Genomic DNA, 72089 nt, shown 5'->3' with positions numbered 1-72089 from the left:
TCTCTCCCCTGAGAGGTGGGGTATGGTGAGCAGCAAGATACTTGGCCAAGACTTGTTTGGGGAAAGTAGGGTCTCTAACAGGGACACACCCCAAATCGAGTTAAGGGGAACAGAGAAATAAGTTACGGAGCAAAGGGGGGCCAGGAGGAAGCCCTCGTGGTACCACTTGAGTTAGAATAAGGGCTGGAGAGAGCTGTTGGTGGAGGCGTGGCTTTTCCAGGGCTGAACACAGCCCTCCCACTATCTTTTCATCCCAAAAGGATAAGAATACTACAGTGAGCAGGGCAAGATGAAGGAGTGACATGTTTATCTTCTCCTAGAAAAATACAAAAAGAAAAAAAAAAGAAAGAAAGAAAAGGACAGAGAGAGAGAGAGAAGGAGGGAGAGGAGAACTTGAGATTTTAAAAAATATTATCTCATTTAATTTTTGATGTAGGAATTACTATATCCATTTCATAAAGGATAAAAATTGAGGTTTTGAGAGACTACGTTACTTGCCCAAGGACATGGAGCTAGAAGTGGGCTAACCAAATGCTAAACACACAGTTTTCTCTAATTGCTATTCCTGATGCTGAAGGCCCCTGCTAGAGAGTGAATTGTGTCCTCCCGCCACAGCCTGCGGTATCTGTATGGTGGAGTCCTCGCCCCGAGTACCTCAGAACGTAACTTTATTTGGAGATAGAAACTTTACAGAGGTAATCAAGTTAAAGTGAGGTCATTAGAGTGAGCTCTAATCCAATATGACTGGTATCTATAGAAAGGGGAAATTTGGAGACAGACACACATAGAGGGAAGATGGTGTAGGCGACATAAGAAGATGGCCATTTACAACCTTCCCTCCCAGTCCTCAAAAGGAGCCAAGCCTGCCGACACCTTGATCTTTGACTTCTAGCCTCCAGAACTGTGAGACAATACATTTCTGTTGCTTAAGCCACCCAGTTTGGAGTAATCTCTTACAGCAGCCCTAGCAAACTAATGCAGTGACTCTATACTAAGGATTTAATCAAGAAAACAAAAACCAGTATGGTTTTTTACAGAAAGAATTTACCTGAAGAAACTGGGTAAGCAGGTGTTGGGGACTGGAAGGTAAAGGGGGAACACTGAGGGAACATAGAATTGCAGGAAGCAGCTATTCTCCCTAGAGCTAAGGGAGAAAGGGAAAAGGTCCGGGTTATCAGAGTCTAGAAGCTTAAAGGACAGGTTTGCTGAGCTGGGGCCCAGCCCTGGGGGTTGCCTGTCAGTGTTGGTGTCTCCTGAGCTCAGAGGAGGGACCCTCTAAGCTACAACTCACATCTCTGAGGAGAGGAAGCCAACTGGCTAGGCCTGGTTATCTCCAAGGGGATGCCATGAGGTTGGCTTGGAGGTGTAAGAAAAAATGGAAACTAGAAGCGATTATCATCAACGGGGTAAAGATCTTTTCCTGGGGTGACACTGACAGGAACAGAAAGTAAAACAGTCCCAAAATCTTCTCCAGGCTTCCAGTCTCCAGGGATTAGCATCCTTGATCATCATAGTGTCCCAAGGAGAAATGACATCTCTCTTTTTATAAAGGTCTAGATGGCCTTCCTTTGAAAGGACCCTGCTTATCATCCCTTCTTTGGGTCCATTATCAGTCATCCCCAAATTTGGCAAAGCTTACCTGCAACATCTGGTTTACCAGCACTTTAAAAGTGTCCTAAAATACATTTATTATCACATTCCTCTCCTCAAAAACCTTTAGTGACTCACAGCTGTCTCTACAACCCTATTTTCTCTCAACCTTGATCTCAGCCCTGACTAGCAATGGTTTCACTCATCCTTATCAATTGTCCTTTCTCATTCTCTGTGTTGATAACTCCACACGCTCTCCATAAGCCCTTTATCCAGCCTGATCCCCTCAACCTCAGCAGTAGAGATCATTTGTCACAAAGAGAATGAGCTATCAGACAGGAACCCCTCAATTCCTCCTCCCTCAGCCTCTAACCTTACTATTATGTCCTGAATGTTCCTCCTGCCCGCCTGTCCCAGAGGAAGTGCTTGCAGCCCTCCTGTGCCAGGCGAGCCTCCTCACGCATGTGGGTCTCAACACAATTCTTCCTGCCTCCCCCAGTCCTTGCTCTCTTGTCTTTATTTCTATCATCTTACCCTCTCTAGGAGCTACCTCCTTCCACCTATAAATACATCCCATTCGAGAGAGGGCTTCCCCCAATCCAGCTCCCTTCCCACACTCACCCTTGTGTGTCTGTCTCGCTTCTCTGTCATTCCTCCCGCCACAGGCTCTGGCATGAGCCACTGTCGCTCAGTTCAACGCCCTCCATCAAGCTCGGCAATAACCAAGCTACTAAATTCATCACGGACTCTCTTACCTAGCCTCTTGGTAGATTTTATGATGTTTTTTTTTTTCTTGGTTTAAGCCATTATAGACATTTCAGAAAACATCAAAAAGAATAAAATATGGTAAAAAGAAAGTTTTGAGGGGTTCTGAGAAGCTGTGAAGTATATATGAGAGAACTGGGGCACTTGGAGTAGAAGACTAAACAAGGAGAATAGGGATTAAAAACAGTTCAGAGGACACAAAATATTTATGCCAAAATCCCAACTCTTGACAGCCTTTGGAGTACAGTTCTGGATAATCCAGCATTCTGAACACCTAATGCTCATCCCTTTAACCACCCAGATATTTGAATCTTAATACATAAGGCTAAAAATCTATTTTAAAAATAACATGCTTCCCCCGCCCTTTTTCAACAGAGAATACCAAGGTCATGACAAGGTCATGATAAGGTGAGTAGAACTAGTACTAGAACCATATTTGCTTTTTGCCTATTAATGTGCCAGACCTGTGCTGGGAATTTTATATATGCGGCCTGAATGTAATCTCATGTAATTTTTACAGCTCATCTGTGTTTTATAAATAAGCAAACTGAGGCTCAAAAAAGTGAAGGAGAATTTAAACTATAGCCCATCTTCTAAGTGCAGAGGCCTACATTTGAACCTGAAGGCTTATGTTCTTTCTGCTATCCCAAGCCACATGCCCAGAGAGAACACTGAGGTCAGTTCTGTGTCTTCCTGGAGACCTTGGAAAATCTGCTGGACTGCTCTTTGACTAAATTATAAAGCCTCAGGTGGGCTTTTTTTTTTTTTTTTTTTCAGTAGAATGCAGATAACAAAGGTGATTCTTGGGTTTCAAAATAGTCTTTGTATGAGTCTGCCAGGGCTGCCATACCAGAATACCACAGACTTGGGGGCTTCAACAGCAGAAAGTTATTTTCTCATAGTTCTGGAGGCTGGAAGTTCAAGATCAAGGCATCAGCAGGTTTGGTTTCTTCTGAGGCCTCACTCCTTGGCACCCAGATGACTCTCTTCCCACTGGGGTTCCACATGGTCTTTTCTCGGTGTGTGTACATCCCTGGGTTTCCCTGTGTGTCCTAATCTCTTCTCAGAAGAGCACCAATCAGATTGGATTTGAGCTCACCTTAATAGCCTCATTTTAACATAATCACCTCTTCACAGACTCTATCCTCAAATGCAACTACATTCTGAGGTACAGGGGATTAGGGTTTTAACATGAGTTTTAGGGGGATGCAATTCAGCCCATAACAGTCTTAGCCAAAAGACAAAAAAAAAAGAGTTTTGAGATCTAAAAGCCTGACTTTTAGTTTTGAAAAGTTAATGCCCCCAAAAGGCATAAAATCATGTCACACTATTATTATTAAGTCATATTATTAAACTATGAACTCCATATTTCATACTTGGATTAGATTCCTCTGAATTCCCACTGAGCGTCATGACACTGATCAATCACAGTCCCGCTTACAGGAAGAAATGAGAAATTTCAGACATGTTATCTTTACACTAAACTCCCAAGATGGCATTGATGTTTGAAGTGTTTGTTCCTGATTTTTGTTGTAGTCTGACTCCTCTGTTGCTATCATGCTATGGGCGGGTTTTCCTGATGTTTGCAATATACAACCAGATCTTTTGGTCACTTACTAACTCCAACACAGCCTAGAAACTTGATAACGGACTGTTTGAATATATAAATAAAAACAAATAGGCATTATTTGAGGGCTTAAGGGCTTGCCTATGAATGAATCTTTGGTGTGTGGCTTCTGTGAAATCTGTTTTGGTTAACTTAGAGGCTTTGCTTGCTGTCTCCTATCTCCAGGGGTGTTTAGATTGTGGAGGTTGTCCCATCCAACCCAGTTCGAGTAGATGAGATGTTACCATATAGTAGAATCTCCACAAGGGAAAATCTTTTACCTATCCATAGAGGAAAACCTTGACATTGGCAAAGGAAATCCCCTAATTCATGAATACCACCTTGGCATATAGAGTAAATAGTATAACCTGATGTATTCGCCTCTTACCCGCTCCTCATACTTTCTTATGTCCCTTGACCAGTCTCCATTTGACCTAGACCTGAAGTTGTCATTGCCTCAGGGGAGGCTTGTTAACAACAAAATGCAAATAACACTGTCAGTTTTTGCGTTTCAAAATAGGCTTTGCAAGATAAAAGCAGTTTGAGATCCAAAAGCTTGGTCTTTAGATATCAAAAGCTAATACCCAAAAAGAGTCAGGGCATAAAAATCATACCATATTATAAATTATTAAATTGTAAATTTCATGTTTCTAAAAGAGCAATATAGAAAGTCTTTCTTTGTTAGTTCTGGTTATTTTATAACTAAAGAAAATAGAATATGCTATTTCTGTGCAGGTACTCTAGAAAAAATAAAACACTAGGAAAGGTGCCATAAACCGTAGATTGAGAAGAATTCCAGGGCTCTGTGATCCATTCCCCCATCCCTAATACCCCACCTGTAATTTTAATCATTATTCTGTATGGAAGAGCATAACATTGCCCTGAATGCTTAAGGAAGCTATTCATTTTCCCTTCCCCCTTTAAAGAAGGAAAACTTGAGCCCATTCTTAATAACAAAGGCTGGAAATAAGGCTCATGGATCTAAAGAATAAACATTGTTAAAATGCCTATGCTACCCGGAGCAATCTATACCTTCAATGCCATCCCAATCAAAATTCCAATGACATTTTTCAAAGTGCTAGAACAAGCAATCCTAAAATTTGTATGGAATCCAAAAAGACCCCGAATCGCCAAGGAAATGTTGAAAAAGAAAAACAAAGCTGGGGGCATCACGTTGCCCGATTTCAAGCTATATTACAAAGCAGTGATCAACAAGACATTGACCATAGACTTCCAAGACTGAGGAGCACAAAAACAGACATATAGATCAATGGAACAGAATAGAGAGCCCAGATATGGACCCTCAACTCTACGGTCAAATAATCTTCGACAAAGCAGGAAAAAATATGCAATGGAAAAAACAGCCTCTTCAATAAATGGTGCTGGGGGAAATTGGACAGCCACATGCAGAAGAATGAAACTCGACCATTCTCTAACACCATACACAAAGATAAACTCAAAATGGATGAAAGACCTCAATGTGAGACAGGAATCTATCAAAATCCCAGAAGAGAACATTGGCAGTAACCTCTTTGACATCGGCCACAGCAACTTCTTTCAAGATACATCTCCAAAGGCTAGTGAAACAAAAGCAAAAATGAACTTTTGGGACTTTATCAACAAAAAAAGCTTCCGCACAGCAAAGGAAACAGTCAACAAAACAAAAAGGCAACCCACAGAATAGGAGAAGATATTTGCAAATGACACTACAGATAAAGGCCTGGTATCCAAGATCTATAAAGAACTTCTCAAACTCAACACCCAAAAAACAAATAATCAAGTCAAAAAATGGGCAGAAGACATGAACAGACACTTCTCAAAAGAAGACATACAAATGGCTAACAGACGCATGAAAAAATGTTCATCATCATTAGCCATCAGGGAAATCCAAATCAAAACCACACTGAGATACCATCTTACACAAGTTAGAATGGCAAAAATTGACAAGGCAAGAAACAACAAATGTTGGAGAGGTTGTGGAGAAAGGGGAAGCCTCTTACACTGTTGGTGGGAATGCAAGTTGGTACAGCCACTTTGGAAAACAGTGTGGAGGTGCTTCAGAAAATTAAAAAGAGAGCTACCCTATGACCCAGCAATTGCACTACTGGGTATTTACCCCAGAGACACAGATGTAGTGAAAAGAAGGGCCATATGCACCCCAATGTTCATAGCAGCAATGTCTCCAATAGCTAAACTGTGGAAAGAGCCCAGATGCCCTTCAACAGATGAATGGATAAAGAAGATGTGGTCCATATATACAATGGAATATTACTCATCATCAGAAAGGATGAATACCCAACTTTTACGTCAACATGGATGGGACTGGAGGAGATTATGCTAAGTGAAGTAAGTCAAGCAGAGAAAGTCAACTATCATATGGTTTCACTTATTTGTGGAACATAAGGAATAGCATGGAGGATATCAGGAGAAGGAAGGGAAAAATGAAGGGGGGGAAATCGGAGGGAGAGATGAACCATGAGAGACTATGGACTCTGAGAAACAAACTGAGGGTTTTAGAGGGGAGGGGGTGGGGGGATGGGTTAGCCCAGTGATGGGTATTAAGGAGGGCACGTACTGCATGGAGCACTGGGTGTTATATGAAAACAATGAATCACGGATCTCTACATCAAGAACTAATGATGTATTGTATAGTGACCAACATAACATAATAAAATAAAATAAAATTTTAAAAAAGGCTGGAAATAGCCCCAATACTAAAATTGGATAGTCTCAGACAACACTTACCACTTTTACTGTAGGAAGCTCACTAGGGAACAATCATTCCAGAGTAAGCATTCTCATGCCTCTTAGCACTATCTCTGAACAGCCCCGAATACTTCAAGTACAACTGAAAGGTCACATGCCAGATAAAGAGAGGTTATCCTTTCCTTAAGAAGGTGACAGTGTTGGAACAAAACCATCCTCTCTAATCACAGTCCTGTCTCAGCCAAGGACATGTGAATGGGAGTCTCTGAAGTGTTTAGCCAGGTGGCAGGTGGTGTATTCCCGACACTACCCGTGTGTTCTGAGGGGCCTGCCACAAGAACATCCGGACTAAGCAGTGTCCATGGAGTACACTTCTGATTACCTCATCCTTGCAGACTCCCAAATTCTATTTACTATGAAGAGCCAGTAAAAATAAGCATTTTCTGCCACGTCCACACATTCTTAATGAGCCAAATTATTCTACTGCATGACCTTCATATGCAGGTCAGTTCCTTTAAACAGCTGCATTTATTCATTTCCATTTTTAGCTTTTGCTGGTACATTAAAAGTAATACCTAGGGGTTGGAAAGAAGCCCAGTCATTGCTCAAAAGTGCTTGATTTACTCCCAGGGAGTAGCCCAGGCCCTGGGAGAATCTCAGTCAGTGAGGTTTTATGATAAATGTCAGTGATTATGCTGATAATAGAGTGTTCCACCAAAACTAGTCAGGGGAAGCCATTTTCTTTTCGAAGTATAAAAAAAATTAAAAAGCATAAACTGCCTTCGGCAAAGCCCGTGGCAGGTGCGTAAGCGTCCTGCTTCTTCTCCCAAAGGTGGGAGATCAGAGAGAAGAAGAGAGAAAGAAGAGGGGGGAGGGAATTAGAGAGAGGGAGACTAGAAGGGAGAAAGAGAGGGACATGAAGTGGCCAGAGAATGAGGAACGACTCTCTTCAGCCTTGGGTTCTGGCCATGAAAACACCTCTCCCCAAGGATCTTCTCAGGAGAGCCCCAAACACTCCATAACCTGATGCTGCCAATTAACTTTATGGTGCCCCATCGGGCCCCTGAGGCCACCCTCTTCTCCAGCCTAAACTAGTTCTATTCTGACAAGAACCTATAGGGAGTGGGCCCATCCTTTTAATCAAACATGCAGCTTTTCCAGTCTCCACATAAATTCCAAAGGCAGTTGTTTACTTCTATGTCTGGATTAGAGGAGGGAATAGCCAGAGGAGGGAATAGCCAAGGTCCCACATCTCAGGGACAAGTCTGTTTTTCTTTTGTTCACGACCCTACACGTCCTCATGGTGTCCCAGGCTGGGAAAAAGCCCAGGAATCTGGCCGACTGCCTTGCAGTGGATATTTGTTGTTTTAGTCTGCCCAGTGCCCCTTTTTTGGAAAAACCTCCTCCCCCATACCATGTGGTTTGTGAAGCTATCAATCAGAGTATGCTGCTTGTTGGAGGGGTGGTATCATGAACCAAACACAGCCAACCACAGGACCTCCCCCTTGTCAATATGCTTTGTCCAAGGAGGGTGGGGGGCACAGGACACAAAGAGGACCAATCAGAATCTTTCCCTGGCCTGGATGTATGGACCTTGGGAAAATAAACGCTCTCTTCTTGCCAAGGTTCTAAAGCTGGGAGGATGCAATTTTGGGACTTGCACTAGCCATCTCCTCAGCCATATGGAGAAACTAAAACTGCAGAATAAGCTGAGAGTCTAATGAGAGAGGGAGAAAAGAGAGAAAGAGGGAGAACTTATAGCATTGAGTCCTATATTCATTTCCTGGTGCTGCCGTAAAAATATTACATTACAACATGGTGGCTTACAACACCAGAAATTTCTTCTCTCCCAGTTCTGGAGGCCAGAAGACTCAAATTAAGCTGTCGGCAGGGCAGCGGTCCCTCTGCAGACTCTGGGGGAGAATCCGTTTCTTGCCTCTTCCTGCTTCCGGGGGCTGCCAGCATTCTCAGGTGTTCCTTGGCTTGTGGCTGCCCCACTCGAGTCTCTGCCTCAATCTTCATGTTGCCTTCTCTGTGTGTGTCTCCTTGCCTCTTCCGTCTGTGGCTAATATCCTTCTGCCTGTCTCCAAAAGGATGCATGCGATTGCATTTAAGGCCCACCTGGATAATCCAGGAGAAGCTTCTCCTGTCAAGTTCCTTACAAGATGTGCCATATAATATTCTCTTCTTTGCTTGTAAGGTAACATTTGTAGGTTCCAGAGATTAGGATGTGACTATCTTGGCAAGGATGCAGTGAGCACATTTTTAGCCTACCATAAGTCCCATTCAAGTCCCTGAGACCTTAGTTCCTGCAGATCTTCCTTTAACCCCATATACCCTCACCAGCCAGTAAGTTCCCTCTTGGCTTAGGCTAGTATGAGTTGAGTTTAGTAACTTGCATTAAAGATGTCTTAAATAATACACATGCCCATGTCTGCAGCAGGCTGGGGAATGGAGGAGGCAGCCCCATGCAGTGGACAGAATGTCTGCTATTCTGCAAGCATTTGAGTAATTCATTTCCTTTTTCCAGCTTTGATGTTTCATAACTCTTAAAAATATTAGACTTAAAGGACTGTCGTTTATGCTAACTATTTTATTGTTTTAAACACTCTGTAATTATATTATTGGCCCATGATCAGTTGGGATTTTTTTCAATTGTGACCCAAAGCACACAAACAAAAAACAAAAACCAGCTTAAGAGGCTTGAGCAAAAACAAGCAGACAACAAAGCTAAAGAGTCTGAGACCAATCAGGAATAGTTCAATTTGAGGCCCTGATGATATTATTGGGCCCCATCTCTAGGTTCTGCCTCGTTAGGGTTGGCAGTATCTCTGGCCCCAGGAGGGGGCCTCCTGCAGCTTCAGACTCACATTGCCTTATACTTGGGCCAGTGGAAGAGAGGGTTAGTGTGCCTATTGGATAGAACAAAAATCTTGGAATTGGATCTCATTGGCCCATAGGTCAATAAACACGTAAATATTTAATAGATACTTTATTCCCCCACGTTGGTAAGGAAAGCGTCTTGTCACAGGTGCTCTCAATGATTAAACAAAATGTCACAATGAATTCGATTAATGTCACAATGAATGTGATTAACAATAATAAATATTGTACTAAATTCTAGAAGTGTTCTTTTGGCGTGTGAGATTTGGCCTGACTTCTGTCAGATACCTACCTCCTGAACTGCGACCAGGGGAATGAAATGCACTGATTGGCTTACTCTAGATCACTGCTTTACCTCTAGGGTGGAGTAGAACACACAGATAAAGAGTGGAAGAGGAATGGGATCTTAGAGGGAAACTATATGGTTACCCGAAGTGAAAACATGCTGACTGCAAAAGGAGTAGATGTGTGCTGAATATCATGAGGATTTCATCATATAAAATTTTCATATTTATGCAAATTAATAGGCCTGCCAAGCTCATGACAAGTAGATTGATTATTATGCATCATAGTTTTGTGAATAAAACATGAAATTTTATACTATGAATTATGGAATTTTCAGAAATTAACTGGAAGGAGATTGTGTGGATCTAGCACCTTTAGACAGAGCAGAATAGGCATACATTTAAATTCCACATTGCTCTGTATATGTCAATAAACATGGAAATATTTGATAAATACTTTATTTCCCTAGGTTGCTGATGAAAGCATCTTGTCACAGGTGTTCTCTATGATTAAACAAAATGTCATGATGAATTTGATCAATGTCACAATAAATATGATTAAAAGTAACAAATATTCTACTCAATTCTGAAATTGTTCTTTTGGCCAAAGTGTGAGATTTAGTTTTCTGTGGCAATGGTATTCAAACTTGATAGTCACATACCTCCACCAATAACAATGAGCAAATATAGTATCCATACTATAAAACATATACAAAATATAAAATAACAAAACGAGTTAAAGATAAAATAATCAACATTTTAATAGCATTTCATTTTGCTTATTAATGGTCAAAAAACCTTTTTTGCTCTCACTGGAAAAAATAATAGATTTAGTGAGAGTGATGTTTTTGTTTCATTTGGAAATATTTGCTGAACTTTTTGTGACAGAATTGAAGGTCTAAGTCTAGTTTATTTCGATATTTGGTTTTACGAGTGTCGGGGGTAAAAAACGTTAATTCACTATAATAGATTGAATTGCATTTCCTCAAAATTTGTATGTCAAAGCCCTAATCCCCAATGTGGCTATATTTGGAAATAAGGCCTTTAAGAAGGTAATTAAGGTTAAATGAGGTCAGAAAGGTAGAGTCCTAATCCCACAGGACTGGTGTTCCTGAGAAGAGGAAGAACTCCCAGAGATGCGTGCACACAGAGAAAGGGTCATGTGAGGACACAGTGAGGAGGTAGCCATCTGCAAGCCAAGGAAAGGGAGCTTACCCGAACCCAACCCAGCCAGCACCTTGATCTTGGACTTCCAGCCTCCAGAACCGTCTGAAAAATAAATTGCTGTCGTGTAGCCAACCAGTCTGTGGTATTCTGTTATGGCAGTCCTAGCAGACCAATACACTCCAAATATACATAGAAATTTTGTCAAAATTTTTATTAAATGTCTAAGACTCTCTTTTAAGGTCCTGACTTAATGGCAAAAGACATGCCCTTAGGGGAAACAATTGTCTTCCTGTTCTAATCAGGATTGTAGAAATAGTACAGGGAAACCAATATGGTGACAAGCTAAAGTGCACTCCTTGGTCAGCATACACCATTGGAATTAGCAAAAAACTCAATTAACTATATATATATATAATCTTCATATGGGTATACATGAAAATTAGCAGGGAAAACAAGTATTTGAGCAAATTCATGCAGATTTGCCATATAGTAAGTGAAACCATAGATGTTTCAAATGTTTCTCTTCTTCTATTGGCTACATTCTCTTTCAATAATGAAATAAACCAAGAACTGATTTTTTTTGTGAGCAGCTAAAGAAACCTCTACTAGGAAAGATAGATTCTAAATAATAAATGACTTCTTGAGTGAAAGCAGTATTTTCTGCAAGAACCATGTAAGTGAAGCTACAGAGGAATGGCTTCTTTGAATGGAGCAGAAGAAGGATTCAGGGTAAAGTTCCACTGCTGTGTTCACACATGGAATGTTTTACTGCACTATTCACAACTGAGCTACTGCAGCAAAGACACCCGGGCCAGAGCTGCAAAGCATTCTACAGGAAGACATTGATGTGGTTACTTTTATAAATTAACATATAGCAAATATTTGTAATACTTAAAAATCATATGGGAAGTGAGGGGCGCCTCCTGGGTGGCTCAGTCGTTTAAGTGTCTGAGCCTTGATTTCGGCTCAGGTTCATGATCTCTGGGTCCTGGGATCAAGCCCCAAGTGGGCTCCATGCTCAGCTGGGAGTCTGCTTGAGGTTCTCTCCCTCTGCCCCTCCCCCCACTTGCATGCATGCTGTTTTTCCCTCTCTCTCTCTCTAACAAATAAATAAATCTTTAAAAATGATATGGGAAGTAAAATGATATGGAATATGAAAATATTTTATACCACACTGACTGAGGCTCACAGATTACCTTGGGACAGAGGCCATAAATGTTGTTGAACTTGAAGACAAATCTTTGACATAAAACAGCTCTTCCAAATTTGTTGTCTTTTTGTGTGATAAGTAGAATGCTATCAGATTTTTTTAAAAATCCACACACAATCCACCACTTCAAGGAAAATTTGTGATGCTAATAATGAGTGACAATGTAATTGCTTTTAAAAATAAACTTGTGCTGTGGAGAAAATATTCTCAAATTGGATATTCGGAAGTATTTCATCATTAGGTGATTTTGTTGTCTAAAACAATAAAGATGTGGCATCCATAAAAACTCTCATATATGCACATTTTAAAACTTCAACAAAAATTTTTAGTCTGTTCAAAAATCTTCCACCAAAGAGTTCCAGTGGTTTATTTACTTATTTGTGAAACATTGAGAGAAATTTTGTAAAGGATTGAAATGAATATGGCATATCTTTAGACATCACCAAGAAAAAAAAAGAGGTATTTGTCTTTATATTCTGGATAGTTTCTAAGGTTCTTGTCAAACCTAAATATTTTTAACTGATCTCTCAAAGCATTCTTAGGATGAAGTTATTACTAGTAACAATAAATGTGAACCAATATTTCAAATAGCCTTATTGTTACTTCTGAGGTTTTTGACTGACTTATTGTCGGATATGATCAAGTTACTGCTTTTACCTTGTCTCTGTGAAAGACAGCACTTCCCAGAAGTAGAAAACATGTCAGCTCTGCCCTTTCCTTATCAATAGGAAAAAGCTTTATCCTCAATTTATGGTTTCAAAGCTGAAATGTCTTTAATCTAATTTAATTAAAACTAAATAGTATAATATGTAAATCCATTTAAGTGGGCACACTGCAGTATATTACAATATGTTAAAAGGAGCTAGCTGCTGTCAGTCCCTTTGTGTGGGAGAACGCCCACTCTCCTCATGGTACTTGGCAATGGAGTATAACTCATGACTGTCTGACATATGGATTAAATATGGGCGCCAGAGTCTATCTACTTATTTGCAAAGTCAATTTCTATTTTTGGATTGGAAATCAGTAAAAATAGAAGTTCTAATATTTTTTTCTCATGCCCTCTAGGGAGCCTACATCCCACTTAGGAGCATACCGGTTTCATAGTGTAGATTGGTGATTTGTTGCTGCAGTAGACATTGTTTAGCTAGTCCGAGCATTCAGTACCTTCTTTTCCTGACATGACCCTGATTTTCTTTTGGGTCATCCTTATTTGCTTAAGCCTATCTAGCCCAGCCCAGCCCCCCAGTCACAGTGATCAGCATGAGGATGTCAAGAAACTGGATTTAGGCTTTAAAAAACACAAATCCCAGGACTTTTGTAGCAGCTCCCAAAAGAGGCTCTCTCCTTCATCCAGATGGTGTGGTCCAAGGGCATGAGAAGGCCAGCACTACAACCAGTTTCCCACCCTCAGAGCATAGATTGGAACTCCCAGGAGCCACTGCGTGAAACCCACGGATAAAATAAGATTGCTTAAGGTAAAGGTGAGAGATGGCAAGAAATTGGATCCTTGGTGACCTTATTTGAGCTCTTGGATGAAGTCTTTCCTGAAGCCAAAACTACCCCCTGGACTTTTTAGCTGTATGGCCAATAAATTCCATTCATTTAAGTCAGCTTCTCTATTACCTGCAACCAAAAAAATTCCTGTTACAGCTGTCAACTCCTTCATGCAGTTTGTTTTGTTGTTATTGTTTGTTCGCTTTTTGTTCATTGTAGAGAGTGACATTAACCATTCTGTAGCAGAGTTATCATGAGTACCTGCAAGGACCTTCTATTGAATCACTCCCTTAGTAGCACACAATAATTATAAGCTTATGTACGAGGCACTATTAAAAGTACTTGACATATATTTATACATTTCATCTGTACAATATCCCTACCCTATGAAATCAGTACTATTATTATCCCCACTTCACTAGTGAAGAAACTGAGATGCAGAGAGGTACATAGCTTGCCCAAGGTTACATAGTAAGTAGGTAAGCCAAGATTTACTACCAAGGCAATCTGGCTTCTAAATCCAGGCTCTTAATCACAACAATACACCAGAAAGACTGTATTACTCACACACTAACATTTAGCATTGTCCAACTGTCTAATTTTTGCCTCTGATGATTGTAAAGTAATGTTTACCACTTAATGTATAACCTTGGACAAATTACGTAAAATCCCTGTGTCTCAATTTCCTTACCTGTAAAATGCAGGTAATAAAATAATACTGATTTCATAGGATCGTTGTGCAGTTTAAATAATACCAGTGATTTTTGAGCATCTATTTCTTGGTCATTTGGGATTCCTTTTTTGTGGAACTGCCTGTTCATACCCTCTGTCCATTTTTCTCTTGGGTTTCCAGTCTTTTTCTTACTGATTTGCAGGAGTGACATTTATATTGCATTTATGAGTTCCATGTCAGTTTTAGATATTGAGTATCTCCTTCTAATCTATCATTTTTTCTGTGGTGCCCTCGATTGAACAAGAATCTGTAATTTTGATAAAATCAAATCCAGTGATTGTGCCCCAAACATAGAACAAAGATAAACAAACAAACAAAACACAAAAAAACAAAACTGTTTATGCCCTCAGCATCTTAAAATCTAGCTGGAGAATCAAGAACAACAACTATGTGAACAAGTGTTAAACATCGCATAACAGTATGCAATAAAATGCCAAGTTGTATATGCCAGTATAACCAACTGTTAACCTTGGAAAAGTATCCAAATTTTTCTGAGCTCCAGTTTCCTTATTTGGGAAATGGAAGCAATAAAAAAACGCCTTTCAGTTTGTTGTGATAATTAAATAAAACAAGACATGTTGAATGGCTCTGTAGTACTAGTACACAGTACCAACAGCAACTCAGATGCAAAGCAGGGTTAATGAAATAATGGCTACCATTTATAGAGGTCTATTACTTGCCAGGCACTTTAACCTACCACATTACATTCCACAGTCCTCTGCAAGACATTATCATTGCTATCTGTCAGATGCAGAAACCTAGGGTCAGAGAGTTTAAATAATTTGATGAAGGTCACACAGCTAGTAAGTGGTAGTGACCGCGTTGAAAACCAGATTTGTTAGACTTTAAACCTCAGGTCCACTATGCCAAGTTATTGTCAGAAAGGGTGCTAGAGAAGCAAAGAAACTTCACTTGGGTCCTGGAGAGAGAAAGACAGACTGACTTTGAATAGATACAAGGAGGAAGAAAGGAAAGGAGATCATGCCAGATTCTGAAGGGGTGCAGTTGATATGCGAGGGATAAAAAGTATTTTGAGTTATTAGAGGGCAGGAGCAAAACCTTATACATCACATTTGCCTTCAATCCTAGCACAGAGCCTGGGACAGAGGATGGGGAGGACATCTATTCCCTACTTCTCTTTTTTCCATATCAAGGAAGCAGGAATGAGTTGTCTGACTGGTGAGCTTGAAAGAGGAACTAAGTATGTGTCGCTCTGACCCCTCAAGTTTGGGGCGCTCGCCTGCCCTAGAAATCATGTGTTTTCTGCTTTTCCAGAAACTGTAAAACTGCAGTCAATTTTGCAAAAGCAGATTTTCACAAAAGGGGTCCCTCTGCATCTCCAACCCTCTCTATCAGTCATGGGAAGTGGGGGGCGGTTCTGGCTTCCCAGTGTTACACAGCAAATTGTCCAATCCCTCTTGGGACTGCCAGGTACTACAAGAACCATTTAACATATCTTATTTTATTTAATTCTGGGGTGAAGTACATGCAGATCCATTGTCCTCGCAGATCTAAGCCATGGCCACCCTTCCAGTGCCCGCTCAGGACAAAGCTTGAGATTTTCCTTTCCGTCAGTCCGACTCCAGCAGCTATCTCAATGGATCACGAACGTGCGTGGGGAATATGGGTGCTATCCGAAACCCCCTAGAACCACAACAGTAGGCACTCAACAAACCAATGAATATGAGAAGTTCAGAGGACAATGAAAATACTGGCTTGATTTGAGCAAAGGGAGTATATTAAGTAGTTGAAGTGCGGTTAGATAAATAGGTTGGCCCCAGTAATGGGAGACTTTAAGGAAAGACTGAAAATTTAGATTCAATGTGGAAGAAGAGTGCTGAAAGTTTCTGAGGACAGTGTTAAAATCAGGTAGTGAAAATATGGCAATGGGTTGCAGCGGAGACTAGGGGAGGAGAGCCTGGAGCTGGAAAGCAACCAGAGGTGGTTTCCAGAATTCCGGAATGAGGGAGGATGAAGGTCTGGCCTAGGGAAGTGGAAATGTGAATGGCAGTGAAGAGATGCATGTGAGATCTCAAAGGGAAAAGTGCCAGAACACGGTGAAACGGGCGTCTGGGAAGTGGGGAAATGTTTTGATGGCACTCCTCTTAAAGAGGTAAATGAGCAGGCCTGGGAGCTGGTGAGAAGTGGGGCTCAGCCTTGGGCATGTTAAATCTGAGGTGTCAAATGGATTTGTTCTCAGCACCAGGGACACCAGACACAAGGTAGGAAAGAAGCCACAGCTAGGTGTTTGGGGAGTTAACACCTTCAAAGAAGCAGCGTACGGTTGAAGGCCCCTGGGAAGAAGTTGGTGGAGATGGGAAGCAAGAAGAGGGAGGGGACCTGGGACGACCGGGGTGGGAGCAAGGGCACAGGTGATGGGGGGGGTGGCAGAAGAGAGGAGGGGGACACCGCCCCTGGACCAGAGCGAAGGACGGGATGAGGTTGCTGGCAAACGCTGGAGTCAAGATCTTCTCAGCAGAGGGGAGCGGCTCCCACCTTTCCCCGAGGAAATTCACGGTTGAACCCAAATCAGCCTTCCCCATGCTGGCTGGTCTTCCGGGCCCTGCGCCCACTTCCTCGCACTCTGTCTGCCGTGACGCCCTGGTCCCTGGGCCGTGAGGGTCCCTCTGCACCTCCGGCCCTCTCTCCATCAGTCGTGGGGGGCGGCTCCGGCTCCCCAGGCCGCAGGGCGCCCTTTCCTGCACGTTTCCGCCCCACACCCGGCCGGGAGCCCCCTGCGGCACCGCCCACCTGGCCACCGCCGCAGCCCGCGCCCACGGCCCGCCAGGGCTGCCGCAAGCCAGCGGGTCCTCCCGGGAGTGGGATTTCGGCCCCCGACCCCTCTCCGCCTTTGTTGCAGCGCCCCCCGGACACCCCCTCTCTGTCTCTGCCTCCGCGTCCCGGAGGCCTGAGGAGAGGGGGGTTCGGGCGGCGCCGGGACGCACGCGGGCTCCCCAGAACGAGGGGCGGGGAGGACCGAGCGGAGCCGCGAGCGGCGGGGGCCGCTGCTGCAGAAGGGGAGGAGAATGGGGAGGAGCTGGGGGGCAGGCAGTCGGGGAGGGAGGGGTCTTAAGGGGCGGCGAGCGCAGGTCGGATTTCCTCGGAGGCTGCCGAGCAGCGGAGCTCCCACCTTCCCTCAGAGCTCGCTGCAGCCGCCCAGCCCCGCGCCCTCCGGAGACCGGGACGGGACCATGGTGAGAGCTGGGCGCGCGGCGCGGGGCGCGGTGGCCCGACCCCTCCGGGCGGCCGAGGGTGACCGGGCGGCCGAGGGTGACCGGGCGGAGGGGGCGAGTCTGCGGGACCCGGAGAAGTTTCCGGCGTGGGCGCGGGGCCCGGCGCCTTCAGTCTCGCTCTCCTCTCTTCCGCAGATGTGGACACGTTGGCTCGCGCTCGCGCTGGTGGCGGTCGCCTGGGTCCACGCCGAGGTAGGTGAGCGGCCGAGGAGGTCCGAACTCGGGCTCCGGGACCACTTGGGTGTGCGCGCCGGACAGGCAGGGAGGGCGTCCTGGGGATGTTCTCCCGGGGTGGGACTGGGAGTTTCCATGCGTGGGGTGAGGGGGCGCTCCGAGCACAAATGCTACTTGCGAAACTTAAACCTCCAAATCAGGAAAAGTAGTTTGGGCCATAAGCGGGAGCCCCACCGCGGCTAATATGGAGGGAGAGTGAGGAGGGGGAAAGAGGCGAGCTGGGCGGATTGGGACGGAGGCGGCGACGAGAGCAGCAGCTGAGTTCAAAAAGGCGCCTTTGAGTTCTTTCCTTTACTTAAGAGGAAATTAAGAATAGTTGGGGGCTTTTTCTTTCCAAGGCTGACTCCTCGGGGAAAGGGGAGGGGAGAGATTCTTCCTTTAGGGTGGAATGCTTTTTTTCTTTTTTTATAAAGTAAGATTATGATTCCCAGCATTTTTTTTTTCTTTCTTTGTAAAGTGCCCTCGGATTTTGTGTTAATATCAGGGCCATATAACAGCCTTTTAAAAGCTCAATTTTCCCTTGATCCAGCGTTGCGCAAGTGTAAGAGATCCGTTGCTCTGCTCTTTGGGGGCTCCGCGTTTCCAGTCAAAGTATTTCAGCGCTTTTTTGGTAATGTTTTCCTTTCAACTCCAGTGACCTTCCTGAGACACTACAAACAAACCAACAAACCCTTCACTCACAAGCCCCTCCATTAACTCAAAGGTTTATGGACAGAAAATAAACAATTCCAAATTCCCTGGGCTCTAGTCTCCAGAAGAGTGAGGTCAGAAACCAAACATTTGATAATTATGGCAGGAAATGTGGAAGGAATTAAAAAGCATGAGGGAGAAGAAAAGGAATGTACATTACAAAAGAAATAGCTCCCTGGTGGGTGGTTATTCTCCCTCTTTGAATTTTTTTCTTCATATTACAGTTTAGCCCCACCTTTTGCATCACAGCTTGAATCTGCCCAGAAAAAAATCATAAAAGCATGCAAGGTCTTCATGAGTTAAAAAAAAAATACACATATATTACTTTCAACTCATACATAAACTCTCACTTAATTCACTACTATGTTATTGGTTGTACTGGAAACACTAAAGCTCGCAATGAAATTTTAAAAATAGCTAATATTTACTGGATATCTACTTTGTGTTGTAATGAAACCCCACTTTAATGATGGGGAAACTGAGTCAGAGGTTATGTAATTTATCCAGTGCCCTAAGCTGTTAAATAGTAGGAATAGGGATCTGAACCCAAACAGTCTGGCATCATACCCCAGGTTCTTAACCACTACCCCCCGGAAGATGTTCACATTTGGTGCACTTCTTACATAGCAGACATTGGACTGCATGTGTCATTTCTTTTCAATCTTCCCCAACCTTATGAGGTCAGTTTTATTATCCCCATTTTACAGAGGAAGAAGGAGGTTTAGGAGATTAGATAAACTGCCCAAGATCACACAGCTAGTTAGTTCTGAAGAAGGATCTGAATCCGGCTCCCTCAATGTTTGGGGCCCATCTTGAACTCCAGATCTGCTTCTCATGCATTTTGTTTTCCAGGGTTTGAATTTGAGGGAGGATCTCTCTTCACTGGTTGATTTAGCCCTGGCTAAGGAACACCCTTCCATCCCTGCTGGGGCCCTCAAACGGCAGCTGCAGTCCAATGATGGATGAGGTGAATCCCTGGCTGGTTTTACGGCAGGCTTAGGAATTGCCAGCTAGTGTGTGAAATCACTCAGTGAACTGGAATGCAGATGTGAGGTATGAGGAGGCTGTTGATTCCCACACCAGGAGACTGAAGGCTGAAGGCCCTGTGACCCAAGGTCCAGGATCTATTCGAGGAAGCCTGCACTATACCCCTCCCCCCAATCAGCATTGCAGGGAAAAGTTTTGCTCTCATAGGAAGCTCCCGCAGCAGCAATTTCCTGCTTCGGGTAGAAGAGCAGAGAGTTCTCCCACCAAATTCCTGGACAAAATCAAGAGGTGCTGAGGCATGAAAACTGAGAGTTGGAGCAGAAAGTAGGCTGCCAACTCAGGGTACCTGAGGAGTAAGGAGGAGTGGGTGTGATCCTGGTTACATTTCATGGCTCCAGATTATTAAGGATTATCTTTTTTTTTTTTTAAAGATTTTATTTATTTGAGAGAGGGGAGAGAGTAAGAGGAAGGGAGAGGGAGAGAGAATCTGAAGCAGACCCCACACTGAGCGCAGAGCCTGACGTGGGGTTCGATCCCACTACCACGAGATCATGACCTGAGCTGAAACCAAGAGTTGGACACTTAACTGACTGAGCCACCCAGGTGCCCCAAGAATTATCTTTTAATCAATCCAGTCTCTTGATGTCTGGCCTGAGTAACACGTGGCAGGTTTTTAATCCATGTTTAATAATAATGTACCTTTAATTATTAATGAAAAGGTAAACTAACCCTAGCAATTTGTATATTATTTTAAGTCTTTTGTCTTATAATTGTGCTTGCAATAGAATTTTTTTCCTTGCTAGCTCTAAGAACATACAGCAAACAAAGCCAGATAATGATATTTACAGCCTTTATTGACATGCATCTACTTTAGTAGACTTTAGGGCTATAGTTGTACAAATATTGTCGAATTTTTTTTAAAAATGAAATTTAGAAAATAAACTTAGTTTTCTTGGTGCTTTTTGGTTTAATACAAGTATTCAACTCAACATATTTTTTAGATATGTGATTCCCTGACAAATCATGTTGATATTGGAAGGAGCCAAGCCTTTGTGATAGTAGACCTCCAGAATCAAAGGTGTCCCAAGCTTGGGAAAAGGTGGTTGTCATCATTATTAATGCCAGTCTGAAAATACTGTTTGGTTAGATTCGAGAAACTATTAACAAATCTCATTAAGGAAAGTGTTATATTTCGAATGTTTTCCATGGTCTCTTTCTCACTTGGCACTACTTGCTTTTTTGATTGTTTCCTCTCTTTCTTACTTTCTCTTTATCACCAGTGTATGCCTTCTGGCAGCCTCCCCCCAAATTCTGCCCCATCCACCTGAGCTCACTCATAGGCTCCTTTACAGTCTATGCTTGAGAGGGGGTATTGGGGAGTGTGGCACAGGTCTGTTGAAGAGCATATATTAGCATCTGTATGGGTGAGGAATGGGGGGTGGCAGCAGCTTGAGGGGGTGCTTCAACTAACAATTACAAGGCTACCCCTTTTCTAGATTCTGTTGGGAGGGGGCTATGTGGACTTGCTCATTCTCCTTCACCCATTCGCCTCCCACCGAGAATTACCGCAGTTCAGTGAGAGGTGTGGACAGAGGCTAGGAAAGTTTGACAGTCCAGGCATGAGAGCATGTGCCCTTGAGTCTCAGTAGGTGGATCCAAGTCCACTCTAACATGGCAGGCTGGAGGGGACTCTGTGGCCCAACTGCCTGCTTCTGAAAGACAGCCTGGCAAGCACCCAAGACACTTCCGCTCTCCCTCGGTGGTTGTGTCTGCCAGCACTCTGATTGCCAGCATCCCAGGTTTATAGACTCACCATGGTAAGTCACATGTGCAGGGGACTGATGCACAAGTCAAAAACTCACTCCAGGAAGGAAAAACTTGACCCACGAATTGTGAGTGCATCACTTAAGATAATAGAAGAAGAAGGGGAAGGAGAATTACCCAGAGAGACAAGAAGATTATTAGGTCATTATCCCTCTGAAGCCACATTTCTCATTTACACCCTATTATCAACGTACAAGTTAATCAACCACTAGGAGTTTTATTGGCTGATGTGGGATCTTCTCTATATCCTTCAGAATTATTCTAATGGTGGATTCGGGAGGACCAGAGTCTGACCCACATCCTCTGACTCCTCCTTGGAGCTGCAGCAGAACTAGGATTTTAATATCCATCTTGTACATTAACCACTAAAATAATATCTTGTTTATCCATTGGCAAAGAAACTACTCGCTGGGATTCTAAAGACCATTGTCAGAAATTAGAATGTTAAAACATAGCAGGGCCTCTGCTGATTAACCAAAACAGATGGGCAAGCACCCTGCACACTGAGGCCCTGGCCACTGAAACTGTCTTTAGAAAGAGGACATGTTACAGTTCCCATAGAAATCTCTAGATTGGGCGATGGAATGCAGGAGTCAGTTCTCAAGCTCAAAGGAGCTGGTTGGGGAGGAGCTATGAGATGGTGATCAGAGGGCACGGGCTGCAATGGATGTAATGTCCTGGAGAAGAAAATAAAGTCTTCAAAGTCAGTGAGTCGGAAAGTTGTGTTTCTAGGAAAACAGAGAAAGAAAAGGATGAACTGTAAATACCAGTGGTCACACATCATGAATTGAAAATGTCAGTGTTGTTTTCCTACTCCTCTTCAAATAACTGGACATCAAGACAAAATTTCTAGCAGCCATAAATAGGATTAATGTAATGACACCAGATATTATAGGATTGAAGAAAACCTTACACTTAGACGGATTCATTTTGTAAGCCAGATGATTACTGTCATGCAAGTCAATGCATAATTTTCTCTAAGGTGCTGTCTTCTGGTGCCTGTGACTTTGGCTTGGGGTGCTTTCTCTAGGACTGAGTCATTACCAGCACAGACCTTCTGTTCACAGGGCCCATCAGCCAGTATCCCTGCCACGGGCTGAGCACGCCCTACAGAGTCATGCATGAAGTGCAAGACATGATCTCTGCCCTCAGGTTGCTTACGATCTAATCATGGGCCAGATGCTTTAAACTGTGGCAGCTGTAATATCTTAACTACATGAGAAACAAATATCTGTATAATTATTGCTTTTTTTATATTAACATAGGGCTTCCCTTGATTTTTAAAGTTTTTTTTTCCATTAATACAATGCACAAATCCTTAAGGTATAGCTTGATGAACTTTAACATATGGCTACACCCATGTAGCCACCACCCAATCAAGACTAAGGGAGTTGGTGCAGAGAGCAGGCTGTGAACTCATGGTATGCGGAAACAGTTACAATGAATCAAGTGAGCAGTAGATATGATCGGAGTTACATTTTATCACTCATCATTTAATTAGTCTGGTCTCTTCATGTCTGGTCCTAGTAACATTTGGCAAGCTTTTAATTCATGTTTTAACAATAAACCTTTAATAATTAATGAAAAGGTAAATTGACCCTCTCCATATGATAATTGCAATTTGGATATTATTGTAAGCTTTTTAGCTTGTAGTTAACAGTGTTTATACTAGAAAATCGTTTTTCTTGTTAACTACACAGACATATAGCAAGCACAGTTAAATACAGTCTTTATTGACATGAATCCATTTTAGCAGACTTTGGATCAGCTTTGGGGGAGCTGACTTGGCTATTTTGCAGATGGATATTCCAGGGCTCAATATAATCTACACTGAGAAACTAAATCAAGGAAAGAAACTCAAATAATTCTTTTTGACCACTTTGCCCTGGCCATTATTACTTTCAGAGGGACTGCATAAGATGTCCATTACATTATTTATGATGGCGAAAAACTTAAAATCTGTATATCCAACAATAGGAGAAGAGTTAAGGGTTAACAACAATACGTGCCACTAAAAGTTGTGTTTACAAAAATTTTTAAAGCTCTGGGAAATGATTGTGATTTAATTTAAAAAGCAGAACACTCTCCACTTTGCATTATCCTCACAACTGTGTACAGATTTATAGAGAAGTATAACAAAATGCCTTAAAATCCATCTTGAGGATTATTGTGACCCCTCTACTTTTTTCAGGAGGAATTTACCCTCCTAATACATGCTATTCTATTTAATTAAGAAAATGAGCTATTTTTTGATAAAATATGAAAATGTAATATGCTCATGAAAAGCTTAGAGAATATAGAAAAGACTAGAGGAAAGAGTGAAATTAACATGATTCTACTACCTAAAGATAAATCAGCCCTTTATCCCTCCTTCCAGAGAAATTATCAATCAACAGATGTATGTGGTGAACCTACTAGACACCGTAGGCAATAAAAATAAGTATCTCACAACACTGTGAGATAAATGGCCTGCAGCGATGGTACAGACATGGCATGTGTGTCACCACTACCCTCTCCCTTACCCATGACAGACATTGCTAATCAATCCTAGAATTCTGTCCTCCTGAGTCTGGAGAAGGTTTGAAAATCCTCAGCAATGTTCTGGGTAGCCACTAGCAATTAGTTAGTCTGTGTGTGAGATAAAAGATATTTGCCATTCCTTCTGGAAACATCAATCCAAACTGACAAACATTGGTATATCTTTAAGCAAAATTAAGGTGATTAGAAAGCAGAGTTCAGGACTATGTGAAACAAAGAAAACATGGGGTAATAGGTGGTGTGATTAGGGTAGTGAATAGATGAAAATGTCAAAAAAAAAAAAAAAAAAAAAACAACCCAGCACTTTATTCCTGGCCCAAGCTTTTTACTTCTTTAGACAAATTCGAACATCTTAAAGGGAACCAAACCCTTAGAGGCCATTAGATGTTGGCCATCAACAAGAATATGATAATGAGAATTTTCTCGGCTGTTCTGATGGAGTAAACAGTTGTTCTCGCTAAGACTCTACGAGCTGCTACTGTCATAGATAACAGCTCCTGCTTTAGCAGCCATCTGGCAATAACTTGCTAATAGAAAGCTCTTTGGGTAGTTGGAGTACAAAATATATCCTATAAATCTGCATTTTCTGCTGTGGTTGGAGGATTTCCATGAAATCTCTTCACAGACTTTTTATGTGCTCATTTGGAAGCCATCACCAATAAGCTATTCCCAGAATTAAGTCTGAATTTATGACCCTTAAAATGTTCCCTGAATAATCCCGGACATTATTTTTGACCAGCTTAACTGTTGCCAAAACAAGTCATGTGACACATGGCAAAAGCCATGACATGGTGCAGGCCCTGATTTATACATACGTGTGTCATGGGGTATTGGCTTGAACTGATATAAGGAAACTGCCTCTTTGTCATTACTTTTTATCTTGTTCAAGATTTAAATTTTTGTGTCTGAGGCAAAATTTGTCTTTTCCCCACAGTCTTTGATTCTGTCGTTCAGTGATAGTAAATGAGTGTAATTTATTGATCTACAGAAGTGCCAGGCATTATGCCAGTCCCTTTGCCCATATGCTGCTATTGAGAATAATGTGGAACTAAAAGGCAATACCGTGTAGGTCCCTATTCTGAAGGAGTTGCTATTACCATAACTCCTGTGCAGCTCAAATGGACCTGGCCAAATTTAGGGGGCCAGATTTATGGCTTTCACAGAAATTAATGCCCCCTTCCTCACCTCTGGCCGCTGGTCTGGAAAACCCTGAAATGCAGCAGTGGGATGGATGCCTTCTCAGAACTTGAGAGGCTCCACTGGAGTCACTGGGCCATTTGCAGCCTGTCTACCTTGACCGTCACCAGCCCGTCCAGTAGGTGGCAGCTTTCTGTGTGGAAATTGTTGCTGACGCTTTTCTCTTATATTCATGTCACTCAAGCCTTCCACGGAGTCCCTTTCTTCATTCTCTTCTCTTGTTCGCATATCTGGGTGTTTCCAAGTCTTACCTTTTACATGGACCCTGCTACAGCACCTTCTCATTACTAAGAAGGACATTATACAATAAGAGCCCTTGACTTCGAAGTCCTGCTCTGCCCCTTTCTTAAGCCACCTAAGGTCTCTGACTTGCAGCTTCAGTTAGGAGCAAGGGTTCTGGGTAATGGGCTGGGTTTGAGTTCTGCCCTTGTCTCGCTGTGAGACCTTGTGTAAGTTACTTAACCTCCATGAGCGCACTTTGCTCATCTGTAAAATGGGAATAATGGCAATCTCTCTGCTATCTATCCAATTAGATAATGGAAAAGGTTTCCGCTACTCATGGAACATAGTCAACACCAAACACCTGCAAGAGAAAAAGTGCCTCTTACCAGCTCCTCCTAGCCGCTGACAAAGACTGTTTTTGACTCTGTAATGATTTCAGTAAGAGAATTCTCAATTTACATACTAACATCCACTAGGCGTTGTCTATATTTGTACAACCTGTGTGTTGGCTCAGGTTGTCACTGTATTTCGTTTACTGATATATCCATGAGAGGAAGTATAGCATAATGGTTTAGCACCAGGACCTTGAAGCTAGATTACTTGAATTCAGTACTAGCCCTGTGATCTTGGGGAAGTACTTAACCTCTCTGGGCCTGTATCATCTATAAAATGGGCTTACTAGAGAGTATTTACTCCATAGGTTAACTGTGAGCATCGAATAAGCTCTTACATGTAAAGCAATTAGAAGAGTGGCTCAGCACATAGAATGTGGTGTTAGCTATTAGTATCATTCTTGTGGCATCTATTTATTGGAAGAGCTCCAAAACCCTTGGGGTGTGGGTATAAGTGTGTCAAGGGACAAAAGTAAAATGTATCACAACCCTGTTCTCTGTCAGGCACTAAGTTAGTGCTGGTGACTAAGACGCCCATGGCTTGCAGAAAACTCTCCTTGCCTCTTTTACTCTCTCCAGAGGTTAAGGATCACCTGCTTTTTAAAAGACAACTGGGATATTTTTTCAGTGGATGCTTTAATGCCCAGAATTTGTATCAGAGCCCTTGCTTCTACTGTGCCAAACTTGCTTTCAAACTTCTAGATAGTGTTTCCTCTGTGAAGCCACAACCCTATCCTTCCTGCAGGAAAAGAATTTCGGTACTCATTGAGCACCTCCCGTGCACCGGCTGTGGGCTGTGCCAACCAGCATAGGTTCTCCCTAAAGACAGAGTGAATGAGGGAGAGTACCAGAAAGGGAAGAAGAAGGAGAAAAAGCAAGAAAAGAGGGACTAAAGCTCCTGGAATTTTTCCACATTCAGTTTTTCTCTCCCCTGTGCCCCTCCTTCTTACATATGGAGGTGGCCACCAGATGTCTTGGATTTTTTTGTGGGATGGTCATTTTCATATATTCTTGCTGTCGTCCCCATAGCACACCTCTTACTGGGCCACAGATTCTAAATTTGGGGTTTGGAAAATATGATCAGGCAAAGGAATAGAACCCTTTGCTTTCATTGCTTGAAACATAAATACCTACTCTCAAAGACAGGGTAGGGGAGTATTCCTGGAGCAGGCTGTGATTTGTCCCTTTGGGAACCAAGGCAACACTCTAGGTGTTTGCACACAAACCTTGAGTCCTCTGCTGGGCACTGTTGTGTCTGGCAGCCAGCCCTGACTGCAGCCTCATGTGGCCACTGATCCCAAACCCCAGAGCTGGGTCTTCATTGCTCCCCGTGTTGCTCTTTCCTCTTCATCTCTCCCTTCTTCTAACTTTTTTGTCTCTCCTTTTCTTTCTCATCTTCCTCCAACACCATTACAGAGAGGTCATCCTGGAGGGTTCAGGCTGCCTCTGGAGCTGCCAAAACATCCACAGACCACCAGGTTCACATTTTATTTGGAGACAAAGCTGCCCAAAGTTTTCATGCAGTATTTGGTTCCCCAATCTGGGACAAAGTAAAATTTCACAAAGGTACAAAGTTAACTCAAGGGACAAAGGTAAAATGTATCACAACCCCGTTCTCTGTCAGGCACTAAGTTAGTGCTGGTGACTAAGATGTAGACCCTGTTCCCAAGGAGCCTGCAGTCCAGTGGGGGAGACAGACAGGGACAGAGGCTCAGAGTGATCCAGGGTGGTAAGTGCCAGAACGGGCCTGAGAACTTAACCCAGCACCGGGGAGTCTGGGAAGGCCTCCAAGAAGCCTCCCCAAGCTGCACCCTGAAAAATGAGTGGTAGTTAGCCAGACAACAGCAGGAGGAGACGGAAGGAACCTTGTCTTATTTAATTCTCACAACCTGATAAGAAGTTATTATAATCTTCATTTCTTCGTCAATGAAGAAACCGTAGCTCAGAGAATTCAGTTAGTTACTCAAAATCAGCCACCTAGTAAAGAGTAAAACCAGGACACAAATCCAGACTTCAGCTCTCAAAGCCCTTGCTCTGTGTGCTGGGCCCGTTGTGTCTTATTTTTGAAAGGGACTCTGAAAACAAACCCAAAACATTTTTTGCTAGGTAACATGGACACAATAAAAACAAACAGACAAAACCCCAACCCAAAAGCCTGTACAGGCCTCTTCGTGTTTTGTTTGAATAAGTGTCCGGATCCAAGCTTCTGTGGACCACATGGATAGAGGTATGACCTCCGCTTGGTTCCGGTTCAGCGGCTTCTCGAACATTAGAGCACCTGGTGCATTGTGTTCAGTGATTCAGGGGATGTTTTCAGGCAGTCTTTGTCCTTCACATGCATTCACGACTGTTCCACACTGAAGAAGACCAAGTTGCACGACAGCTCTTGAGCTCCAGCTGAGCTGCTGTGGTGCAGTTGTTCACGCTGCTGGCCAAGGAGAGTGGGGTGACTCCATCCTGCACGCTGTGCGCCCTGGTGTAGAGCTTGTCTGTCCCCGCAGAGGAGGGGGTACCTTCTTTCTAACCGATACGCGGAGCTCCCCAAACCCAACATTTTCTCTCAGATGTGGGATGCTTATTGGGCCATGGTGGCCATTTCTCCATCTGTACATTTTATAAATCGATATCAGTAGTCTTACAAAATTTTTGTAACAGGCCTCCATAAAAGCCAGTTCTGTATTTTTGTGGGTTTTCCTCACGGATTTAGCTAAGATGAGACAAATGGAAATTTTTTTAAAAATCTGTTCTTTTGTACCCACAAACGTGCTCCTTTGGGCTGCTGCCCAACTCCATCTAGTTTGGGAACTACGATTCCCCCAGGAACTAGGAAAAGCAGTCCCAGCTCCTCTCTGATCGCTGGATTAGCACAACTTCCCTCAGCCCACAGCTGAATTCCAGCCCCGAGGAAGAAATGTCTTAGACTGAGTGAACTCCCAGCCTGGAGCCTGTCAGAGGCTGTGTCATGTGCTGGCATTCGCTGAACAAAAAGCAAGCAGGCTTTCCGGCCCCGCTCCCCCTCCTCCCGCACCCCCCTCTGGAGGGGCCGGTTAAAGTCTAGACAGTGTCTGCTTGGCACCGCGCCTTTTTAGCATGATCCGCACGGTTCTGTAGCTCTGACTTGGGTTGCCTCTCCTCGCTCACTTCCCTGGTTTTCTGAGTCGGCCTCACACTGTCTGGGGTGGGGCGGGGAGCCTGAGCCGCACCATAAGAAGCAGGTGAGTGAATTATGAGACTGTCAGGTTTCAGCTGTCTTGAGCCGTTCGGAGTCACGGAAATGCCAGCAGCGCTGGCTGAAGCTGTGGCTGAGCTTCCAGAGATTCCTGATGTGAGCTGGCTTCAGACAAGCCTCCTCTCGTTGGCTGGAGATGGGCTGGAGGGAACAACTCAGGCCGGAGAGTGGCATGCAGGTCGGGAGCCTCGTGCCCTCCGCTGGTAGTATGAACTTGGGCAAGTCACCGGACCCCTCGTCTGCAAAATACGGGGGTTGGAGCAGGGGAGCTCTGGAACCCAGCCCACAAATCCTATCCATAGGGAAGGAGGCAGACATGTGAGGTTGGATTGTCAAAATATTCTTAATGGAGTTAAGGTACTTGATTAGTTCTCGTATTAACTGATGGCCCAAGAGGGAGCGGTTTGAAAAGAGACACTGGCCCAGGAATGGGAAGAAAAGAGTGACTAAAAGCAGTAGGCCTTTTGTGTCTCTTACTTGCCCCTTACTTGCCCCTGCGCGTGCCGCGTGCACCCTAAGTAATGCAGCACAGGGCGCCCGACCAGTGTGCGTGTCCGGGAATCCCAAATGCTGTTTACTCTCTAGAAAGGAATCACTTGATTTTCCACTTCAGAAACCAGCTGCTCAGCAACACTGGGCAAGAAATGAAGGATGCTGGGTCTCCTTGGGGTTGAGCAGAGAATTTTTCTAAAAAGGAAACCAACTCAGAATTCTAAAATGTGCAACCTGAGCTTTTATTGAACTTACTAAAAAAAAAAAAAATAACCAAGAAACAAAACTTTCTTCTGACCTTTGTAAATGTTCTTTTAAAACTAATGATGCAGTATTGAAATGGCTTACAAAAATAGTTGTCTGGAAATGCGGTGTGGACCCTAGTTTTGTTTTCTGGAATGAGTCTTGCCTTCTCACCGTGCTTTGTGGCCTGTGACCGGGATCCTGGCCTTCCTGAACAGGTTTTGATGAAGTTACTGCCCTGGTCCCCATGCCCTTCTCCAAATCAGTTCAGGGCTGTTACAGCGGAGGCCTTGACCTTGACCTCTTTGGCCTTGACCTCAGCAGGTAAATCAAGTGACCTGTGAGGGTGAACTCAATAAGGAAACAGAGACCAACACAGATGTTTTAGTCCTACTTAAAGACTTGGTACCTGGACTGCAGTCCAAATCCTAAATCCTGCTAGATAAGCCCAGTGTGCTACATTATCGGTCCTGCGTGGGGGGCCAGCCCAGTGTTGCCTGTGGCTTTCCTGATAAATCTACTTGTACAGTGTCAGAGTTGAATTAAAATTGGCTGTGCTGCAGAATAGACTATACACAGACACACACATAAATTTCACTACTTAATTGACTTAATTGACATTACTTAATTGAGTTAGATTTCACTACTTAGAGAATAGGACTGTCGTCCTATAGCTCAATATACTTCCCCTCACAAAAAGAACCCCAAATTCCTGTTGGAACTTATGAAGAGAAGCATGTATGTTATTAAATTTCCCTTAATGTGACTCTTTTAATTTAGTTTAGTATTTGATCTCCATTATACTGTCCTGATTCCTTTCTGAACCAAGGCACATAGAAAATAGTGATGAGGAGGGCTTATTTTTGTGGGTGGGAAGTTTGCTTGTTAATGAACATTAATGTAATCAATGTATGTTTTTCATTTGTTCATTCATTCATTTCCTACCTCATTCCAAAAATAAGAGATATATACCGTTTTTCCTTTCAAATCCCATAGCTAGCAAGTCCTGCTAGCTTCTGTTAGTGTTAGGCTAACTATTTTCAGTTATGGAGAAGGACCCAAGTTTGTGACATATTTGCAACAGAGAAAAATAAAATAGATAAAGAACTCAACAACAGTCAGAAAAATTTCTGGTGATTCTCATGGGGATACCTGGCTCATCTAAAGCTTAGTAAGAAATTGATAAATGTGTGGAGTTTCTGTTAGAGCAGCTAAAAGCTATTGAACTGAGTGCAGACTCAGACATACCTGAGTTCCCTTCGTGGCCATGGTCCTTATCAGGAGGACCCAGGTAGGATTTCTGGGGTGGCCCGCCTCAGCTCACAAAAACCTGCTTTGGGATGCAGGCAGATGTCACAAATGCTCAGAATGCTCAGCTTCACTCCTCCAAGGGCGGCCTTATCCGTGGGTCTTCACTATATGCTATAATTACAATAACTACAGTTGATTGGGGGCAGGCTGAGGTCTATGTCAGAAGCGGGAAATTCAGCTGGCTTCCCCTCGGAGTCCTAAGAATCGTTCAGGAATGTGTCCATTTGTGCTTTGTTCCCCCACCCCTCTAGTCTTCTATCCTTGGCATTTTCTGTTTTCTTTCCTTTCTTATCCTGTGTGGCCTTAGCCTTGCCAACAGCCACATGCAGAGAAGCAGACTTCCTGGCTTAGCTATTTATTTTAAGGGTAAAGCCTTCTACTTTGTGCATTAATTGGTGTCTGCATCATGTTCAACAGAAGCATGATTTTCTGCATGGCACGAAGGGCTGGCTAATGGTCAAAGAAAACCCCCTCCTTCAGGTGTGAGTTCATTAGGGGTTTCTCAACTTCCTTTCTTGAGGGGATGGGACTAGAAGGGAGAATAGCATTGGGAAGTGTTCTGAGTAAAGAGGCCAGACACTGAAGTCTTTGCTAAATGTTGGGTATAATAAATTCAGTACTCACACTGCAGACTTATTTTCCTAAACTACTTGTGGGCCATATTGCTTAAGAACAAGTACCAAGTTAATAACTTTATCTCTGAGAGATACAACTGGGCCCCTGTCTTTGTGTTTTTCTTTGTTTTCTGCAAAAGTACATGTATGGGTAATGAGACTTACTGTAGGGATTATTTCATAATGTACAAAAATATCAAATCACTGATGTACACCTGAAACTAATAATATGTGAATTATACTTCAATAAAAAAAACTAATTAAAGAAAAAAGCATGTACAATACAACGTGGATAATAAGAAACTATAAAAGTTGTTTTTATGTGTGTTCATCACATGCCCTATGTAGGCATTCCCTTTGCTTAGACAAAAATAAGGAAACCATGAAGATGTGAAATCCTCTAAGAACAGCCAATGCTGGGGATTGTTAATCCCACTGTGTTGGTCATTTTACAGCTAGGTCATTGCATTTTCCCACTAATTTCTCTTTACACGTTTGATCAAATAGAAGGCTGTTCATTTCCTGCTTAAGTTGCATCATTGAATTGCTGGTGGATTCGAGTGAGCTTCGATCTTCCCCAGTGGCTATATTTCAGTTGGTGATTGGGTTATTTTTCTAGGTAATGCTACGAGTATTTCACCCTGTGTAAAGTAAATAGCATTGTCATTTAGTAACCGTAATGACTCATGTTACAGTAGCCAGGAATGTAAAGACCTCCCCATTCCCCAGTGATCTATTGTTTAACTCCAGGAAAAGTCTTCTCTCTGCTGTGGTTGGTGAAATGAGAGAGAGAGAGAGAGAGAGAGTGTGTGTGTGTGTGTGTGTGTGTGTGTGTGTGTGTGTATGTGTGTGTTTGTCTGTCTTCCAGATAGCTGAGGGTTATTATGGGGCAAGGGGAGAGAGAGAGAGACAGACTCCCCACTGAGTAGGGAGCCCAACGTGGGCTTGATCCCAGGACCCCGAGATCATGACCTGAGCCAAAGGCATACGCTTAACTGAATGAGCCACCCAAGCACCCCCCAATCTGAGGGTTTAGATGTGACAGCCATATTCTGAAAGCCATGACATTTTCTTTGAGAGAGAAACAGAAAGTAGGGAATTCTAAGCCCAAGGATGTTCAAAGCATGTGAACTGCCCCCAAATGGTTCTTGTCTTAGAAATAAGTGGAATAAATAGGAAGAAGGAAACTAGTGAAGAGGAGGCGTGAAGGAAGAGGGAGGCAGTGATGAGAGTGAGAAATTCTCACTCTTAATTGTAGTGGGGTAAGTAAATGAAGATGGGGCGATAAAGTGAAGAATTTCTGGTCTTTATATTAAGCGCTGCATGAGGAAATACTGTGAATGAACACTGCTGATCTATATGATCAGAGGAGATAATGTCTGCTTTTGCTAAGTGAACACATGATCCGTAAAGCAAAACTCACAAGAACAAATGATAACATAAAAGCTATAAATTAAAACGGCACCTGTATATAGTGTGTATAGTGAGGGAGATATTGATATACAGTACCTTCCACAAGGTAAGTGCTCAGTAAATAGGAGCTGCTCTTCTTAATTTTGCTTGAATTCCAGGGGACAGTCAGACTACAGGGAGAGACATACAGAGCCTAGACCCGTGTTTCTCAAAGTATAGTGAGTGATGTTAATCTATGTGCTAGGTTAAGTGGTTCTTTAGTTGCAGGACTTTTTAGAACTTGACAACGTTCATGTGCATCATTTATTCTCTTTTCTAGGAGGAGAGTATTATAAGCAGTGTTTCCCAGACATTTCACCATAGGGCACCATTTCCAAAAATACTATAAATACTTGAATGCTGTGTTCCATGGAACAATTGGGAACTCGGATCAGTTCTGGACAGATTTTCATAAGCAGAGTCTATTTACATCTGACACCAGGTCTTAGCGGGCTTGCTGAACTCACTTCCTAAACTAATGCAGGTTTATCGAGAAAGCATGGGACTTATCTGGACCCCAGGGCCAGTCTGAGGGAAGATCCTTCCAGAAGTGACTCCATACTGGACCATTGGCATGGCCATATCCATACCTACAAAGAACTGGCTGAGGTATTTCTTGGTTATCAACTCAAAGTACCCAGGAATCTTCTTTTGGTGTTTTCACTCTTCCTATCCATTCCCAGTCCATCAGCAAGTCCTGTTGGCTCTATTGTCAGAATATATTGCCTCCCCTTTGACTGTTCTCAGTCTCCATCGCCACCGCCCTAGACTAAGCCGCCATCATTTTGCACTGGACGATTGCAGTAGCCTCTTAGCTGCTCACCCCTTTGTCCTTCTTGCCTCTCTCCATCTAATTCTCTACACAGCAGCCTGAGTAATCTTTGTAAAACACATGTCTGATCACATCACTCTCCTCCAGTGTTTCCCAGTTCATTAAGAATAAAATACAAAGTTCTTACCAGTGTGTACAAGGTCCTACATGCTCCATGCCTTGCCTGCTTTTCCCAGCTAACCTCTCACTGCTCTCCCTGCTAGACCCTATGTCACAGCCACACTAGCCTTTTTCTGTTCCGGGAACATAACAACTTCTGCCCTGTGGCACAACTTTTGCATTTTTCTTCTGGCTGTCTGAACTGCTCCTTTCATCCTTAGGTCTCAGCTCAAGAGAGCATTCCCTCATCCAATCTAAGTGGTGTCCCCTCTCCCAGATTTCTCTGTCAAATATATGCTCTGTTCTTCTAAATGTACATCACAATCTGAAATGATCTTGTTAATTGTGTTTGTTTTCACTCTCCTCTCTCTAGAATATGTACTTCTTCAAGATGGTCCTTCTCTGTCTCATTCATCAATGAATCCCCAGCACCTAGAACTGAGCTTAGCATATACTAGGTGCTCAGTAAATATTTGTTGAATTGGTCCACCGGTCAAATGGGTTAATTAATGAATCCAAATGTCTCATATGTAATATGAGGAGATGCACAGTATCCTGCCTATAATCTCTGGTCTCTATGTCAGATTCTGCAAGTATTTGTGTACCTGGGAAGATGGTTGACAGCATTTGCCCATCAACACTTTGTTTAACCTTGGACATGGTAGTAATGCTGGGCTTGCTTAGTCTGACAGCTGGATTCTGACTCTCTCAGCTCCAGGTGAAGTTGGAATTTAAGCAGAGGCTTACTAAATAGTAAATATTTTTATTCTTTCCTTCCATGAACAGCAATTCTGATTTAACTGGGCATCATTCCCAGAGTGAGCTAATATCCCAAGGAATATAAAATAAAGCATTAAATTAAATTCTGTTGTTGGTGATTCTTTGCCCCAGAGCCTCTGGTCACTTTGTCTTCTGACATCACCATTTACTGAGACCTTTATTTTGGGGGATCCTTTCTGCTCTTGCTCTGTCTCCTGTTCATTCGAATGGCAACTCTGATGTCCCCAGTATGGGCAAAACAATGTCACTGGATTTGCACGTTAGATCTCAGAGGTATCTTTTATCCTGGGGGAGGTTCCACCAATGGCCCAGTGATCAGCAGTGGGTGGGGTCTTAAGGAGCAGACATCCCTACTTACCTGCAGCCTTATTTTCTAAACTCCCTTACTGTTGACCCATAGACCAGTTTGTTGACTTCCATAGCATGTTGCTCCACTTTTCAGTGGAGTCAAGGTAACCAAAAGCAGTTAAATATGTGGCATTTCTCTAGCGTTTAATCAGTTAAAGAACAGAGCTTTGAGAATTAAACAGCTACATGATACTAAGGAAGTGTTTTTACTGCAAATGATAATCTGTAGCAACTAAGCTGGTAGGTTTTTGTGTAGAGTTTCTAATGTAGTCCTTGGGGGAAACAAATTGAACAGAGAAAGAGGTCTTTGTGCATTGTTGGTACAGTTTGAAGGTCTCAGAGGATTTTAATCTTTGCAAAAATAGGGAGTTCTGCTACTACAGTGGAGCAGAATACCTGGAAGTCTCTCATTGGTGGGTCTCCTGACTCAGATAAGGCCGATTGGCCAGCCTGAGTAGGTTTTACAGCCTCCCCCCGCCCCCCCGTCCCCCCCTTCCCCCCACCGTGACTTCCCAACTGCTCCAAGGAAAGAATGCAAGGCTGGAATGTCTCAAGAAGAATAGAATGTGCATATTTTCATTGACTTTAATCTCAAGGTACTAAAATTGTGTGTGTGTGTGTGTGTGTGTGTGTGTAATATTATTGAAAGTTGGCAGCAAAAGAGTGTAGCAGTTGAGCCAAGAAACAGAAAAAAAAGTTTTGAGAAATATCCACTACATTGCCAAATTTGTCCATGGACTTTTTTGCAAAAAAAGTAAAAGTATTTAAATAGTTAAAGGAAGCTTCAAAATAAGTAGTTTAATTAGCCCCTTATTGCTTTATGAGATAAGCCATACAAAGTACTAAAGGAGGTGGCACCTATTTTCTCTTATGGAGGAGACTAGAAGGGTGACTTGTCCACAGGCATTAAAAGCAGAGCCAGAATTAGGCTTAAGTGCCCAGGACACCTGCCTGTGTTGAAAGGACTGGATATTCATTACATCAGTATCCTGGTCCATGCAGCCCAGCATGCTGCCTTACCGAGGTGTTCAAATATCTGTTGACTTCAATTATATACACCCCTTACAAGACATTCCTAGTTAAAGAAAGTCTTATTCTTTCTACCTAAACTCTCTTCCTCAATTCAGCCCTCAGTAATATGTCAGCACCCAGAACGTATTAGAGCTGGGCTGTTCAGTAGGAAAAGCCACGAGCCACCGGTGCATATTGAGCTCTTGCAGTGTGGCTAGTCTCATTAAGATGTGCTGTACGTGAAAAATGCATGCCAGGTATCAAACACTTACTATGAACAAAAGCATGTAAAACGTCTCACTAATGCTATTGGTTAAAAGCTGAAATGGTAATATTTTGGCTATATTGGCTTATGTAAAACAAATTATTAAAATTATTGTTTCTTTTGACTTTCTAAAATTTGACCAGAAATTTTCAAATCCTCTGTGCGACTGATATTATATTGCTATTGGACAGTGCTGCTCTAGACTCTTGTCACTTAACCACAAATCACACTGAGCTACACATTGTCTTGAGTTTTTGCTTATTAGATTGTGTTGGTATTTAAAATTCCATGTATTGGGGTGCCTGGGTGGCTAATTGAGTTAAGTGATGGACTCTTGATTTTGGCTCAGGTCGTGATCTCAGGGCTGTGAGATCAAGCCCTGCATCAGGCTCCATGCTGGGTGTGGAGCCTGCTTGGCATTCTCTCTCTCCCTCTCCCTCTCCCTCTCCCACCCCCTCTCTCCCTCTCAATAGATAAACAAACAAACAAATAAATAAATGCATAAAATTCCATGTATTTGTACCCCATCTCCTCAACTCCTCAACTAAACTGTCAGCAGCTTAGGGACATGGACTGTGCTTTATCCTTCCTTGAGTCCCCAGCATCCAACTTGATGTTTGGTATTCTGGTGCTCAACTACTTGCTCGGAAATAGGTTTTGTCCAATTCTACTTTGGACAGTGATAAGGAAATGCAGATTCATTTGTGCCTGCAATGTTGTTTGTTTGTTTGTTTTCCCAAAGGGATTGATTTTATCAAGTTCTTAATTTGTTCCAGAAAGGTTAATGTTTCTCGAAATTGGACTATTAAAATGCAGGGGACCTGCAGTGGGTGTCAGGACTTCCCAGCATACACGCTTAGCAGAGAGCAATGGTGTTAATTGATGCTTACAGGTTGTAAGGAGCCCTTTACTGCCACCCAAAAATCTTGGGGAAGCTACACATTAAGTTCAGAGTTTTGCACCCCAGTATCTAGAACCTGTCTGCATTTAGGTGCAGGTAAATAAGGCAAGTTGGCCCCAGTGGTTCCCAGCCTTGAGCCAGGGTTGAGAGAAGAGGGCCATTACTAGTCACGGTTGTCAAGGAACTGCCAGGAACTTTTATCAAATGGCTGTGATTCCCACAGTCTCTGAGAAAATACTAGGGGATGCACCCTGGGTGGGCCTTACCCTCTGAACATCCCACAGTTCTGTAACAGAGCTTGTGGCTGAACCACATTCTCATAATTTCTGGGCTGGTTATGTTGTGCCTAAAATACAGTCATTTCTGCTGGTTCCCTGGGAGAGTCTAGCCTTTCCCTGGGTTTTGTGACCACAGAATCCCTGAGCCACTGTTTTTGGTTCAGTTGTTAAGGAATGTGTAAGAATGTACACCTGGAAACCTCCACTCATCACGGGCAGATTTATTAGGTCTCTCTGCTGTAGAATGATCCCACTCTATTGACCACATTATTGCCATAAATCCATAGAGAATCATCCCTCTTTGGCAACAATGTGTGAAATGAATGTTTCTCTCTTTAGAGAAGCAGTTGGAAGGATTTGTAATGACCGAGATTTTGAAGGAAAGTGGTCCCGTCTGCCCAGGTTCCCCAGTTTTGCAACAGCAGAACCCCATGAATATCCTCATGTGGCAATTGAATCAAAGAGATTAAGGCAGTTCATGCCCGGAGTAGTACTTTCTTTGAGTTTCTCATCTTTCCTAGGTTATGCTCTAGGAAAATCCAGTCCCAAAATCCATAGCTGGGTTTCTGGGGGCTCATAGACACCAGGTTAGAATTTCCACTCCGTAAAATAAAAGTAGTAATTTTCCCCTTAGGTAACCTGTTAATTGAGGTGACCAGATGTCACAGTCTATGCCTGTTGTCCAAGTATATCTATTTTAAAGGTCCCCTTTTACTTTCAAAATGTTCCAGTTTGGCTGATAAAATGCATGGCTGCCTACTAAGAGCAGACATTCCCCTGCTCAAGCTCACATACCCCCTACTTGTCCTATAGTGCCCATCCAGCATCCACCTCATAGAGGAACTGGGCTCCAGAGTGATATGTAAATTAAGCTTGCAGCTTCCCCTCGTGATCCCCACACTCAGATCTAGAAAGCCCCTGGGACCAGAGACTGCCCAGAGAACAATGTCTCCTGAACGAACTCTCCTAAGATTCGACTTCTCCTTAATTCCTGCCTTTGGATGCCATCTGAAGGGAGTGTTTCATCTGCATTTGGAGTTGCTCTGAGTGCCTATCTGGGGCATAGGAAGTGGGGATGAGGAGGAATTGGCGAGGGAGGGTCCCCAAGAGTGTAGGACCGGGCTGGGGAGGGGGGGAAGAAGCCTTGTCTGTGGCGCCTGAGGATGATGAACACCACCTGCCTCTGGCATTTCCTTGGAAGACTGTATTCCTCAGACTCCAGGTTCTCCTGGCCGACCATTGCCATGGCAACACAGTGTCTTAAGAACCTCTAATTACATCTGTCTGCTTCTCCTAGAACCATACAGAGCCACACATATGGTGACTTCATTTAGCGTGGAGTTTCTTGCTGCGTTTTAACCCCTTATGCATGCCACAGGCTGGAGAATAATTGCTGGGATGCTAGAACCTTGTTAGCTTTGCAGCCACACTGCCCCCGGAGTACCAGGGCTTTGTCTGTGTTTTTAAAGTAGAGACTCACACTGTTATGCTCTGCTGGGTCTCTGGGGTCTCTCTGCTCCACTTTGTTCCAGTCAACCTTCACCTCCCTGCTATCTTGCCCCCTTGCCCCCTCCATCTGTCACATGGTCTCAGCTCTTGGTTGGACATTACAGGCCCTTTCAAGATGCCCAGCACCCCGGCAAATAAAACGCTTGGGCACAGCGGAGGCCTAGCCCTTCCCTGGCCACTCCCATTTCAGTGAATTCCACCCCACAGTAAGGTCAGCCTAGTAGATGAGCCAGAAGGGAGTGCTTGGAGACCCCCAGAACCTTCTGCACATGGGGGAGGGGTAGAATAAGGCAATGGCAATTTGTTCTTTCTCATGTCTAGGCAGACTGACCATCTTGCTCCCTAGTACCGCAGGACAATGTAGGAGCAGGGTTCCTGAGAAGAGTTAACACAAAACAGCTACCTTGGGTAATAGGCCCATTTTCACAATTTCTCTTGGCCCTTCTTGCTTATCTTTGTCTCTCTCTACTTTTCCGTTGTATAGGTCACCAAGGTGGCAGGCTGCTCTTTGGTGACCTCCACCCTACACTTTGAAGTCCCACCCAATTTTGCCTCCCTGCGAGGTACCCTGCATTCCCACATTGCCTCCGCTTCCATCCTTTTCCCTTTTCCCATTCTCATTCCCTCATCATGTCTGCAAGATTATACATTAATTGTGGACAAAGGAAATGACTGAAAGCCATTTCCATCCCCCATTGCTCTCCTATCCACCTCACCCCCCCCCCCCCCACACACACACCCCAGTGTCTTTCTGTGGGTCAAAGACAGTCTCTCATTAGGGAAATTACAGGCTGAATATTTATGGCCTGGTGGAGAAGGGAGGGGTCTTTAGGCTATTCCCACCCCCCCCTCCAAAAAAAACTGATCCTGAAAGGAGGCAGCCCCAGGAGAGGAATTGGCCCAGGGGGCTGTCTTTCTGCCCCTGCTCTAGGTCCTTAGGGCAGTGTGGCTCAGCTGCTCTTGGATACTTTGAACAAAGGTTGATGGTTGGCGCAGCAACTGTGCCTGGACCTAGGAAAGACTTTAGAACACAGACTTTAAAGCCTTGTCCTCTAGGAACTTACAGTTCATCTGGGAAGACAAAGTCTGCATAATCAATTACATTTTTAAAAAAGTGATCAAATGAGTTTGTACAGAGAACGAAAGTTTAGAGATGGAAGGAGGAGCTCATAACACTCAAGAGGAAAAGGTCACTGAGGATGGAGTTGTGTAACTTGAGCTGATCCTTGAAGGACAGGAAGAATTTGTGTAATTCAGACAATAAATTAGACTTCCCAGATGGTGACATTGTTTTTTTAGCTGGTCTTGTGGGACATTCTCTGCCCATTTTAAAGTTAAAAAAGCATCTAACAATACTTCATGGTGTTGACATTTTCAAAGGGTAATGAGTTTTCATTTCAAAATGTAGGACCTCAGGAGCCCTGTACCCTTTATTTTAGTCTGCTGCAGTTACCTGCTCTACTCACAGATACCTCCTGAAGCTCCCCGTAGCCAGAGGACCTTAGAAGTGAGGTTTCCTGGAGGTGAGGAGGTCAAGGATCTTGAGGCCACATAAACAATGAAATCACCCAGGACACAGGAAGAAGACTGAGTCACCGCCAGACCTTGTTAAATACGGCCAAGTCGATGGCAGTAGATGACAGTGTCAGGCATCTGGATCAGTGCCAGGTCAGGTGAACCACCTTGGGGAACAGTGGGTTCACTTTCAGTTTGAGGGGGAGCCATATGCAAATTGGGATTATGGAAAGGAGCTGCATACATGGGGACTATTCTCCAGCTTGGGGAAGGTACCCACGTTCTCTGCGCACTGGATTTCTTCCCTAGTATGTGATATCAGGAACTACCCAGAGTCTACCTAAATTCAGTAGAGCCCAGGGCAAAAGGGGTGGAGAGAACTTGCAGCTCTTAGCCTGTATCCATCTCTTAGGCCTTCCACCAAAGCAGGAATAAATCCTACATTCCACTCAGAAGTTCAAAGAATGTGAATCGTGTTTGGTTCAGTGCTTGGGGAAGCTTGGGGAGTTGGAGGGTTGGCTTGGGATGGAGTGCTGGCGATGTGTGGGGATGTTGGTCTGATGTGCCTGGCACTACAGGGGACATTTCCAGAACGTTTTCTCAGAGGTCTCCTATAGCTGCCCTAGAGCTCTCCCTCCCTTAGTGGAGGGTACTGGGATTTAGGTGTATGGGTTTTTTTGGTTTTTTTTTTTTTTTAACTTTTAATCAACCATTTGCCTTGAACTACATGTGGAAATAATTAGAGCATGGATGCTGAGTAAATGTGAGCCCTGGCAGTCCCAGACATACTTCAGTGACAGGTTCTTGGCAGGAATGAAGAATTGTGAATCTCATGTGAATTTCCTTTAGCCATTCTCTCCCTTTTCTTCTTGCAAGGCAAACACAAATAGAATAAAAGTGTCATTAATGGCATTCAAAGGGAGTAGAGGGTTCCAACCAGTCTACCAAGAGTGAAATCAGGCCACTCAATTGGGGTCCCATTACTGCTCCTCTGATTTCCTGTCATGACCCAGGAGGGAATGAAAAAGCATTGCTTACGAAAATTCTTTAACTACAAAAGCCAACTTTAATTCTACCACCAAAACTCAGCAGAAACCTGAAACACTCACAGAAGGCTCTATACATACCCAGTCTGTAGTTTGGGCGTCTAGGTGAACTTCCTTGGGAGATTAAAGTTTGATACTCAGGAACATCTGAAATGGCAAATGTCTGTGCTTTCTGGTTAAGGGAATCTTAACAGTTTAAGGGACCTCGGCATCATCTACAATTCTTTCCTTTTATAGATGGGGAAGCGGAGGCCCAGAGGAGTCGGGCACCTTCCCCTAAGTCACACAGTGTTGGAGGCAGAGAGAGATATGTCCAGCGCCTCTCTCTAGGTTCCTGTATCAGTTTTCCTTACATAGGACCTCACCGCCTCTGTCTGGTCTGGCTTTTGGTTCAGGTTTCGGCAGAGGTTTAAAAAAAATTTTTTTTTTTTTTGCTGTTTCATCCCAACATTTGCCAAATCATTTCTCATACAATGGCATTCATCATCCATTCCTTGGAGCTCTCTAGACGTCCTGATTTTGCTCCCAGTTTTCTCCATGTGCCTGCCCTGCTTTCTTGGCTGCTTTGCCCTCAGAGTCCTTGTAACAGTCGTGCAGGCTGTTCACTGCTTGAGGAGGTGAAGGGGGCTGAAATCCAACCTGCACTGCTTGCTGAGCCCTGTAACCTGGTCCGGGGTCACATCTGCCTAGAGGGGAAGGCACCTTTGCTGGCTTGCAGAAAGCCCCCAGGTGGTCTGCTGGCAGCCTCTTCTTCCTGCTCCTTGGCCACCCTCAGCCCTCCATTCCCACCCTTGCTTCCTGAGCTCATTTGTTCCCTTGACCCCGTTTCTCACTCCGACATGGATCATGTCCAGACGTGCTTCTCTAGGCCTTTATTTTCAACTGTCGGTGGGATGTTGTACTGTCCCCTCAGACTTAAGTCCGTTACTGACTCATCATCGCCGACCTCTCCCCCACTCGGCCTCTGCCTGGTCTCTGACTCTGGAAGACACACCGCCGACCTTCAGGCTCTCAAAGCCAAAGATCTTGGCAGTTCCCTGGATTCTCACTTTCCTCTCTTCTATCTGTTTGTTGCCAGATCTTATTCTTTAGAATTTTCTCCTGAATTCCCTCCTTTCTCTGTATCCATGCCACCACCATACATGAGACTTTCATCATCCCAGGCACTTTCTACCCAGTTTCCTTGTGCCCCCAGTTCCACCTCACCCACTTCTTCCCATGTACCACTGCCGAACTGGTCTTGAGACCCTCCTGCTCAAAAACCTACAGTTTTTCCATCCAGATCCTACCATTTTTTAGGGCTTAGCTCATGTCCCCTCTCATCCATGAAGTCCCATCTCCTGGAGTCAGCAGCCCCCTCTACTCAGGACTGCACTGATCTGCATTTGTGAGTTTCATCGCCCCGACGAGGTTGGAGACTCCTGAGAAGGTAGAGGCCACATACTGTCCTCCTTTCAGGTTTATTACATGAAACTTGCATCACACTAGTCACGGCTGTTATCATTCGTGATTTTTTTATAGGCATTTATCAAATATGCTCTCTAGTGGATTTTAATTCCTTGCCCTGGCTTTTACTGAAGAAGACTGTAGGACTATCCATACCCCCTACATTGTCCTTTAAAGTGGACAAATCATAGGCAGATGGTTGGAGAATGGAAAATGAATACCATGATCAAACCTAACAGACTAATTCAGGGCAAAAAGTGGTTTGGCTTAAAAGGTCCTACCAAGGAATTCTAAAGAAACTGAAGGGTACAATTGTACAACTAGGGGCCTTAGCAAAAGCACTTCCTAGGAAAACTGACAGGATATCTTGGAAACTCCCAGGGATCACTGTGCGAACTATAGACAGATACTAGGGAACCTGGTAAACCCTGTCAGCGTGGTTTCACTGATGTGCCTAAGTTGGGGAGACAGCGTGGCACTCCACAGGGACACCAAGTGCATCACTGTGACCCATGCTCTGAGGGCATGAGAGCAGAAGCGCCCTCCCGGGGTGCTGGAGTCAGAACCTCCTCACTGCCAACAGGGATGAAACCAGACCTCATAGACCTGTGTGCAATTTTTCTCAGTCCTGGGTGAAAGGGCCTAACGTATTTTCAACTCTGTGTTTACTAAATGCTGCTATACTTATACTATGACTAGCCAAGGCCCTCACAGAAAACTGAGCTTAGCCTTATATAGAAACGAAGCATCTAGTCTGCCATGCTGGGGCTGGGCCACTTCAAGAAAGACCTAAGTATATGGAGTGGGAAGCATTCCAGAGATGGTGAATGTGCAGCTGGGAAAGTGAGGGGGCTTCCCTATGAAGGTGGCAGTTTAGATCCTTCAGTCTGACAAGGCAAACACAGAGAATGTGACAGAATCCGTAAGACGATGGTTACGGTAAACAGCCTTGTCCCATTGGAAATTTGAAAGTAGTAATTTCTGGACACACAATACATTATCATGTAATGAGAAGAAAATGTCAGGAACATGTTAATCCCATAAGCTGTGATAGAAGCTAAACATAGAAATTATATAAAGGAGACTCCTGGGTGGCTCAGTTGGTTAAGCCTCTGCCTTCGGCTCAGGTCAGGATCCCAGGGTCCTGGGATCGAGCCCTGCATCGGGCTCCCTGCTCAGCGGGGAGTCTGCTTCTCCCTCTGCCCCTCTCCCTACCACTTGTGCTTGCGTACTCTCTCTCTCTGACAAATAAATAAAATCTTTTTTAAAAAAGAAATTAATACAAAGGAGAATTAGGTAGTTCTTAAATCCATAATAGATTTTTGATTTTTTTTATCTTAAAGCTAATCCTCTTGGGGTGATGCATCCCTTATTTTGATGTCATGAAAGCCAGCCACACATTCCCCCAAACATCCTGAGTGCCACTGTCACTGGTCGCTGACATTGACACTAACTTGAATTCCTCCCCCCCACAGTGAAATTTAATGTAAAAAACATTTATTGCAGATTTTCTCAGGCAGCGCACTGTGGTGGGTGTGTCAGAAGCCAAAATGTGCAGGCACTTGGAGTTCACTTCAGATAAGCTATATGTGTATAAATATTAAAGAGGGCTCTAATAGACTAAAGGTCCCAAAGCCTTCTTGCTTATGAAGAAAATAATAGGGTAGGTGGAGAGTCAGATTTATTGTGAGCTAATTAAGCTTTAGTTTCAGACCTTACAAGGCCAATTTTGCAGTCATAATCATGTATTCTTTTTCTCAGGGAGGGCCCCTCAAATCGTTTAAGCTTCAGGGTCCATCGGACCTGGATGTGGCCGTGGTGCATTCACCTTGAGGTGAGGGACTGGTTGTGAGCACATCTAGGGAGGCCCACCGTCCCCGCAGATGCAGAGGCTCCTGTCACGTGCTTCAGAACAGCTGCTAGAAATCGCCTTCCACCTCTTTCCTTAGCGCAGGTGGGATGCAGCAAGATATTCCTTTTCAGAGCAAAAGAATTGGAGAAACTTGAACAAGGTCACACGGCGCTCCAGCTAGATCTCAAGGTCTGGAAGAGGCTTGGCACTCTCAAGCCTGTGCTACTGGGTTCCAGGCCAGAATGCCGCCTGAGAGCTGCCAGCGTCCCACCCTGGGCCCCACCCAGGCCTCCCCCGGCTCTCCCCAGTTCTGTGAATTCCTTTGTCCCAAGCTCCAGCGTGCTCAGCGTATCTGAGGGGCCCTGGTGTTCCTGTGAAGTTTCCATGACTAATTCTGGCAAAGCAAGGAGGGCCTTTCTCATGTCAACAAAGCCGCTTGTCACAAAATAGTGCCCAGTGGAGCCAAAATTCCACCTTGGCATAAGTAAGGCTGTTTTGTTTTTTTTTTTTAAAAGAAAGTTGGGAAGGAGGAAAAGGATGGAGGGTACAGAGCCGACCCAGTTCACTTTAGTGAAATGATGATATATTAAGCTGACAGTTTTATGGCTTTGCTTATAAGCTCCCTCCCCTGCCAAAGCACACTGTTCTTCCAGAAATTGTTTGACTTTAGAAGACTTTTTTTTAAAACATTCAAGGTGTAGTTTGTGTTCAGACTTAATGCTGGTCGGCCTGGAGACTCAGACACACCATCACCTCTTCTGGTGGTTTTGCAAATAACTTGCTTTGCACTTTGTTTGCAGAGGATCTTTTTTAATTGCAAAACTAATTTATTTTTTTAGACCTTGGATCCACAGCAACACCTTTTCTAGCTTTGATTTGTAATGAGGCAAAGTAGTTTGTGGAAAGAGGGCTGGAATTAAAGTCTGGAGACCTTAGGCCAGGACCCAGCTCTGCAGCTGTGAGTGCTTGGACCAGTCATGTGTAGCTCTGAGCCTCAGTTCCTTCTTTTATCATTGGATGTTAAGTCTGGAAGTGCCTTAGAGGTAATCCCTGCCTGCTTATCCTATTAAATTAAAAATGATAGTGAAAATTACAGACTAATTGAAATTGCTGTACTAGTATAAAGTATTATTATCATGCAATGGCTAACAGTTGCTCAGGGAGAAAGTTTTTCCCCTAGTAAGAGTTAGCAATGTTCCCAGTCAGTCTTTTACCAAGGGGAGTTTGCATTGTGAAGTTTAACCATGAGACCAAAGCCCCAGAGCATGGTTTGCAATGTGTAATGAAAATGACATAGAAGCAGATCAGAGAGATGATGCAGGAAGTCAAAGCTGGAAACCCAATGTTTCTCCACTAGAAGCAAGTATTTTGTTGACTTTTATCAACATACCAGTGTCCACACTTCCAGAACATGCCCCCCTCCCCAACCCCATTCAGTTAATCACATTTTCACAGGTACCCTCAGACTTAGGGGTTTGTACACCTGTGACCTCCCACTCCTAGAGCAAATTCATATGCCAATGTGGTCATCTGTTCATAGATGAAATTCTCATATAGCCCTGGGACCTAATTCCTAAAAGAACTACCTTGCGCTCTGTGGCCTCTCCCTGTGCCAGCCCTCGTAGCTGTCCCCTCTGCCCACAGCTCCCTCCCTTGACTGTTCCCTCTAAGGGAATATTGAGCCTCCGGAGTCAGGTCCTGACTCTGCTCTCCCTCATTATGTGGCCTCTGTATGTCACAGAGCTTTTCTGACTCTCAAATTCCTCCCCATCTGTTTGATGGGACTAAAAATATGGAAACTTGTACAGACGTTGTGAGGACAGAGATAGCTGTGAAGAGCCTCACTCAGTTGTAGGGGCTCTAATTAATATAGGCACTGGACCCTAGGCCCTTGTGACCCCCACTAGATCGTGACCTTCCACCTGGCAGGTTCCCCTGTCTCCAGCCGCTCCCATCCAGGCTGCCCTGCACTTCGAGTCAGAATTTCTGAGGTGGAAGGGACCAGACACAAATTAATATTGCAAAGCACCACATTCTCCATGTCACCTGCTGTCCTGCCTCTTTTCCACCTCACTTGCCCCACCCCTCCCCACAAGGCAGCCACTGATTGCCCTGTCCCTGGAGCAGGAACATGTTTATACCATATGCATCTCCTCTCAAGATGTTCTTCTCCTGCACTCAGCAGAGGGGTAAGACCACTTACCATGCCAGAGAACTTTCTAGGAGCCTCAGGGGTGCTCCTGACATCCCGTTCCCCAAGAACATAGGGCTTGGAGAGGGGCTTTCCATGGTACAAAGGGGCCACCTCTAGGTAGAAAATTTTCATTGTTTTCCACGTGAAAGCACGCCTGTGAATGGGAAGAACTGGGGAGGTTGGAGGGCTTCAGGTAGATAGAGCATTCGTTCCCAAGTGGGCAAAAATCCCGTTCTTTGTACCTGCTGCCCGTGGCTGTGCGGTGCTCACCCACCTCCTGCCCCACAGCTCGCGGGCCGGGAGGGTGGAGCTGCGGGAGCCCAGGCAGCATCTCCGCATTGCGGTGTCGGGTTCTGCGAGACAAAGAGAGAGATTGCCACCTATCGACAGATGTGCCACCTGCAAAGGGGGATGCCTGTGTGACTAGCGCGGCCCCCCTTTCTCTCTGGTCTTAAACGGGGAAGGAGGCGGGTTGTTAGCCCTTGATTTTTTCCATTCAGTCAGACGTCCCGCTCTCAGTATTATCATTTCGGGGTAACAGAGGCTGGGTGGGGCCGTGACATCCGAGGTGGGAACAGCGCTCAGTGGGGAAATTGAATGAGAGGCAGTAACCACGGCAGCTCTCAGCTGTGGGGCAGGCACGCTGCTGCAGGTGGTGTATCTCCTTTCCTGCTCACACACCCCTCGCGGGGATGAGTGGTCCCATTTCTCACGTGAGGAAACTGAGGTCTAAAGAGAGTACCTTGCCCATGGCCATGGCAAGTAAGGAGCCGAGGTGGGATGTAGGAATCCAAATCTAGCTCTCCGTCGCACTTGGAAGCGCTTTATCACATTTGCTAGTTATGCAAATCACATCACTATCATAATCTCTTTAACCTTACATTTTCTCGCTATGAACGTAAATCAGACATAAAGGAACTGCTTTCCCTTTGGTTGGGTGGGATCTTAGCTCTGGCATGTTCTGGTTATTTAACCTCTAAGGCTCAGTTCCTTCATCTGTGAAATGGGGAATGTTATGATGTCTAACTCATGGTGTTATCCTAGGGCTTAAGTGAGATAACATATAATCCAAATCACCTAGAAGAGTGCCAGGTATTGATAAATGGGAACTTACTCATCTGCTGTCTGAAGGTCCAGGTTGGAATCCTAGCTCCTCTCAGTTTTAGCTTTGGGACCTTTGGGCAGGTCACTTGACCTTTCTGATCTTCAGTTCCCTCTCCTATAAAATGAGGTTAATAATAGACATGTCCTGGCAGGGTTGTTCATACAGTGAGATGAAATCATATGTGTGAAAACATTTTGTAAATTTGAACTGGACTGCTCAAATATGAGGCCTTATTTTTTAAATAAAGAGTTTCTGTTTCTTCAAATGATTTTGGAGAACTATTTCTGGAAAAATGGCTTGGGTTGAATTCAACCTGGAAGTAAATTCATTTTTATTATTCACTAAAAACAGTAACAGAAGGTAAAAGGAGCTGTGTGTGCGCCACAGGCTATTCTGCAGGAAGCTCTGCTTGCTTTTCAGTTTATGATGCCCTTCCAAATACACCGTTTCATCTTCACAAGGCAGGGCTGGTATTTACCCCTATTTTACAGATGAGGAAACTGAGGTTCAAAGAATTAAAGTGACTAGTTACAGATGCACAGCCAAGTGGTAAAAGGTCTGCTGGTGGAGCTGTGTACTGGTGTCTTTTGAGCGTAGGCCTGTGTCGGGGCATGCCTTTTTATGAATTTATTTGTCTGTATCTCTTGGTTAAGAGTGTTGTTTCATGAAGGGGAGAGAAGGTGGTCTTATCTGAGATATTTTACACTGGTCAGCAATAGCCTTTTCCTCTTCCTTTTTAGAACTGCTTTCCCTTCCCAGGCACAGTGAGGAGGGCTCTGCCCGGAGAATATGCTTGATTTTATCTCCAGTCCTGGTTTAGGAAACAACAGCTCTCCAGTCATCCCAGCATTCTGGGAATTACTTCCTCTTTTCTTCCCTGCTTGCCAGCTTTATTGAATTCTCCTTAGCAACATCCAAAGAAGAATGGGTTTAGCAACAGCCTCTGAACCAATCAAATGTGAGCATGGCCTGAGTTTCTGGACCAATGGGATCCCTGCATGACCGGCAAGATGGCTGAGGAGAGACAATAATAACCTGGAGTTTGCAAAGCAGCCTCCAGGTGGCAGCAGACCAGCTGTATTGGGCACAACCCTCAGCTCTCAATATCTACTTTGTTTTTTGTTTTCTTTGACCTCTTCTTGGATATGAAACATTTACCGACTAGGAGAGTTTTAGTATTACAAGCTTTGTGGGTGTGAGTTGTCTGCATGACATGGTAGACATGGTCCGAAGGGTGGAATCTGAGGTCCCCCCTCTGTCTGTACTGACCCCACCACAGCTCCTGCCATCTTTGTTGGTTTTGTCAGTCAGTGCTACCCCAGTGGGCGGGGGCCGGGAGGCCTGTGGTGACTGCCTGCTCAGCAGTCAGACAGAGGCTGGAGGAATCACATTCTCCTTTGTTCAACCACCACTGCTGCTGGCCTGCGTGACAAATGAGGTGGGGCTGCTTTTTAGCCACCAATTAATGTGAGAGAAGGAGTGTGTCACCGACAGATTAGTGCCTACAGCCAGTCTCATTTCAGTGGCATAGACTGGGACCATTCCCTGCCTGCAGGTTCTGCTGAGCACGTCTGAACAAGAATGTCTGACCACAAGTGGTTTGAGGATAATTCTACTGTCTGTCGGGTGGTTTGGCCCTCTTGGTCTTGAAGCTAGGGGCAGATGTGGACAGGAGCTGAATAAGGCCATACTGAATCATAGCAAATCCGTGTTCCCGATGGTTTAGCTATCCTTCTTTTGCCTTTTGAAACACTACCCAGTGAGATTTTGGTCCTTCCGATATCCATATTTCTCTCACATGTCTCTATTTCTGTCTGGCTTATTCTTCTCATCCTTTAGGAGTTAGTTAAGGCATCCTATCTTCAGAAAGCCTCATTTGATTCTCACCCTCCTTCTCCCCTCCGGCTCCTGGTGTTCGTGTTGCTGCACCTCCGTGTTGCTTTCTATATCTCTATTTGGGAGCTTCCTCAGAGAGTCGCGGAGCTTCTTGAGGACAGAGTCTGCCTTTATAGCTCTTTACTGTAGTGTCGAAATATAAGGGGTGTTGAGTAACCATTTTTAAAAGAAAGGAAGCACATAAGAAAGAGTCTCTTGCTCTTTAAGAAACAATCTGAGGGACTCCGAGGTAGCCGGGCCTGGGCTGGAGCAGTGCTAGCAAGTCCGGGGCTGGCTCTTGGGGACGGCTTCTAGCTGTTTCAGGAACCTTCAACAACCATGAGCTGCAACTCCAGACCAAGACCTGAGTCTGGAAAGTAACTGTCACAACCATTGGCTTATGCCATGACAGGCTCTTCTCTGTGGTGATGTTTCCTTTATGATTTTGTGTTTTAGGAAGAACTCAGGAGCAAATCCAAGATCTGTGCCAATGTGTTTTGTGGAGCCGGCCGGGAATGTGCAGTCACGGAAAAGGGAGAGCCCACCTGCCTCTGCATTGAGGTAAGTCCTGAGGTCAGGAGCCAGAGGACAATAGCCAAGGCCAAATGGCTACCTTGCTGGAGCTGCTAGTCAGCAGGGCAGGGCCAACAATTTCATCACCTTTATAAAAGCATACCGTGTCTATCTGAAGGACAAGGGATTTTCATCCCAGAAGTTAAAAACCAAATGTGAATGTGGGGATATTCTTTTTTAAAAAGATGTTTAGTTTTATAAGATTTTTAAGTCAAAATTTTAATAATGTTTTATGTAAGTCAAATAATACAGACATTTGTATAAACATAAAATTAGTAATCTTCCCCATAACCCTCAAATCCGATTAGTCTGAAATGACCAGTGTTAACAGTTCAATATATATTATTCCACTTGTTTTTCTATGCTCCTATAAACATATAGGGCCCCCCCATTTTATACAAAAAGGAGATCATAATAAATATTTTGTAATAGCATCATGTTTATGTGGTAATTTTCCCATAGGTGGACATTTAGGTTGTTTCCTGAGTTGTTCGTCACTACAAACAATAACATCCTTGTGCAAATATCCTTACATGCTGCAGCCTTTATTTCTATAGGATTGCTTCCCACTAGGGCTTGCCAAGTCAAAGGATATGCACGTTTTTAGAAAACTACTAGATGAAATGAAGTTTTTTTAGGGGTTTTCGTTTGTTTGTTTTTAATGAGGTTTAAAAAGCAATGGGAACTTTTGAGAAATACTTCTTTTGTAAGCAGGATTCTGACAAGTTCTCACTCTTGAGACAAACATAAATACCTTCCTTCCCCTTTCTGTCAAACCAACAGAAGCCTAGAAATATATTTGCCTTTATGCAAATAAATACACCTAATTTAGTCCCCAGGTGAAGGATCTGATCCATTGTCTCAGAAGGGAAGTCCCCCAACTTAGAAACATGAAAACCAGATCCATTGGGAACCCTGGGAGGCCCTCCCCAGAGGTGTAGCTGGCCACTGTGTGATGACATGAGCCTGTACTTAGAGTCAGGAAACCTGCTGTCTAGTCTCACCTTGACCACATATATTTGTGTGATTTCGAGCAAATTAGTTTCCACTGGATGCTGCAAAGACAAGAGACGATGTTTGCCCAGCATGTAGAACATTTAGTAAGAATTCAATAATAAATATTGGTTAAATGAAGTTTGTCTTCCTAGACGTTGGTATTTTCATCTAAAATCGGAGAGGCAGGGCTGCCTTCCAGCTCCAGTGTTCTGTGTTTCTTCTTACCGCATCTGGTCTTTCTGGCTTTGGCGCCTTCATTAGGGCTGAGCTGAACTTGGTTCCCCCTTACCGCCTTTCAAAAACCGCAAAAGTCTAAAGAAACCAAGCTTGCCTGTGACCATGGCCCTTTAAATAGCCAGCGTAGAACCGAGTTGCCAAGTGAACTTTAGTCCATTTCCCTGTCCATAACGATTCTCTGCAATACTTCACAAAGACCAGCATCCCCAGCCTTGCCTCACAACAGCCCTTGCGAGATCAGGAGGAAAACAAAATGGCCCCCAAATACTACACAAAGCGAGAGAGCAAACATCTTTCTAGTTAAACCCCAGAAGAACTGAAGCACTGGGGTGTGTATGTGTGAGTGTGTGCGCGTGTGTGTGCATGTGCGCACGCCTGCCTGTCAGTCTCCACATCCCCCGCTCTCAGCTCTGGCTCTTGTGTCTTAGAATGTTGGTGTTTTAAGGGATCTGAGATCATCCAAAGAAATCGCGTGACTTTCTCCAAAGTGACAGAGCGTCCAGATTCCTGACTTCTAATAAAATGCCCTTCCTACTGATTCGATAGGGTCAGGGTGGTCTATTCCTTCACTGAATGAAAGAGATGGCCCTGAACCGGGATCAGCACAGGGGGCCACGCAGGGCTGCAAAATGGTGGGGTGCCTCCAAGGCTGCACGGGGTAGAGTCACTGATGCCAGAGCTGAGGCTCCCTCCCAGGATGTAGCCGCAAGGTGCACGTGTGTGCGTGTGCGTGCACGCGTGCATGGGCTGGCACCCTGACCACAGAGACCTCCTCCTCGGGTCTGTTTCAGCAATGCAAACCTCACAAGAGGCCCGTGTGCGGCAGCAACGGCAAGACCTACCTCAACCACTGTGAGCTGCATCGAGACGCCTGCCTCACTGGATCCAAAATCCAGGTCGATTATGATGGACACTGCAAAGGTAAGGAGTGCTGTTACCACCATCTCCCAGCTCCAGCCAGAGGAGCCATGGGATGCAGCAGTGTGGCCTGGTTTCCCACACTCCTTTCCACTGGGCCACAGCACCCAAAGCCACGGAGACCACCCAGCTACTTGGAGATGCATGCTCTTGCGCTCATGAGCCTACTGGCTTTGCCCTGGATCCTGGCTTTGCCCAGACCCGTGCCCAGGGTTTCCTGCATCAGACTCCCAGGGGAGCTTCCAGTACTGTCTGCAGTGCATAGGGAACCACAGCAATAAGCAACAATAATAAGGAAGTGTTTAAATGAACTCTATGCCTTTTTAAAAAGCAGGTGAATTTCACTTTTTATTTATTTTTTAAAGATTTTATTTATTTATTTTAGAGAGAGAGTACGGTAGGGTGGGGGCAAAGGGAGAGGGAGAGAGAGAATCTCAAGCAGACCTCACGCTGAACACAGAGCCTGACACGGGGCTCAATCTCATGACCGAGATCACAGCCTGAGCCAAAACCAGGAGTCGGATGCTTAACCGACTGAGCCACCCAGGCACCCCGAATTTCACTTTTTAAATTTGGGCTCCTCTCAGCCCTGGTCTATATATTTCCTCTATTTTGCACTCAAACCATTGCCAGTAGGGTAAGAGGGAGGGGGTCCTAAGCTCGTTGCTGATTAGACACGAGCTCCCTGCCAAGCCGCAGTCCCACTCAGCGGCTCCCATCCTGAACTGCCTTGGTGAAACAAGAAACTGTCTCCACATGTGGGTCTCCACTCCATTTTCCTCTCTATAATGATTCCATGTGAATTCTCAAAGTCCCAGCCACCCATCCCCACCCCTCAACCTAACAGGAGGAGGTATGAGACCAGGAAGGCTGACTCAGTGGCCCAAAAATGTCAGATAGAGCCGGGAAGAAAAGATCTCCCTACTTAGGCCCTGGAAGAAGGAAAGGTGACAGGGACCCAGGACAAAATGATGAAAAGATTGTAAGTGGCCCCCTTAACGTGGGATGATTTTAATCCAAGCAATACACAGAAATGTTCTTTTGTATTCACTTGGCCTTACGCATTTTCTCCTTTTGTCTTGCAGAGAAGAAATCCGTAAGTCCATCTGCCAGCCCAGGTGAGAGCCTGTTTTTTTCTCCAGGGTGCCTTTTAGGGAAGAAATTCTTTTTGTGAGGGAATTTTGTGTTTCACATTCCTTGCTGAAGCTCACAAGATCTGTGTGTCAGAACTTGTGACCCAGAACTGGTCACTCCTCAACATAGCTCAGAAAAGCGGCAAAACTGCATTTTTTTTTTTTTTTTGTGCTTGACATTTGAAGTGGCTGGTTGAGTCAGAATGTTGGCTGTGTTTTCCATTTTTGCTGAGTAGTGATTGCATTAAAAGGACAGGAAAGCCACTGAATCTTTCCTTCAATGCTCTGTAAGATAGGCTGATGTCACAGGACTAGCAGAATCAGAAGGCACAACTTTTTTTTGAAAGGAGATAATTGGAAATGCCAGTAGGACTTTTTCCGTGGTTTTCTATGAATCAAAATTACAATTTCATCATTATAGTTACAGAACCTCTAGCATATGCTTTTCCTTAGATCTTTACAATAATCTTGTGAGGTAGACCTTATTGTAATGACCTCATAGATGAGGAAATCGAGGCTCAGAGAGGTTAAGTGAATTTCCCAGCATTAAACAGCTTGGAAGTGGCAGCCCAGATTTCCATACCCCTGGCTCAGGGCCCTTAGCACATCCCAGTGTGTGTTGTCTTCCAGGAATTTCCTCTTGCCAAAGCTCTCCCTTCCCCATCCCCCATCTACCCAACTCTCAGTCCCACCTGTTATTGCCAAGTGTCTTGCAACAGCTGTCCAGAGCAGGGTTTCAGCATGGCCCTTTCTTGACCTTGTTTTCTGTGGTTTAGAACAAAGGATAATGCAGACAGTGTAAAATTTTAAGTGGGAGAGTTTTGATAGACCCAGTTGGTAAGAGGAAAAAGCTATAGAGAGAGAATGTAAAATCTGGTGGCATGAAGGATTATAATGTGCTCCTTCATGCACTTATTATTTCAGCGCATCTGTGAGCCAAGAGAGCTGTTTATTGATTGATAGATTTTTTCCCCCTTAGCTTCGAAGTTAATGAAAATGTCCTTTATTTTTCTGCCGATGTTTTTCTCACCTAAGCAACATAGTCTCTCTTTTCAATATTCTCAATTCTTATAAGTTTTTTAGAAACATAAGCTTGAATCCTGGTTTAGTCACTTTCCAGTTGTGTATCCTGGGTTGACTCCTATAAAATGTGTGTGATAATTTTGTGTCCCTGGAGTGCTGTGAAAATTCAATGAGATGTCGCATGCAGAGCCCCAGGCACTGAACCTCCCATGTAGTGGATGCGGGGTGACCTTGGGGTCCTCACCACTCAGCTGACCTCCCTCCCCTTTCCTGCAGTTGTTTGCTATCAGTCCAACCGCGATGAGCTCCGGCGTCGCATTATCCAGTGGCTGGAAGCAGAGATTGTTCCAGATGGCTGGTTCTCTAAAGGCAGCAACTACAGTGAAATCCTAGACAAGTACTTTAAGGTAATCCAGAATTGGGGTCAAAGACTCTTCAGCCACAGATAAAGAGAGACTTCCTCTCCCATTGCCTGATCGCATCTTCCCATCATTCCATGAAGCTATGACATTTGCTTTCTGACCAGCTTGACCAGTGGGATTCCAGCAGTAGAGCCTTTGGGATCTACTGCACATGTATATGGCCAGGCTGTATCCCCCTACCCCATATGTATCTCCCTACCCTCTACCTCATAGAGCTGGCTGTTGATACAGTATACCTTCTGATCTCACCCAGACCCAGGCATTTCCCACCCAGCTTGACATTTCTCTGAGTCATTAACTTGATCGTCTCTGGCCTGTAGAGCTCCTCATCATCTGAGAAGAGTCCACAGACTGGCATTCCATGGGTCCAGGATTCTTCATGAACCTAGATATTGCTTGTCCCATCACTTAGTTTAAGAGACAGGTGGTTCCAATTAGGGACAGGAGAGATGCTGCTTTGATAAAAGTCGGAAATAGTAGTTAGCAATGAGTAGGGCTTGCATGGCATGGAGATTTTTCAGATAGCCTGAGACATTGTTAGAAGAAGCAGTTAAGGACACTCTTCCAGCTGACTGGCAAGACACAGACTCACACATATGTACATCACACCCCAAGATAAAAATACCATAAGCAGAAGCATGCACACCACACACACATCCCACATACAGAGATGCACACCCCACACAGGGACACAGCCTCCTCACTGACACACATTCAGATACCCACATTGCCACATAAGGAAAAAGCCCCCTTCACTTACAGACACACATCTCTAGGTAGATGCCCTCAGATGCTCATCCACAGACGGACATGTTCTCACGTGTCTCCAGGGCCTGCTGTCCCAGGCCGTAACCAGCCTGGACTCACAAGCAACCCCAGACACATGAGGGATTTCTCGGTGGCTCTGTGGCCATCACATGTGGTCAAAACCAGCCTGGTCTGTGGATTCCTCTTCCTAACTGACTTTATGGACCCCACAGATGGAGAAATACTGGATTGGGTATTTGGTCGTTTAAGACTTCACTTGTGTTCCTGTCTTTAGCGAGTTGTTTCTCCCGTGGCAGAAAGTATGTCTCTCTGGGTTCCAGGTGTTTGAGATCACACCTGGCTGAGAAAGCACAGCCCTTCTCAGTCTATCCTCTGTCTCACTCCCCCAGCATTACAGAGCCCTTGGGGCAGAGGGTAGTTCCTCATCTCCAGAGAAACACATGATAGTGCAAAGACAGGAGAGTCACACAGGAGCAGAAAGTAACTCGAAGAAAATGGTTTTTCAGAAGCTGAGTGAGCAGCACCTGCCAGGTTGTGTGCAGTGACTTGGCTATGGCTGCTAAGGCCCAGGAGACCCAGAACACTCTTTCCAAGGGGTCTCTTGGGACCTTGTAATCATTCCTAGTGGCTGGCCCCTTGGAGGCACCCTGCCTCAGGCATCAATGGAACCTGCTACTAATTTGATTCCCAAGTACCTGGGCCTCACACCCCTCTCCACACCTCTCCACCTGCTCCGGCAGTAACTTCTCCAATTGAGACCCCTTGAGAAAGTAGTTTCCTCTAGGGCATTCTCACTCCTAACCACAAAAGCTTGATCATGACTGACTCACACAACGCTTGCTTTTCCCAGACACTCTGGCAGTGTCCTCTGAGAAAATAGGGGTTTCACTATCTACTTTTTGGTGGTTATTGGAGTCCTGTGTGGTGCAGTCTTCAAAGGGAGGTTCCTTCCCACTAGGCAGATAACTGCCTGTTGGTGAGAGATCTGGTATCTCACAGAAACTGTTTCTGAACCAGGGACTGCCCTCCAGCCCAGCTGGTATTCCTTACATCAAAATTAGTTGAAAAGAAAATCTAATCAGAATTGGGATAAGACCAAAACCAGACTCTCACTTCACCTGGTGATTCATTCATGATTTCTCCAGTGAAAGTGTAACAGACCCAGGTAGAGAGAGCCTGTCATGGTCACGTCATAGACACACGCTGGACTCCTGGTGGCAGACCCCCCTGGTGGCCAGGGCCACAATCGGAGCCAGACTTCTTACCTCCCTTACTCTGGGATCATGTCCCCCATCACCACAGCTGCTGTGTGTGAGCGAGTGCAGGCCCCCGGGCAGTCCAGGATATTTCTGGGGCAGGTACCAGACCTCTGTTTTCCTGTGGATTCCACATACAGAGCTGGCCTGGGGAGGCCTGCTTGGTCCCTCCTGACATGAGCGTGCAGACTGGCTCTCCCCTCGGCTCCAGGCCTGGATTCTGGCCCCACTGAATGTGCAGTGTGGGCACTTAGCGCTGCCTTTTGGGAGCTGCCTGGGCCGTAGTCGCAGGTTCCTGGTGGCCCCAGGGGCCGTGTGGCCCCGGGTCTGCAGCCATGGCTGCGCGACTCCTCTTCAGGCTCACTCTCTCATCGGGCTGTGATGCTGTTGGGGTCTGTGAGGGTTGCTTCTGTCTGTCAAGCACTTGGAACATTTGGATTCAAGAAAGTCCTGCACTGCTAAGAATGACCCCTGGCCAACCTTATTTCATTTCTCTCCATTAGTTAATCAAGCCTTCACAAGGTGAAGGGCGGTTTCCTCAGGGTGGATGTATAGGGACTAGAGAACATCTGAGACCTGTTGCTAGGAATTGGGACAAGAATGATGCAAGGGCTAGCATGGTTTTATACATACCTGGCATTATACATACCATGGAAAGATTTACAACCTTAGAGTAGAACACATGTGACACAGGACAGTCATGGAAGGAGAGTCCCTTCTACCTGGAAGCCTAGACAGACTTTTCTTCCCGAAGCCCTTACACCATCTGGGGAGCCACCTTGAAAGTAACATGGGAATGCTGATTATTTCCCAAGGCAGCAAGACGAGGCAGCCTAGGGAAAAAAATTTTCAAAAACATTTTTCCCCCATTGAAACTATTTAGGAGAGCAGCAGTATCAACTTAGAATTTGATAAGATCTTGACCTCAACACCCTCCTCCTGCAGTGGCGGCCTGGGCATGTTGAATGGTCCCAAATGGCTATGGTCTAGGTTTAGCATCTTGCCAAAGAGGGGATAATGCCTGAGCTCACTGTACCCTCACCTTGTGCTCGTGGGATGTCAGCTGGGTCATGAGGACAGCCTGTGTTCCGTAAGCCAAGGACCTTGCACACATCAGCAGTGGGGCCCCCAGCCCAGAGCAGAGGGGTTGGGGGGCGGGGGGGCTTTGCACCATCTCTGCCTGCAGGTTATCAATTGGGGGCCTATGCTTGTGACTTCTCACTGATGTGCTTGGTTAGGGGTGCCAGTGTGAATGTTAAGCATGAGAGCAGGCCAGGGAAATCAAGCAGCAAGAAGTGGTCTTGTGACTCCCAGAGTGAGCTCTGAGGGTCACCTGCATTGTTGTTCCGAAGCAGCTTGTTAGAAATATACACATCCTGGGCTCTGCCACAGATTCTGATTTAGAATGTTGTTACATGTCCAGTGAGGTTTGAGAACAGGGTCTGGTGGCTGGCCTGCACCCAGATGTTATGTGGAGAATGTCTGCAGGACAATGTCAGGGATGAGGCTGCAGAGCGCCCACAGGGACTCCAGCTGCTTGCGTGAACACAGGCCTGTATCCCAGCTGCCCTTCTGAGCAAGGTCTGGGTTTGAAAGGCCCTCGGTGGCCTCTGCCCACATACTTTCCCTCTCTCATCTTGGGGTGCAGGTGCCTTCCCACATCTTCAAGCCTGTGTTGCTGTAGCTCTGAGGCCGGGGCAGGGTTGGAATGAGCAAGATGAACCAAAGATGGGTCAAGCTGAGTGGGAGACAGTTCTACAAAATGTTCCTGAAAGAGCTCTTCATCCCCTTTCTAGAATGTTGATAATGGTGACTCTCGCTTGGACTCCAGTGAATTACTGAAATTTGTGGAGCAGAATGAAACTGCCATCAACATCACTACCTATGCAGACCAGGAGAACAACAAACTGCTTAGGTGAGTGGAGTTGAGGGGTCTGGGAGTGGTCCATGAGGCGAAGGCTGGTTAGGAAAGGGGATTTGAACCCCTTCCTCCCTACAGGAAGCAGCCAGTGCAAGTGAAAAGTAAAAAGCAAAATAGGAATTCTGTCCTGGTCTATTTTGTGAACATTATGAACTAATATATTGAGCACCCCTGGTATCTGATCAAATAGTTACTGTTTTTGGCCAGAACTTGCAAGCAATGGAATGTAATCTTAAAATAAATTATCAAGGTCACATCAGAGCAAAAGTGTTTCTGAGTATCGTGGGTAATGTTTTAATGGTTAATTTTCTGAAGGAATTACATTACTGTATTCTTTAACTGCAAGTCTAAAATAGCTTTAGTTCTGATTTTTAAGATAATTGGTGCTATTTCACATAGAGAACCCTAATTGTCACAAATGAGAGCCTGTCCCTGTCCTTTTCTGATATTATTCCAGAGTAAATATTAATAAAAATTAACCCCTAAGAAACTTCTGGTGTGGTTCCAGTACATCAGCAAGAATTAAAAATAGAACAGCACCTCTTTTGTTCAGAAGAAATAGAAAGCATGAAGCCCAGATTCTAGAATGATTCTTTCTTAGTAGTCCAAGACTTTACAGTATACTATTTGAAAATCCTTCATATTTTGATAACTTGAAATTAGATAATATTTTACAAGTTCAATGTTTGATCTTCCTAATATCCCAGTGAAGGAGGCCTCCCTGTCCTCATTTTACAGATGAGAAAACAGGCTCAGAATAGTTGAAGAGCTAGCTCAAGGCCATTTGGGTAGGAAGTGATTGAACTAGGGCTCAAATCCAGGCCAAGAGGAGCATGAGGGAACTGGGGTTCCATAAAACTTTTCTGAACATACGTTTATCTTTCTAGAATAGTGATAATGACGATGCCTGCTTGAACTCCATCACACATTCCATTCCTATCATCTATTCATCTCCCTTCTGTTTTGATTTTCCTAGTTTGGTTGACTTAACCAGTACCATGGGGAAAGGCAATTGCTCATGGAAGGTGCATAGGCAGTGAGAACATTTGTCAATCAAAGTGGACAAAACCATTCAAGAAACTTTAGTCTTCTTGGGCGCATTTGAACAGTGTGAATAATCTGACATCAAGTATAACAAAGTAAAGGTTGGATGCTTACAGGAGTCAGGATGGATGATGCTTGTGGGAAGGCAGTGCAGAAAGTTCTTCAATTAACAGTCCCCCCCTTGGCCTCCTGGAGGTCCCAGATGTATGTGATCCCAATGTTTAGTTCCTTTCTGTGGGAGTGAAGCTGAGGTCTTGCTGACATATTTCTCCTGTATTTTGTTCCAGAGGGCTCTGTGTTGATGCTCTCATTGAACTGTCTGACGAAAATGCTGACTGGAAACTCAGCTTCCAAGAGTTCCTCAAATGCCTCAACCCGACCTTCAATCCTCCAGAGAAGAGTATGCTTAACCTAAGAAATATGAAGCTGTAGGGAATGGGGGCCTTTGGGGAGGGCCAAGATAAAGATACTTGATGGAATTTTCCAGAGCTTGCTAAGAAAATTTCCTTCCACAATTCTAGACTGGGCCCTAGCCTATCATCTACATGCTGAGGTTAGCGTCCAGAAATCTTTGGATCGATGGCATCATTTACCCAGATATGTTGCCTCTGAAGGATAAGCCGAAGCAGGTCTTGTCTGGGAAAGGGGTAAAGTGCACAGACGGTAGCCAGCAGGTCCTGTTCCACCCTCACCCTAAACCGATGCCCCTTATTTCTGGTCCCACCAGAGTGTGCGCTGGAGGATGAGACGTATGCAGACGGAGCGGAGACCGAGGTGGACTGTAACCGCTGCGTCTGTGCCTGTGGAAACTGGGTCTGCACAGCCATGACCTGTGACGGTGCGCTGTCCCTCAGGCAGGAGGAAGGAACGGCGGGGAGAGAGCGACCTTTGTGAACCCAACATAGGAGAAGTCGGGGTGGGGATGATGGAGAAGAGTGCAGTGGCCAGGAGCAAGGAAACCGGGGAGCAAGTCACAGACTCCAATTTGTAGTGTAAGAGTGCCCAGTGGGCCGCATCGAGGGCAAAGCACTTCTGCCAGATGCGTTAAGGTCAATACTCATTCCAGAGGCTTGGCAGAAGAGAGGTTTAAGATGCAGGGCAAGGTCAAATGTTGATATGAGATTGGAATAATAATAATAAGAGTAACAATAATGATAATGAAAGCAAATACTTAGAGCTGCGTGCCAGGCACTCTCCTACGCACTTTACCCACTTAATCCTTAGAACAGCTTAGGAAATCCTCTATGTAAAACCTCAGGTGGTTGGAAGACAAAATGACTCCTCCTTGCCATCCATACCCAGCAGAAAAAAGAGAAATGTTCATAGGCCCTATTTGAATTAACAGACTCGGGTAATCCCTAAGGAAAAAAAAGTTGAGACATGGTCAGTGTGGGTTGAGGAGATAGAGATGTCAGAGAGAATTTGGGGGACAAGTGCAGAAACCACATGGCATGTTGGAATGATGCCAAAGATCAAAAGAAACTCTTGAATCAGAGCCAGGTCATAGGAAAAAAACAGGCACCGTTCAGATTAGAGGAAAGACAGTGAGGGTGAAGCCAGGTCTAGAATGGAGAGTCACATTGGGTTTGAGAAGAAAGGTCAGTTGGCAAGAACCAAACCCAAAATTTACACCAGATGGGGTGAATTTAAAATTAAATCTTAAAAAAACTGAGACAAAAAAAAGCAGACTGGTCTTAGGATCATGTTCAGGGAGGTCAGATAAGATGGTAACTGGGAGACAGAGGTCAAAGATCCAGAAGAGGTGATTCTAGATAAGAAGCCTAGGCAGCAGCAACAGTACAAATGGAACTCAGTCCTACCAGGGGATCCCTAGTCTGTCACTGCCCGGGACCAAGTTTCTTCTCAGTGTGGAAAGGCAAGAAGCCAACACAATTCCAGAGACAAATGAAAGAGCAGGAAGAGGCTGTTTAGAAACTTAGAAATTGCTGGAAGTCAAAACTATAAGTCAGGGTAGCCAGGCTAAGCACACAGTAGCTACTGAAGCCAAGAGAGAACATCTCAAAATACGACCCAACATGCCTCAATCAGGAAGCATCCTATATTTATCTTCCCAAAACCCCCTGTGGTAGCTCTCCACACCTAACTGTGCCCGGTCTGGCTTTGTAAGGGTAGCCATCCATTTCTAAGACACAGGCAATTGTTAAATCGCTGGTTTACAGAATAAGCATGCCCATCTGGATAATAAACCCCATCACATGCATCAGACAAAACCCAAATGATCGCCTCCATGAGACAGTGCCCATTTCCACAGCCACACTGGACAGCTCGTCCTCCCTCTCCGGGTGGCCCAGGTTCAGGGCCCTCTGTGGTATAGTATAAAGAGCACTGGAGATGGCAGTGCCCCAAGGTGAGCCTGCCTTGGTGTGTGGGCCATGGATCTGAGAGGACATTGTAGAGGCCGCATTCCAAAGTCAGTACCTGAAAGGCAATCTGGTCTTAGATCACAAATCCCAGTGGGGCAAAGAAAAAGGGGCATCAAGACGTGAAACCAGGTGGAGCCAGAGCAGAGGGAAACTGCCATGAGGGGCAGATTAATGCCAAACTCGAGAAGGCATGGTGGAGCGGTGTTTCCTCACAGCAAACACTGTTCTCGGTAAACGTACAGATTGCCTCCCAAACCTACTGAATCAGAATCCGCAAAAGGGCAGCTCGGGAACCTACGTTTTTAGGATGTATTCTATGATTTTTTCTAGCCACCCTGTAAATTTGGGAAACATTGCTAGATGCAGTGGTTATCAACCCTGGCTGCACATTAGAATCACCTAGAGCCTTTATAAAATCCTGGCGCCCAACAACAATTAAATCAGAATCTAAAAGTAGAATTTAAACAATTGTATCTCGAAAATTTCTGTAGGACATTTTGCGGGTGTGGAAATGGTGGAGAATCACTGGCCTAGAGGATCTTCCTGAGTCAAGACCCAGATACTCCCCATAGCTTTCCCTGCAGGCCCTGCCCCTGGCATGGCTGCGCTGGAGGGGGGAAGGCTCCCCTGAGGCCAGAGGAGAGAGAAGGAGATTGCTTTGTTCACAGTGTGTTACTTTGAAGGTGTCCGTTGCACTGGGACACTTCATATTCACAGAAATGCAGGCAGTTCACCCTTCCTTCCATAGGTTAAATGGGAGAGGAAATTGAGAGCCTACAAGGTAGCTATTGGTGGGAGCTGAACTGACTTCCCTCTGTGACCACTGCTCTGAGCTTTGGTTCTTCTTGCAGGAAAGAATCAGAAGGGGGCCCAGACCCAGACAGAGGAGGAGATGACCAGATATGTCCAGGAGCTCCAAAAGCACCAGGTGAGTTGCCACCTCCATGCTGGCTCAGGATCTGCTGACCACTAGGCCCTTCCACCATTCAGATATTGCCTAATGTTGCATGAGAGCAAGGGGCCACTCTGGTCCATACAGTAAGTCCTGAATGGTAAACCCACAGTATCAAACCATGATATAGACAGTTCCCTGATGGAGTCCTTCCAGGGTCCAGCAGGTCCCAGCAGATGAAGGCTACAGCTTGGTAAATTGCTTTATAGGTAAGAATTAGGCAGGTGGTGATCTGCAGATAGGTTGGCAGTGGTTTGCAAATGAGCAGGGTCTAAAGCGGTGTTACTGTTTCCTGTCACGAGCAGTGCCCAGACCCGAACACTAGGAGCTCCTTGGGGGCAATGAGCAGGAAATTAGTGAATGTGGACCACAGCAGAAAGGATCTCAGTTAAATGCCAAGCTGGTTAGAAAACAGCCTGGGATTGACAAACCCAGAGAACTTAGAGGTTCTGCTTCCTGGAGACTTGAGAAGATAATAAGAATTCTGTTCAGGTTCTGTGTCATTAAGTTGAAGGCCTTCTTGGGAAAAAGGCTCTTGGCAGAATAGCGGTTCACTGACATACTTTGGTAAGGGCTGGAGAGAAAATCTGGATATGCGGGCTATAAGGGCCTGTCTTCCCGCTGCCTTACCGTGTAGTTAACAAAGGATATTGGGCCTCATGTCACCTGTCTGCAGACTGGGTCTGGTATACAAGCCTTCTCTCTGACTTAAGTTCTGAGGGAATTTAACAGTCACAGAGCTACTCAACTATTGAGATGAAGTATTTGACTCGAAAATAATTATTAAGTGCTCAAAAATAATAATTGCTCATATTTATTGACAGTTTTTTATATGCATTTTGTCATTATTGTCACTGATAACGTAGAAACCCTATCCTGTCAGTTTTTTAAGCCAAAGCAGAAGCTCCTAGCCTTCTGTTTTTTTCATATTTCATCAGCCTTGAGTCTCCAGACGAGTCTGACCACATAAAAGAAAAAAAGAACTTAATAGGAATTCCTTTCCTCTGGGGTGGGGAAATGATCAGAGTAGACAGTGGGGAGTGAATTATAATAGGTAACAGTTTTATGCGTTTTATGTGAGTTCCCTCAGAAAGCAGACGCTAAGGCAAGGACTCGAGTACAAATAGTTGATTTAGCAATCCTAGGAGACACCAGAAGGGGAGTTGGGAAGCCAGCCCAGGAAGGGAAGGAAGCAATAAAGAGTGTATATCCAGGCATGTTACCGCTGTAGGCGTGTGGAGCTTGGTGCTGCTGTGGAGGGCTGGGACCAGAGTTCATGCCTGAGGGGCAAGGGAGTGGGGGTATTCCTCCACACACTCCCAGCCGCCAGCAGCAGCATGAGCTCCCGGGCATCTCTGGCCTGCCAACATGTGTGGGCAGAGCCGGCTCCAGCAGCCAGAGGAAGTCTCAGGCAAAGAGGGGCAGGTGTTGGCAGGAAGAAGCCATGCCAGTGTACTGAAATGCGAAGGGGGCTATGGATGGGAAACCAGCAGTGTCTGCTAAATGCCAGGCACTGTTGGTGTTTGTTTCCTAATTAATTTTTTATTGAGATGTAATTTATATACCATAAAATTCACCCTTTTAAAGTATACAATCCAGTGGTTTTTAGTATATTCACTAAATTATCAACCATCACTGCTGCCTAATTCCAGAACATTTTCATTATCCCAGAAAGAAACCCCAGGCCCATTAGAAGGGACTCCCCATTCTCTCTTCTCCCAGCCCCTGGCAACCACTCATCTACTTTCGAACTCTACAGGTTTGCCTATTCTGGACATATACAGATGGAATCATACACTATATGGCATTTTCTGTGTGACTTCCTTCACCCAGCATAATGTGTTCAAGGCTTATCCTTGTTACAGCATTAGTCAGGACTCCATTCCCTTTCATGGCTACGTAACATTCCATTGTATGGATTTGCCACATTTTGTGTGTCTGTTCACCAGCTCATAGATATTTTGGTTGTTTCCCCTTTTTGGCTATGATGAATTATGTTGCTGTGAACATTCTTGTTGAAGTTTTTGTGTGGACATACGTTTTCAGGTCTCTTGGGTATATACCTAGGAGTGCAATTGCTGGATCATATGGCAACTCTGTGATTAATCTTTTGAGGAACTGCCAGACTGTTTTCCAAGTGGTTGTACCATTTTACATCCAAGCCAGCAGTGTTCCTATTTTTCCACAAACTCACTGCATTTGTTATTGTCCATTACGTTTTATTTTAGCCATCCCAGTGGGTGTGAAGTTGCATATCGTTGTAGTTTTGACTTGTATTTCCCTAATGACTAATGATGTTGAACATTTTCTCATGTGCTTACTGGCCATAAGGAAGAATGGCTTCTTTGGAGAAATGTGATATGTTGTAAGACATGGTGCTTTATTACCCTCATTTTGTAGATGAAGACATTGAGGCACAGTTTTCATAATTTGCCCGAAGTCCCCCAGAAAGTAGCACATCCATGATTGAAGTTCAGACAGTCTGCCTCCAGAGCCTGTTGCTCTTAACCCCTCTCTGGGCTGGGATTTTTGGAACATCTTGTAGTACTTGCATTTAGTATCCTTTTCTTCATCTTTAAAATGGGGATAATCATGTCTGACCTGTGGTTTCATAGGCGTTCAAATGAGCTCAGCTCTTAATTCAGTGACAGCCCCTATGTGACCATGTCAAAAATAAGACGTGATCTTTGCCCTCAGGTTGTTCTCATCCACAGGAGAGACAGACAAGTAAACAGAACTAAAATTTAGCAGAAGCATGTCTCTGTCGATGCTATATAAAATCTTGAGGACTAGATAGATGCCAGTGATTTTTTTTTTTTTTTTTATAATTCACAATGCTTATTTTCTCCTGCTTCTCAAAGGAAACAGCTGAAAAGACCAAGAAAACGAGCACCAAAGAGATCTAAAGAGGAGGCACCTGGGAAGGGTGTCCAGAGCCTGGCACCTTCTCTTCCACTTCAGCGCTGAGTCCAGTATATGCAAGTGTCTGCCGCAATCGCCCAATCACCAGTATTTGCTTGTATAGCAATGAGTTTTTATTTTGTCTATTTGTTTTGCAATAAAGGAAATGGGGGTGGCTGGCTAGGAGGGGAAGGGCCATAGCCTTCATTTCTAGGAGTGCTTTGAGAGAAACTGTACATGGTGCTCAGGGGCTGGAGACAAGTAAGGAAACTGCATCAGGCTTGGGAGAGGAGCGGTCCCAGATCTGAACCCCAGTCTGCCACAGCTATAAACATGCTGCCGGGAGTGCAGGCAATGCCAGACAGAACTTTGCAGGCTGCCCCAGAGGAGGGGTTTGGGAAGCTCAGTGGAGAGGAACGCATTCTGCGTCCAGCCCTTCCTGTTGCCATCGGCGTAGCAGACCTCCGGCGTCTGAGCCTCTCATGGCCCCAACCACTGCCTCTAGCTACACAGCCATCCTTGTTACCCGGTGTCCCCTAGACTTGGGAGTTTCTGGGAGGGTATACACAAATGATGCAGATACTTGGATACTTTGAGCCCCTTAGAGACCTAACCAAATTTTTAAACTTCTTACCAAAGGTGCTATTTTTCTGGAAAACTTTTTTTGGCAAGTTGACTTCATTCTTCAATTATTATCATTATATTATTGTTGTTTTTTAATATTTTATTTTCTTGACTAGAAATTAAGCTTTTGTAATTATTTTTCAGTAGTCCTACCATTTCAGGGGTGGGAGGGTTTGGGGTTCTTTCTGGTGCAGGGACCGCTATAACCCAGACTCCACCCACCCTGCCACATATTAGATGCAGCTCAGAGTTTTGTCCCCCTGGCTTCCAGTGGATCAGCAGTCTGCCAGCGGGTGCCTCAGACAGAAGCCAGGGGAATATGAAGCGTCTCCCTACAAAGCTTTTAAGGTCCAAAAAGCTAATTTGTTTCCATTTATTCTGATAAGTTCATGCAAATCAGTATTCCAAAGGATGGAGACAAGTGTCGCCAAGCAGGGCTTAGCCTATCAATACGCTCTTTGATCCACCACTAACTAGGAGAGTGACTTTGGCCCTGTCTCTTCCTATTTCTGGGCCTCAGTTTCCTCAGTGAGCAAGTAGGAATGCATTAACCTTTCAATTTGATAAATTATAAATTCTGAGGTTCTGATAATTGGTCCAGAAGGATACAGATTCCTATGATTTTCCTTCTCCTTAGGATAAATGAAACCTTACTGTTACAACAAAAGGGTCAGATGGCTACAAACAAGATGACCAAATCTGACCTCACTCCAGAGGGCTGCCCGGGTTGTGCTGTGATGTAGAGCCCTCTTGGGTAAAGTCTATCCAGGAAGAGAATGGGAAAGAGAACCACTTCACTTTGCCTTCACTTTTGCGCTCCATTCTTAACCTTCTTGGAAACAGAAGTAGCGTTCCCTCTCAAGATGAGGACAAAAGATGGTTTCACATTTTAAAGAGGTGGCGGGCGGGGGGGGGATGGAAATGGAGTCTTCAAACTGTGATTGGGAAGAAATTTATCATTCCTATCTTTTGGACTCTGTGATTATTAACCCCACTATTTATCATGTTTAAGATGCACTTGGAACAACAAAAATTAAACACTTGACATAAGATCTCATTTTCAGAAAGCAGATTACAGACCATGAGAGGGAAATTAGGTAGATTGCACTGAGAAAGTTGTGCTTGAATGTGGAATTCCTTCTAAACAAGTTTCCTTATTCTTCTTTGAAAGGAGAACATCCCATTTTGTTTAGAATTCTGAGCTTTTATATACATCCCATCTCATTTAAAAGCTCTCTTCAAGCCCCACTTGTGCATGCTAAAATGCACCTTCCTGTCCAGTCGCCTTGGAGAACTCCGAACAGCACACCTTGATTGAGTTTTGCCAGCCCTTGGACACTGAGGGAGAGCACAGGAGTACCAGTTTGTTTAAAGCTAGAAGCCAGAGTGTCTCCTCACCAGTTACATTCAGGACAGTGGTTGCCATCTAAGACTACCCAACCCTGCAACATGGAATTCCCAAGAGCAAATCTGCATTCCTCCTGTAAATAGGGCCGCTATTGTCTGCACCATAGAATCACACAATCTGATGACCATTCATGGAAAGCTGCTAAATAGCCTAGTTTGGGGAGTCTTGCATAGAGCTTTGCATGGAGCACATAGGATTAAACCAGGTTCAGTTCCTCCAGCTCTCTACAAGCACAGGGCTTAGACTGCAAGCTTCCTTGGGCTTTCTCAGTGTGTATATGATTTTATTAACATATTACGGCATCTGCTAAGATTCAGTGTTCATGGAAACCTTCTCACATGCCATGACTCTGGACTCCATCACTGTTTTTGGAAAGCAGGGTTCCTCCACCTGCTAATAAGCCCATGTGGACAAATCTGAATGTCTTTCCTTTACACTTAAGTTTTTAAATAATCAAATTTCAAGAAACAAATTTGAACAGGTTTCTGTTGCCTATGTGTTTGTGAAATGTATTTGTATTAGTAGGCTTCCATATTGCATTTAACTTGTTTTTGTAACTCCTGATTTTTTTTTCTTCCTTTTTTTTTTTTTTTGGATACTATTGATAAATAAAGAAATTAAAACAGTCATTGTATTGTTTTCCTGCCCCCACCCCCAATTAAGACCAAATAAAGTTGTGAGAACATTAACCATTTACCTCATAAAAGTGGATTTGGCCTTCAGGAGCCTTAAAAGAGGCCTGAAGAGTTTCTCCTAATAAAATCTGGGACTGCCACTGGGAGGGCGAGTTCACTCAGGGACCAATAGAACAAGTTTACTTAAAAGAATCCTGGATGGTGGGTCTGGAGTAGGAAGTGATGAGAAGTCAGGAAGCATTCCTATACTGGGAAGAGGTTAAACTAAATGGCTCCTAAAGCCCCTGAAGGTCTTATGAGACTGGCTGTTTCTTATGAAACCAAGAAGCCAAGTAAACCTGGGAAAGTGACACAGGGAGCCAGGCTCTGGCCAGACAGCCTTAATGGCTTTTACCCGATACATATCCCATAAGGATAAACATTGCTGAGTGAACTGAATGTTGGCTAGTTAGAACCCTCTGTTCTGCTCCATCTTGGAGACGTATGACCAATACTTGCTTTCCACCTCCCTGTCCAAGTCCTGTAGCTACTGTGCACTCCACAGCCCCAATAATTCTGTCTCCCAAAACAGTTCATTCCAGTTGATGAGGCTTAAGCTTTCTTAATTTTAGTCCTATATGGAGAAGACTTTCTGCTCTAAAATTACAGCCAGACCACCTTAATTGGATGTGGGGTATTACTCAAATGCTAATCAAATATTAAAAGGCAATCTCTGGTTATATTATTGCTATAGATTACTGGTTTCACTAATCAATTTGATTCTTCAAATTTTTATTCTCAGAAGGAAATTTTAAACGCAATTTGAAGAGTACCTTGTCCACAACCACTTTTAAATCCTGGCTGGCCTCTCCCAATCTTCTACCATGTTCTGGGAACACTGCTATTACAGTATGTATGTACTAGGAAGTGAAAATGAATTAAAAATAACCTGGGGTGCCTGGGTGGCTCAATAGGTTAAGCATCTGCCTTCAGCTCAGGTCATGATCCTGGGGCTCTGGGATCGAGCTCCGCATCAGGCTCCCTCCTCAGCGGGGAACTTGCTTCTCTCTCTCCCTCTGCCTGCTGCTCCCCCTGCTTGTGTTCTCTCTCTCTCTCTCTCTCTCTCTCTGTGTCAAATAAATAAATAAAATCTTAAAAAAAAATAAAAATCGCCCTTTTGAAAGAAACTTAATTCAAATGGTAAGTTTCCTATAATCAAAATGTAATATTATGAATTGTGCAAATTAATACAAATTACTTTGATTAGCTTTAGTTTTAGAGGACTTGTATCAAGTCCCCATCAGTCCTCTCCAATTATCTCTGAAATAAGGGGAAGGAGGGAGGAAAGAAAAAGAATGAATGAGTGGATCGCTCCAAGCAGATGTCATCAGAGCCCTGGAGTAAATGCAGCATGGATGTGTGACGTGATCATGTTGCATCATGAGAGGGTCTTCCTGTCAACAGAAGTTACTTTTTAAAATTATTTAACACATTTCTTATTGAAAAAGTAATATATGCACATGGTAAAAAAAAATAAAGTTGTGTCAAAGAAAATACAATTAAAAGATCCATCCTCTTAGAGGGTGTGTACATTTATAAATTTGCTTAGAATTACCGATTGTCCTTCAAAGAAGTTGCACCCATTTACATTCACACCAAAAATACAGACACTGATGTCTATTTGCCTACATTTTTGCAAGCACTGTGTTTTTAAACTTTGGGCCTCTTATAGAGGAAAAATGGTAACTCATTGTTGCTTTATTTTAAATTTATTTTATTACTCCCTTTGTGAGATCAATTTCATCTTTCTGTGATTTATTGGTTCTTGCGCTTTTCTTTCATACCCTTTATTCCTTTTTCTATTGGCTTTTCATCTTTTTCTAATTGGTTTGTAGTAGTTCTTCATATATTGTTATTAGCCCTTTGTCTGTCACAAGGGTGGCAAGACCTTGCTGTAGTAGCTTGGATAGAAGGCTACTTCAGGAATGAGGTGAGAAATATGGTGATTTGAATTAAGATAATGGGAAGTGGGGATTAACAGAAGGTTCAGGAGTTAGTTGACTAGTTATGGGAGTTAAAGAAGAGGTAACAGTCAAGAATGACTCCAAGGTTCCAGCTTGGACAACTTGGTAGATAGTCATGCCGTTTCCAGAGATTGGTAAGAGACTAGGAGAAGGCGCTTAGCTGGGGAAGGAAGGAAGGAATGGAAAATGATGAATTAGATTTTGCATGGGTTGAATCTGAGTTGCCTTAAGACATCCAAATAGAGATACTTGTGAGCAAGGTGGACAGAGAGTTTCTGGAAGAGCTCTGGGCTGGAGGTACAGATCTGGGAACAGACAGTTGTAGAGATAGTATTCCTTTGTGTAGACAAGATGGTCTATGGAAAATGTATCAAGTGAGGAAAAAAGGGAAAAATATACTGAGTTGGGAGGGTCCATCATAGAGAAAGAGAACTCTTTTGAAAAACTCTGCGTTTGTCTATTTCTTCTGCTTCCTCGTGGCATCATTAACAAAAAGTGTACACAGAAAAAAGGTATAATGGGATGGACTTGTATATGAGATTCATATACACAGCGTGTAGACAATTCAGATGGGAAATGATACCGTGGATTCCATGGAGAGATCAAAACTGAGAAGGAACCACCATGCATATATGGAACGGAGTAGTACAACTTGCCAGGGAACAGGCTATATGAATGTAGGAGAATGGAACAGGAAATGCACCATGCTGGTTATCACTGGAATGCACAGGTCTTATCT

The 72089-nt window shown here is 44.3% G+C and overlaps 1 protein-coding gene across 1 annotated transcript; it reads left to right on the top strand.

Moving 5' to 3' along the window:
* Window positions 1–17499: 17499 nt before the first annotated feature.
* On the top strand, window positions 17500–69401 carry FSTL1 (follistatin like 1). Its single transcript, XM_032406638.1, has 11 exons — window positions 17500–17632; window positions 17807–17863; window positions 50609–50713; window positions 52750–52879; window positions 53962–53994; window positions 55309–55439; window positions 59275–59393; window positions 60731–60843; window positions 61171–61281; window positions 63679–63755; window positions 66641–69401. The coding sequence occupies exons 1-11, from the start codon at window positions 17630–17632 to the stop codon at window positions 66683–66685; spliced, it is 924 nt and encodes a 307-aa protein (XP_032262529.1). The 5' UTR covers window positions 17500–17629; the 3' UTR covers window positions 66686–69401.
* The last annotated feature ends 2688 nt before the right edge of the window (window positions 69402–72089 follow it).

This window comes from Phoca vitulina, unplaced genomic scaffold (assembly GCF_004348235.1).
Source record: "Phoca vitulina isolate PV1807 unplaced genomic scaffold, GSC_HSeal_1.0 scaffold8, whole genome shotgun sequence".
Classification (NCBI taxonomy): Eukaryota; Metazoa; Chordata; class Mammalia; order Carnivora; family Phocidae; genus Phoca; species Phoca vitulina.
The sequence above is the reverse complement of the archived record's forward strand: the minus strand, read 5'-3'. Positions and strand labels throughout refer to the sequence as shown.

Excerpts from the sequence above, each read along its gene's own strand:
- FSTL1 (XM_032406638.1), top strand. Across the intron at positions 55,440-59,274 it reads TCCTAGACAAGTACTTTAAG|AATGTTGATAATGGTGACTC; the intron begins GTAATCCAGAAT and ends TCCCCTTTCTAG. Across the intron at positions 63,756-66,640 it reads AGGAGCTCCAAAAGCACCAG|GAAACAGCTGAAAAGACCAA; the intron begins GTGAGTTGCCAC and ends TGCTTCTCAAAG.